A 72,089-nucleotide genomic window follows, 5' to 3' on the forward strand; every position below is an offset into this window, starting at 1 on the left:
CGGACCTTAACCAGCCCCGAGGGACATCGCTGCTGGACCCAGGTAAGTAATGGAGGGCGTAATGGAGGGGGTAGCTATAGTGCCATGATATCAAGTTTGTTTTCCTGGCACTATAGTTTTTCGTTAAGAATGATATAAACAGTATTTAAACAAAGAACAAAGGGGTAACTTTGAAATATTTTTTAACAGAAAGTGAGTATTAACAGACTTGAGATTTGTTTTATCCAAAAACGTTTGTGCATGTGCAATTCGTTTCGGTTTGAATTTAAATTCGGCCGACTTTTGTCAATTCGGACATTCGAATGCTTCCAAATTTCCGAATTTCGGAAGTGCTGAACCAAACGGAATTGCCGAAGTCCCAAATTACCGAAGTGCAGAATTTCATAAGTGCCAAACCAAACCGAATTGCAGAATTTCGGAAGTGCCGAAGTGCTTCGGTTTTCTGAAAAGTGGCAAAACAGGAGAGGGAGGGAAAATTAAGGGAATGATGACAGGAATCAAACCCTACCCCTAAACCTAACCCCACCCCTAACCCTAGTAGGGTTGGGTTAGAATTAGGAGTAGGGTTGGGTTTAGGTTAGGGGTGGGGGTAGGGTTAGGGAGCTGCCGAAGACCCGAATTTCTGAAGTCCGAACTGAACAGAATTTTTTGCCCGTGCACATCCCTAGTATGAATCAAAAACCTTTTACTCCACACTCAAACTAATCAATTCATTCAGGTAAAGCTTTAAATCCAAATAAAATGACAAATTTATAGACACAGCACATTTTTGCACAATTCTAAATATTAATTAAACACGAATAGGGTATTTCACTAACGTGAGAATTGTGGGAACTTAACGTGATATAAAATTTAAAGATTCAGTGTCCAGTCCATAAAGAAAAACAGGTTTCAGAGTGCAGTCTATGAAATACCTTGAGGTTCACTGTTTGGTCTGTGAAGAGCTTTAAATGTTGAGTCAATTGAGAGGTTTTGGGTTCATTCAGTCTATGGAAAACTGCAGGGTACCGTGTTGTTCAGTCTATGGAGAGTTTCAGGGTTAAATATTAAATTAGTGCGGCCGGCAGCCAGCGGGAATGGACGCATAAGTGTTGTGCTCCTACCAAATGGGCGAACAGCAGCGATAAACAGCGACTAAAACTGCAAAAGCAAAGCAGCAACTAACTCCCACCGAGCACAGACAGGCTACTCCACCCGATGGCGGCGAAAAGCAGAACAAAAATGGACAAGGCGGCATTTTTCACACAAAAGCCGCCTAAGCAAAAAAAAAAAAAACGCCGGAGAGAGAGAGCAAGATGGCGCCGATGACGGTGCGGAGGTTCAGACGTCGGACAAAGAGAACGAAACGCAGACGGGGAGTGAAGGACCAATAACAGAGTCAAGGATGAAATCCCTGCTGGAGACTCTAAATACCTCCATAATGCACCAATTCAGAGAGGTAATAGCCAACCTATCTAAAGATGTGACAGAGCTGGGAGAACGCACTTCACACATAGAAAACAAAATGGCGGAGCATGCAGAGGCCCATAACAGCATGGCGGACGCCATGCAGGAACTCGAGCACAAAATAACGGCCCATGAAGATAAACTAATAGACCTGGAGGATCGTTCCAGGAGGAATAACGTGAGAGTAAGGGGCATTCCAGAAGATGTTGATGGTAAACAACTGCTTCAGTATACCACATCCTTCTTCGCCAAGCTCATACCAGAAGTGGAACCAGAACTTCTCAACAGAGACCGCATACACAGGGTCGGGAGGCCGAAGCACATACCGCTATCATCACCAAGAGATGTGCTAATGCGGATCCATTACTTTCATGCGAAAGATCAAATCATGAAAGCCAGCCGCAAAAACTGACTGCTGGCGGAATACAAAGCTTTACAAATATACGCGGACCTCTCTCCGGCTACATTACTACAACGGCGGAACCTGGCGATCATTACAACCTCACTGCGGGCTCAAAGTGTGCCTTATCGATGGGGATTCCCCACCAAGATCCAGGTAAAAAACGGGACTCTCCTCAATATCAGGACAGTGGAGAAAGGATGCAAGACGCTGAGAGACTGGGACATACCTAAACAAGATCCGAAGCGGCCACTTGAATCCAGCCCTTGGAGACTAAACCCAGAATGGCACAAAGCACCATAACCAGCAAAGAAAGGACTTAGGCAATGTTTAGATTGCACCAGAAAGAGAACGATGAACTCTTATGGGTAATGTAAAAGCACATCGCTTGTTCTTTGAATTTGTTACACGGGATGGCTCACAAGGCAGGTTGGCGTAGTGTTGTAAGGCGCCATTGAGAGGGTACAAAAGTGATAGAGTCCTTTTCTAGCAGGGAGCCCCAGGTGTTCAAACTAGAAAGCCTGTACATCGCGACTCTTAAGGTTATAGTTCACTGTTAAGTACTATCAATAAGGAATATATATATAAAAAAATAAAAATAAAATAATTTTTTTTTTTTTTTAATATTAAATTAGCGCAAAGCTTATGGTAAGAACATGTAACTACTTGGTTTCCTGTTGAACTTCTCCCATGTTTAGCTGAAATCCCAACTCCTGGTCACTTGGAATGAGCTGTATCGGTCAAGTTGCGGTCAGGTGTTAGCTGATGAACTCTGAAAATGATTACAAAGTATTTAGGGCATTGCCCCTGTGATATGTTGAACTCACAGTTTGTGGTAGTGTGAACAGGAATGCCATGTTCTTAACAGGCGAAACATCCACGCCAGCTTCGCACCTTAATGTTTCTGCTTGTGGTCTCCAGGTATCTCTGTTGTAACAACCATTCTGGGAGTAGAATTATGACAACAGCGGTTCTAGGTGTAGCATTGTGAGACGGAGACTAATGGAATCCATTTATGGAATGTAGACAATGGGACCGTTCTACTGACGACAATTCAATGCAAGGTAGTCAGTGTTACCTAAACGGAACCTTACTCTAAAGGCAATGATTGGTGCTACACATGTTATATTTTTAAAGGAAATAACATGCAGAATTCAATCATTAACATTCATGATTAATCAGTAAATAAGTTAACGTACGATTCCATAACAAATTATGGACTAATTGACTAGTTTTTAGACTGCCCGGGAAGGACATGCGATTTCCATGCACTCTCTGCGATAGCATTGAGTCACTTTAATAGCTAGTACACTATAGCAAGTCCGTTAGAAACCACTGTAGCTCCCTCTTTATCAAATATCCCGCATAGAGAAGCATAGGTAGAGACAAATAACAAATAGTAAAACTGCTGTTTTAAAATATTAGTGGAAATAAAATATTGTTTTATGCAAATTATTTTGTATTACATGCATATAAGTAAATATCTCTTTGGTGCTTTATCCAATTGAAGATCATGTTCAGCATGTATAGATCAAGCCGGCTTAGAAAGCATTGTTGTGATTCCTGGTCCTCTTGTTTGATGTCTGGGTTATTGAACGCACACCAGTGCGTGCTCTCTATTAACCCCTTAAGGACCAAACTTCTGGAATAAAAGAGAATCATGACATGTCACACATGTCATGTGTCCTTAAGGGGTTAAATGTGTGTTCTTTGGTTGGAGACGTAATGTTTCCCACCAAAGAGGACTTAAAGATGGCCAGACCACAGACCAGAGGTCCACCAAGAGATGCAGAAGTATTTACTTACATGCATGCTTTTTAAAATAATACACAGGTTATAATACATGCAATATATTTCATATAATAATAGTAATAATAATAATAGATTATGACTGCTTTCCAGGCAAGAACAAATGAACTAAAAAGTGAAAAAAGAATAGTAGATGAAATGGGATAAAGACTGAGACGGGATGTGATGTAAATATCATTCTCTGCAATAACGATTACATTTCAGAACGAGTTAAAATTCTTTAGTTTTTCTTGCTCTTGTGCCAACACGAATCCAGTTACACCTGTCTACTATGAAGTTTAAGACACTGAGTTCATTTGTTGTAAATGTTTCACTTTGATTTGTATTGTAACATTCTAATTTTGCCACCTGGAGTTTAGAATTTTTTGGGATAAATTTTAATTTATTCATTAGACTGTAGAGTTGCATTGTTGGTTTATATTTTATCCCTCCGCCTTTGAGTGATCATCATGGAGAAACATTGGGATAAAGTACATGTACAGCAATCGCTGCACTTCACCAATACAATGCTCTGCCTTCCAGTTTATCAAATTAGGAAAGCATCCATGCAGCTTAGGACATTTATAAAAGTGCCAATTCCAAGTACGAAAGAGGAAACACTCTGTTAACACCTGAAGATGAGGCTCAAACTGAAGTACTTTGGCGGGTTTGGAGAAGTCCTTTAAAGGGACACTTGACAATTGTTTTTTTTTTTAAACCAGCAAGCAAACACTTTAAAACAAATATATGTATATATACCAAGAGAACACAAAATAATGAGGAGAGCTCCTTGTAAAAACGGGGTACTTCTCCTCAAAACCACTACCCCAATATTAGTATCAAATAATTATAGCTTAAAAACTAATAAACTTTATTGAAAACAATTATAATAAAAATGATCCCCCCCCCCCCTTTCCACACACAAAAAAACACACACTATCACCCTAAAAAATAGGGAATAAAACAAGAGACTGAAAATCTAGCTGGCAAAACGTTATACGGCATAGTCCCTGTGTAAAGAAAAACAATGTTTCCAAAAAATGCAACTAATCTATATACTTATATGAAGCATCAAGACACAGTTGCAAGTACTGAGGAAACTGTTGCAATAGTGCCCCCAGGGAATCCAGCCTGTAGATAATCAATTGTAGCCAAAAAGAGACAGCTTGCCGTGCCCTAATAAATCAAATAGGGAAAATCAAATCCTAAGTATGCTCTATTCTAATCAAAAAATCCCTATAATGAAATCATAAATATGCAGAGATGAGTAGAGACTTCCAACAGTAAAAAACTGTTGTATAATGTCTAATTCTTAAAGCAGAGATTAAATCGAAAGGACAGGGAGATGAGATTAGAGGAAACAAAAGGGCTGAAGACTTAATCTAGGGAGAGTCCACAGTGAGAAGGAGAACTCTACCACTACACAAGCTCATATATGTAGCTAATCCCTGTAATGTAAAGAGAGATCACATAACTGGAGATCTCTAGCTTAGGGACATGCAGCAAGCTGTCAATTCAGTCAATAGAAAAAATAATAATAATCCAAAGTAATCAAATCATTACTAAAAAGTATGTCAAACGCCCAACGCGCGTTTCAGCGGTCTAACCGCCTTTCTCAAGGGCAAATAATGGAGGTAAACCTTCCTCCCCTCACTCTTTAAATACCGCAAAGTCCCTCCTACCTGTCCACAGGGGGAGGGATTCGATCGGGTCCGCCAAACGGATCCTCCTAGTCAGAGCCGGACCAAATGGGGAATGTATAATTAAGGTCCACAAGGGGAGTGCGCATGTCTGAGCCGAATTACGGGCGCATGCGCAAAAACTTTAACTTGGCGAGTAAAGCAAAGTAAAATAGCCCTCATAGTGATAATTCTAAATATACAAAGATCAAATTCACTGTATTAATACATCAGAGGTAAAGATCGAACAAAAAACTGCTCGAATACAATAAGTGTAAAGCTAATATTCCCGATCAATTATTAGAATAAGTGTATATCCCCATTTTAATATGATAACTTTTAAGTATAGACGCCTATGTTCCCAAATATTAAAAGGAAAGGAAGTGTCCTTCATCCATTCAGGTATAAGTGGAAAAGGCGAGTATGCTTAATCCTATCCAGGCATTAATCATGTGACTAGATATTTATACTTTAGCGGCACATATAAGAGGGGAGGAAGAAAAAATTAATTAAAGAAATTACAAAATTAATTAAATTGTTTCATCTATCAGAGAAAATATAGCAAATAGATAAATTGAAAACTGAGTGGTATAAACATAAAAAACGGGAAGGGCTCAATAACAGGACATCAAAAACGGGACCCTAGTGTGACCAATCAAATAAATGGGGCAAAAGAAAAGCCCTCGTTCAGACCCAGGGGTTGAAGTGTCTTTAATTTGTATATCCATTTAGACTCCCTCTGTCTCAAAATCTCCACGTCTCGGGTTCTTCTTCACTAGTTCCAGACCGCAAAACCTAAGGTTATTAGGATCACCATGATGGTGTTCCTTGAGATGTCTTGAAACAGGTGTTTCAAGACGGTTCCTCGGGGACCTTACATGTTCCATGATTCTCTCTTTAAAGGCCCTAAAGGTCTTACCCACATATTTTTGTCCACAGGAGCACGACAGCAGGTACACCAGGCCCTTGGTATTACAATTAAAGAAGCTCTTTATCTTAATAGAGCCTTGTCCTGTGCTGTCACTTACAGTCTTTGATCCTCTAGATATATATCTACAGGCTACACACCTCCCACAACCATATGAGCCAAAAGGGGGAGTACCCAACCAGGTGGCTCGTGGCTGTGGTATGGTAAGGTCCCCGAGGAACCGTCTTGAAACACCTGTTTCAAGACATCTCAAGGAACACCATCATGGTGATCCTAATATCTGATCTCCTTCTCACTGTGGACTCTCCCTAGATTAAGTCTTCAGCCCTTTTGTTTCCTCTACTCTCATCTCCCTGTCCTTTCGATTTAATCTCTGCTTTACAAATTAGACATTATACAACAGTTTTTTACTGTTGGAAGTCTACTCATAGCTGCATATTTATGATTTCATTATAGGGATTTTTTGTTTAGAATAGAGCATACTTAGGATTTGATTTTCCCTATTTGATTTATTAGGGCACGGCAAGCTGTCTCTTTTTGGCTACAATTGATTATCTACAGGCTGGATTCCCTGGGGGCACTATTGCAACAGTTTCCTCAGTACTTGCAACTGTGTCTTGATGCTTCATATAAGTACAGGGAGTACAGAATTATTAGGCAAGTAGTATTTTTGAGGATTAATTTTATTATTGAACAACAACCATGTTCTCAATGAACCCAAAAAACTCATTAATATCAAAGCTGAATATTTTTGGAAGTAGTTTTTAGTTTGTTTTTAGTTTTAGCTATTTTAGGGGGATATCTGTGTGTGCAGGTGACTATTACTGTGCATAATTATTAGGCAACTTAACAAAAAACAAATATATACCCATTTCAATCATTTATTTTTACCAGTGAAACCAATATAACATCTCAACATTCACAAATATACATTTCTGACATTCAAAAACAAAACAAAAACAAATCAGTGACTAATATAGCCACCTTTCTTTGCAAGGACACTCAAAAGCCTGCCATCCATGGATTCTGTCAGTGTTTTGATCTGTTCACCATCAACATTGCGTGCAGAAGCAACCACAGCCTCCCAGACACTGTTCAGAGAGGTGTACTGTTTTCCCTCCTTGTAAATCTCACATTTGATGATGGACCACAGGTTCTCAATGGGGTTCAGATCAGGTGAACAAGGAGGCCATGTCATTAGATTTTCTTCTTTTATACCCTTTCTTGCCAGCCACGCTGTGGAGTACTTGGACGCGTGTGATGGAGCATTGTCCTGCATGAAAATCATGTTTTTCTTGAAGGATGCAGACTTCTTCCTGTACCACTGCTTGAAGAAGGTGTCTTCCAGAAACTGGCAGTAGGACTGGGAGTTGAGCTTGACTCCATCCTCAACCCGAAAAGGCCCCACAAGCTCATCTTTGATGATACCAGCCCAAACCAGTACTCCACCTCCACCTTGCTGGCGTCTGAGTCGGACTGGAGCTCTCTGCCCTTTACCAATCCAGCCACGGGCCCATCCATCTGACCCATCAAGACTCACCCTCATTTCATCAGTCCATAAAACCTTAGAAAAATCAGTCTTGAGATATTTCTTGGCCCAGTCTTGACGTTTCAGCTTGTGTGTCTTGTTCAGTGGTGGTCGTCTTTCAGCCTTTCTTACCTTGGCCATGTCTCTGAGTATTGCACACCTTGTGCTTTTGGGCACTCCAGTGATGTTGCAGCTCTGAAATATGGCCAAACTGGTGGCAAGTGGCATCTTGGCAGCTGCACGCTTGACTTTTCTCAGTTCATGGGCAGTTATTTTGTGCCTTGGTTTTTCCACACGCTTCTTGCGACCCTGTTGACTATTTTGAATGAAACGCTTGATTGTTCGATGATCACGCTTCAGAAGCTTTGCAATTTTAAGAGTGCTGCATCCCTCTGCAAGATATCTCACTATTTTTGACTTTTCTGAGCCTGTCAAGTCCTTCTTTTGACCCATTTTGCCAAAGGAAAGGAAGTTGCCTAATAATTATGCACACCTGATATAGGGTGTTGATGTCATTAGACCACACCCCTTCTCATTACAGAGATGCACATCACCTAATATGCTTAATTGGTAGTAGGCTTTCGAGCCTATACAGCTTGGAGTAAGACAACATGCATAAAGAGGATGATGTGGTCAAAATACTCATTTGCCTAATAATTCTGCACTCCCTGTATATAGATTAGTTGCATTTTTTGGAAACATTGTTTTTCTTTACACAGGGACTATGCCGTATAACGTTTTGCCAGCTAGATTTTCAGTCTCTTGTTTTTTTTTTTTTAAATTCTTTATTTTTGCAGTGCTTTTGATGGTTACAGGCATACATATGGTACCCCAACGGCATTCCATACGTTGAATTCTAAACATAAGTTACAGTGGGTAGTAGATGGACAATGCACTTTTTTTTCTTGATATTACATAGATAACAAGCTGATAAGAATCGCATTAGTGTATGAAATGCTAGGCTAAAATTGCGCTTAACTCAACTAGTCACACATCAGGTTGTAGTTATATTACAATGACGGTAGACTATGACATAGAGATTGCTTATCCATATAAAGAGATAGTGCGTCAGTGTTAATAGGTTACGATTATACTACTAGGTCTGGTCATAAACTAAACATGAAGAATATCCTATTGTGATATTTAGTCAGCAGAGTAGCAGGCTAGAGGACACGAGCAGATTACATTATGTGTAAAAGTCCCCGCCAGTTGCATGCTGTCTAGGGGCCAGCTAGTGGGTATGTGAAAACATATTATTATCTAGCATAGATTAGAAGTATATGCAATCAGCAAAAACATAAGAGCCAAATGTATAGCGAGAGTTCTGTGGAGATCGCCCGTCTTTGCTTTGATAGCTGCAGAAGGGATTAGGTAGAGAGAGTCAGTAGGGTAATACAGCCCGGTGCCCCGAGAGTCCGCACTGTTCCGCTGCTCAGGAGCCCCCTCCGGTGCTTGGAAGTGGAGCCTAAGCCTCTGTGTGTAGTTTAAGCAGTGCTCTCCCGATGCCTGCTCTGCGGAGCTGCTGGCGCTGTGTGTGAGTCTCTCTGGTGTTGGAGCTATCCGCGTGGCAAGGTCAGTATCCCCTCAGGTCAGTATTAACAAAGGTGGAACAACAAGTAGCTGAACTGGCAAAACAGCAACGTGACACAGCAGACCGCCTGGATGTCATGGAGGTCCAAAGGAGACGCCACAATCGAAAAGTCCGAGGTATACCTGACTCAGTCAGCTTCACTGAGCTACCCCATTACATCAGGCGCCTCCTGGGCGCCCTGCTCCCGCCAAAACAGACAAAGTCCCTGAGGCTTCACGGGTTGTTCAGACTGCCGAAGCCGACCCGAGCTCCAGCAAATGCTACTGCAGACCTCATCTTGCGATTTCAGGGCATGTCAGACAAAGCAGCACTTCTGACCGCACTGAGGGGTAAAACTCCCTTCTCGTTTGAGGGCAGCAGCCTAACGTTTTTTTTTTGTGTCAATCTGTTTTTATTGAGGTAACGTTTATCAGAAATTCCGTAAGCATACGGTGTGTAAAACAATACAAGAGTACAATACATACATGAGTAACAATATTTTTCAAAGGTAGACTTTGCTTAAGAAAAGTGAGTTCCGTCTGATTGCTAGTTAACACCCGTGGGGAAGGGAATTTGATAGTCCTGTGGATTAGTAAGAATGGGCCTTTGTGGCCGGGCGGCTTTCCCCTTTCGGGTCAGCGGACCATCTGGTGCGGTTATGGCTGGGTGTTGGCCATCCTTGTGTCACTGCCTAGTACCCTGAAGTACTCTCCTTGTGTTCAACCGTTATCTATTAGGGTCTGTCTATAGTGGGTGTTGTGTTGGGCTCCCGTGCCCTCTTAGTGAGTTTTGGGTCAGTTCCCTTAATTAGGTGTGGGTAAGTATAGATGTCCCGCAACCCGGTGGCATTGTGTCATCGTGTATTTGTACGCCGCCCCTCGGCTTGTGTGCCGGGAAGGGCGAAGGTCTGCTTTGCCGGGCTAAGTCTGTCTGTGGCGGTCATTGTGGGTGTAGATGTATGTTGTGTGTGTGTGTACGCGGCTGAGTGTTGTGGCTGTCTATGTGTAGTTTGGCGAAAGCCGGTTTATCCTATGCATCTCGAACTAGGTACGAGTATCGAAATATACAGGAGAGAAAGAATGAAGGACAGAAAAAGAGAGGAAAAGAGAGAAAAAAAAAAAATTAAAAAAAAATTAAAAAAAATAAATAAAAGTAAAATAAAAAGGGGGGGTGGGGGGGAAGGTAGGGGAGGGAGGGACTGTGAGGTGGGGGGGACATGGTGTGTAAGCTGCGTGGTCCATCCTCCCCGCGGTGGTGCGGGGTCTGTGTGGCCATCAAGCCTCGGATCGGGTTATCTAACCCGTGCGGGGGCTCAGATCTCTGGGGACTCAAGCTACGCCTCTAGAGATGTATAGTCTCCATGGGTACCATGTCAAGGCGCACTTATCCGAGCGCTCTCGCAGGGAGGCAGTCAACGATTCCATGTCGTAGATACTCTCCACCCTATCTATCCATTGCCTGAACGTGGGTACCGAGGGGCCCTTCCAGTGTAGGGGTATGAGCGTTTTCGCGGCGTTAAGCAAGTGGATGGTCAGGGAGTTTTTGTATGCCTGCATGGGAATAGGTGTGTGGTGCAGGAGCATTGGTAGCGGCTGTAGGGGAACGTCATCGCCCGTGATCTCTTTGATCTTGGCCTTGATCATCTGCCAGTAAGGTTTGATACGGGAGCACGACCACCAGATATGTAAGCTAGTGCCCCTTTCGGTGCCACATCTCCAGCATTCGCCCGCGTCCGACCCGTATATGTGTCTGAGAGAGTCTGGTGTTCTGTACCATCGTGTTAACAGTTTGTATCCGGTTTCTTGAAACTTCGAGCTGATTGAACATTTATGGGTGAGGAGGAATATTTTGTTCCATTCTTCTTCAGTTAGCTGGGCTCCGGTCTCTCTCTCCCATCTGCTCGTGAAACCCAGAGGGAGGCTATCTCCTGACCTCTGGATCATAGCGTATAGGAGCGAAACCCCGTGGTCTATATGCCGTCTGTCCGTGCACAGGCGTTCGAATTCCGTGAGTTGGCGTTGGAGTTGCGTTCGCCCCTGTTGTTTGGCATAGTACGTCCTAACTTGGTGGTAGTGGAATTTGTCTAGTTGAGTAGGTTGTCGTTCCACCATCAGGGCCTCGAGTGGTAGGAGCGTTCCCCCCGGACTCCACTGGCGCATATAGAACCAGTCTGTCTGTCGGAAGTTGTGTAGGGCGGACGGTTGTAGGCCCCCCGCCAGTCCTGGGTTGTGAGTAATGGGTGTAAGCGGGCTTGGGGAAGTGGTGAGTTGATGGGCATACCGCTGTCCGCACCAAACCCTGAGGGTGGCGTCTATCATCGGGTTCTTAGTTTGGAGATCCGAGAAGGTGGAGCCCCCGAGCCAGAGCCTAGATGGGATGGTGCCCCGGGACTGTTGTATTTCCATGGATACCCAACGTTTGGTGGTGGGACGCGCGTGCCAGTCCACTATTCGGTGCAGGTGCGTGGCCCTGTAGTACGTGAGCACTAAAGGAAGCCCCACCCCTCCAGCCGTCTTCGGTCTCTCCAGGATCGACCTGCGAATGCGCGGCTGTCCCTGGTTCCAGACAAACCTGCGGATAGCTGTGGACACTGATTTGAAAAACGTCTGGGGGATGCTGGAGGGCAGCGTGGCAAAGAGATACAGCAGCCTAGGAAGGACATTCATTTTGACCGCATTAATGCGGCCAAACCAGGAGATGTATTTCTGTGTCCATCGCTGGAGGTCCCGTTGGATGGTCGCGAGGATAGGGAGAAAGTTCAACCTGTAGATCTGCGTCAGGTCAGCTGGGAGCCAGGTACCCAGGTAACGTATCTTTGTAGCGCACCATGAAAAGGCGAACTGAGCACTGAGCTGGCGGACATGCTCCTCCTCCTGCATTATCGGCATAGCTTCGGATTTTTCCACGTTTAGTTTCAGGTTGGATACCTGTTGATAGGTTTGAAATGCCTGTAGCAGGTTGGGCATGGAGATCCTAGGTTGTTCCAGGAAGAAGAGCATGTCGTCGGCATAGGCCGCCACTCTGTGCTCCTCAGCCCCCACCCTCACCCCCGTTATACCCCCGTCCTGTCTGACCGCCTCCAGGAATGGTTCTAGAGTGAGGGCAAACAGGAGGGGGGACAAGGGGCAACCCTGGCGAGTCCCATTGCATATCGGGAAAGACTGCGTCAGGGCTCCATTGATACGGATCCTGGCCGTCGGTGTGGTGTAAAGTGCTAACACCCATGTTCGCATGTGGTGTCCAAATCCCATGTGACGAAGTGTTTCGTCCAGGTAGACCCAATCCACCCTGTCGAACGCCTTTTCGGCGTCCGTGGAGAGGAGGACTGTGTCGCGTCCCGAGGACCTTGCGCTATGTATGACGTTTAAGGCCCGTATCGTGTCGTCCCTAGCTTCTCGTCCTGGGATAAAGCCCACCTGATCTGGATGTATGAGATCCGGCAGGATCCGTGATATCCTCCGGGATAAGGCCTTTGTGAATAGCTTCAGGTCTGCATTTAGTAGGGAGATTGGTCTATAGCTCGAGCAATTGGAGGGGTCCTTTCCCTCTTTGGGTATGACCGTGACTGTCGCTGCTAAGGAGTCCGTGGGGAATCGTCCCCCTTCTTGTATGGAGTTTAAGCCCCTCAGGAGGCGGGGCAGTAGGTTGTCCTGGAATGTTCGAAGGTAGGCTATAGTAAGGCCGTCTGGGCCTGGAGCTCTGTGTGGTTTGGAGCATTTCATGGCAGCGGTCAGTTCCTCCAGTGTCAGGGGTTCGTCGAGTTCCTCAGCTAGTTCTGGAGTGAGTGTGCGGGACACGTGTCGCGTTAGGTATTCTGAAACTCTCCTGCGGTGGTTTTGGGCTGCAATCCCTTGTGTGAGCTTGGATTGGTTATATAGGTCCATATAGTAGGTCCTAAAGGCAGCCATAATGCCTTCAGGCATTCTGGTACTGTGACCGGGGCGTGTGTGTATCTGGTGGATATGTTGGGTTCTACGTTTCTCTCGGAGCACTTGTGCGAGAAGTCGACCGCTCTTATTTGAGTGTTCATAGAAGTGTCTGGTGGATTTCCGCATGGTGTGTAGTAAGCCCTGAGATAGGTGGTCTCGGAGTGCTCTGCGTGCCTCTGTAAGCCGTAGGTATGTGTCGTCTTCTAGGGTCCGTTTATGGGAGTTTTCTAGGTCGGCAATCTGTGTTGTTAGTTCTAAGATGTGACGGGCTCTGTCCTTCTTGCGTTGCGTGCTGATGGATAGGAAGTGACCTCGAATAACGCATTTATGTGCTTCCCATAGCGTCAGTGGCGGCATGTCGGGAGTGTCGTTGTTGTCAAAGTATTGTGTGATAGCCTGTAGTGCTGTGGTGCGAGTCTCCAGTTCGGTCAGTAGAGTTTCATTAAGTTTCCATTGGCGCTCGGCGGGTTTAAATAGCGGGGAGCTCAATATCACCGATATCGGGGCATGGTCCGAGTGGTTTATAATCCCTATATCCGCATCCTGGAGTAGAGCTAAACTTTCTTGGGGCATAAATACATAGTCTATCCGACTGTAACGTTTGTGTACTGATGAGTAATATGAGAAATCTTTATCATCCGGGTGGGCCACTCTCCAACAGTCGACCAGTCCCATTCCGTGCAGGGCTCGTCTTATTGAGCGTAGGCAGTGCGCTGGAATAGTGCTGGTCCCCCTGGAGGAGTCGACTCTCGGGTCCAGAGGAACATTGAGGTCCCCCGCCACTATGAGCAGGCCGGACCTGAATTTTTCTAATTTGGCTAGCGTTTTGGCTAGGAAGACATGCTGTCTGGTGTTAGGGCTGTATATACACGCGAATGTGTAGGTTTGGTGGGCAATGGTACCTTTCAGGAAGATATACCTCCCTCCAGGGTCCGACAGCGTGTCTGTATGTTGGAATGGAACGGAGCTAGCAAAAAGAATCGCCACCCCTGTTTTCTTAGAGTCTGGATGGTTGGCATAGAACCCCTGCGGGAAGCGACTGTTCTCCACCTTTGGCGAGTCTTGGCCCCTAAAGTGCGTCTCCTGCAAGAGCGCAACGGACGCTTTTTCCGCCCAGAGCTGGCGAAGAAGTTGGGACCGTTTCTCCGGTAGGTTTAGCCCCCGTACGTTGTTGGACCATACTTTAAGTTGTGCGGGGGTGAATCGTCCCATGTCACTCTGGCGTGAGTCTCCCCCTCCGGGCCCTGTTGGGTGAGGCATGGCGCAGCAGCCCACACGTGGATTAGGAGAGGAAGGTGGGAGGGGAAGACGGGAGGGAGAGAGAGAAAGAGGAGGAGGAGAGTGAGATGAGAAAGGGAAAAAAAAAAATGAGCAACAATGAGCCTCGGTCGGATGGAGTCGTTCGGTAGCTGCTCTTCAGCAGTCCTGCCGAACTCCGACCAAAATATATACAGTGGGTCTGTTGCGTGGGGTGCGAGAAAGGTCACCTACGGTGTCTGTCGCACGAACGTGAGTGTTGAGTGTGTGGCTGTCCCCAGGGGCTCCCAACCCGCCGGTCGCAGCTATGTGATGAGTGTCGTAGTCTTCCAGTTATACCTCAAAGTATGGGGTGTCCCGGTCAGTTTGTCCGCGTCATCGTCACTCTATGTCTCTGGCCTGTCTCTCGTGGTATGTGGGCGGACCCTCTACTGTTTCTCTGGCCTATCCCCTGTTAGCAGCCTCCTGCCTCTCTACTTCATGGCTCGACTGTGACCTCTACTCCCTAGGTCCTCCTCCCCTCTGGCCCGTCTGTCAGTCAATCTAGTCGAGCTAGGTCCTGTATAGGCCGCAGTCCCCATAACTCTCGTGGTCCAGGTCAAGTCTGGGCATCCAGCTTTATAAGTGACGGTTTGCAGTGGTGAATAAACAACTGAACCAATCAACCAGTAAAACAATTTAACCAATTGTAGCGTGCCTCCTGGGCATAAGTTTGTGCTCCCTCTCGGAGCCTCCCGGGACGCGGTCTTCCCACCCCTCTCCAGCCCCCCACCCTAGCCAGGGTAGGGGAGAGGCTAAAGGGCCCTTGGGCCGTGAGGGGTGTGACGGGCGCATAACCATCTCTCCCTCCCCTCTCTCCCCTGCCATCCTGGCAGGCCACGGGCCCCCCCTCCCCAACCAACCCCCGATCTTTAAGGCCACCTGCCAGCAAGCAATCCGTGAACCCATCTATCCCCCGTAGACCTTCAGCCCCCAGGGGACAGGTCATCAACAGCTAGCTGTAAACTCTGAGGCAGTCCGGATGATCCCCGCAAGTTCCCAAAAACATCCCCCCATGGCTGCCCTCCTCCTGGGTTTTCGGAGATTGACCTCTTCTGCTATATGAGCCCAGGCCCCCGGGAAGTGGTCACCACCTACCCCCACTGGAGACGAGGCCCACCCTTGGGATCCATCGGGCTGCTGTGAGCTGGGGAGTGTGAGCCCGACCCCCGAGCCCCCCTCCCAAACAAGCTCATACCCCCCTGGGACTGCTTGAGGCATTGGTGGCCTACCCTTCCTTGCCTCTCTCTGTATGCTTCCCCTTCTCGGCCCATACCCCACCCAATTTGTGACTTCCAGGGGGTAAGGGAGTATTCGTGCAGCGTTAGGGACCCTTGGCCTGGGGGGATCACAGTACATACCCAGGTCGATAAGTCTCAGTGTCTCTGTGTACAAACGCATTCCCAGGGAAGTTGGGTCACTTGCGGTATTCCGGTGTGATGGTCACAGGGGCCCCTGGGCCACCAGTCCGGCAGGAGCGCTCCGATGGGACCCGCGCCCGGGGAACCCCTACCTTCTACTCCTCTGAAGCATTGGGGCCACCTCGGCGCGTGGAAGAGCTAGGCGGATCCCCTTCAGCAAGGTTGTCAGCCGGGACAGTAGGGCCCGTGGGCCTAGCTGGCATGTTGTCAAGTATCCAGTTAGGGATAGGAATCTCTGGGAGGCCCGCAGCGCGCAGGAATCGGGGAATGTCATTGGGCCATCTTACAGTGAGCCAGTGGTTGTCTATTCTTGCTTGCAGACTGAAAGGGAATCCCCATTTGTACGGGATCCGCTTCTGCTGTAGGAGGCCGGTGAGTGGCCGTAGCGCCCTTCGGGCATCGAGGGTCAGGGTGGAGAGGTCGTGGAACAGAGATACTTGAGAGTCCATGAATCTAATGGAGCGACTAGCCCTGGCAGCTCTCATAATAGTCTCCTTTAACTGGAAAGATTGCAGGCAGCAGATCAAGTCTCTGGGTAATCCGTCCCTCCTCGGTGCTCTGAGAGCTCTATGGGCCCTTTCCAGGCAAAAGTCTGACGGTGCTTCTTCCCCCAGGAGTTGTGTGAACAGGCCCTCTAAAAGTTCCTTTGGGGATTCCCCATCGGATTCCGGCAGGCCTCTAACGCGGATGTTGTTGCGCCGGCCGCGGTTTTCGAGGTCTTCTACCTGGCGTCTTAGTTCTAGGAGGAGGTTACCCTGTCGTGAGGTCGCCATGTCGGTGGCCTGTTGGTGGTGGTCAGCTTGCATGCGTTGAACCTCCAGGTCATCCACCCTGTGTTCCAGTGTGGTCAGGTCTCTCCGAACCGCCGTTATTTCTTCCCTAATAGCCGTGCGGAGTTCGGCTACCAGCTCCCTCTTGTCTTGTCTGGTAAGCATATTTGCCGATATGGATGCCAGTTCTGCGGACATTCGCGTGAAGGCGTCTCTCTGTGGGGAGTCTTGTGTAGGGCTCGCCCGGCTGCTCGATCCTGGGGACGCGGGCGCCATTTTGTCAGGGCCTCGAGCTCCGGTTATGCCTTGTGGGGTGGAAAGATATTCATCCATCGGCCCGGATTGCTGGCTCATGGTGGTCTGTCGTTGACCAGGGGTAGCCCCCCTTTTCGGTTTGCCCATATAGACGGGGGCAATTGCTATGTTTAATGGGCTTTGGCGGGTTGGGGCCTAGGAGCTCTCACTGCCTGCGTCCTACTCCATCGGCAGCCTAGCCACGCCCCCCCCCGCCTAACGTTTTTTCAGGACATCACCAAGAACACCCTTACCTGGCGGAAATCATTGCAGCCGTTATTGCACCACCTCCGCTCCAGAGAGCTGCCCTACCGTTGGGGGAACCCGAGAGCGGTATCGGTCACTTACCATGGGACCACACATAAAGCACAGAGCTATCAAGAACTGGCTTCACTCCTAACATCCACGGGTATACTCCAAGCTGCACCCGCAGAACGGCCAGGACTATCCAGAATCAACCCGGCTACCATAAAGGAGTTCACCCCGAGGGAAACTATGAGAGCAACACCGGCCAGCCCACCGACTTGAGTCGTTCAAGGCTTTATCCTGATCTTACTTTACGTTGCCTGAGACTCCTACAAACACAAACCTTTGATATGTTGTGATATGGTTTAGTTGGTTTCAGTTTAGATGCTTTGTGTAGTTCACCCCCCATACCCACCTAGAGGTTGACATTAATAATGCGCCCCCCCCCCCCCCCCCTTCCCCTGCCGAATCATAGTTGAGCCCCTTCGGGCAAACCTAAGCTCCAAACGGCAACGCAGGGGTGGATCTCCTATGTAAGGACACACATGTGTTACCCTACCCTGTCTGCACACTCGCATAGGATCTCACAGTCGAGCACCAAGTATGTCCCTAATAATACATCCTTACCCAAAATGTATGATACAAGTATTTGCCCATTATTGTTTTTATGTACATTACCTTTTCATTAACAGTTATGTTAATCACTGACCCAGCTAATGCGGCGCCGACTGCCGCCATAGTCTCAGTAACCACGCTCACTGAAAGATTATGACCAACTGCTGTACAAACTGAGATATGTTACTATTGTGTTCATGAATATTGTTTTTCACTACTTTACCCTTAAAATACCAGTGCAGAATGCTTTAAACTATGTACACACCAATATTGTCTATTACCTGTTGTTGATGAATCTTATCCTTGTCATTACCGAATGATGTATTTACTACTACACTGCCAAAAATAAAGAATTTAAAAAAAAAACAAAAAAAAAACAAAACAGTCAATGTATATGACTTTCTTCAACAGCAGCAACGATGAGCATAAAATCAACTAACTTATACCAACTGATAGAGGTAATGTTGTACAATCTGATTTTCAATTAATAATTTCTAGGATTTTTAGGTGGCTTATGAGTCCTCTCCATACTATTCACTACAGAGAAGATTCCAGCCATATAAAAATTATAGTGTGGGGATTATAACACTCTATGCTGTTAATTAGGAGCCATTAGGGAGCTCCACCACATGTGAGCGCAATTTTATTTACCAACTTACTCGGCTGAGGTCATCCTGACATACTACACTATATAGGTGTCTATTCTGTTTTTTTATTACATACTCCCTGGACTACTAAACATGGATCAAAAATTGTGAGTACATCTCTTCTTCTACACTCCATTATATACAATATACTACACTGCATGCTCCTCCATTTCTCTCTTTCTATATTATCAACATCTAAGGACCCTCCAAGCCGAACTTTTTCTTGTGCGCACTTTCTGTCTCACCTCGTGGACTTCAACTTCAGCTTGCCCGGTGCAACGTTAAGCAGATAATCCGCCTTCCAAACAAACGGCACTCCATGGATTTTTAAATTCATATATAACTTATTCAATGTTACAGTTAGGCTGAGCTAACTTTCTTCAGGAACGAAAGTTAGATTAGTCTAACTAAAACACTGACACTAAACACAAAGTTTTATATATATATATATAATTTTATTAATACCATCAAAGGCAGTTAAACTATAGCAGTTTAAACATTTATAGGGCACTATAGGCACCCAGACCATTTCATCTCATTGAAGTGGTCTGGGTGTAGTGTCCCTGCCCCCTTAATCCTGCAGTTTAATAAGTTGCAGTTTTAGAGAAGTTATGATGTTTACATTGCAGGGTTTAGCCTGCTTTAAGTGGTTGTCTACCAGACAGCCACTAGAGGTGCTTCCAACTGTTCATGAAGTTTATCACCCTGAGAAACGTAGCTGAAAATCTCACGCTTTGAGCCAATGCTTTCCTATGTGGAAGGCCTAATGTGCGTGGCACTCGCTACAAATTAGGTTCCACCTGTTGGCTAACGTCAGAAGGGGAGGAGCCAGACTCAGCGCCGAGGGACATGGATGCTGGAATTAGTTAAGTGTTTATGGGGAGTAATGGGGTGGTGGTGGGTCACGGGACACTGTAGTGTCAGGAAGAGCTTTGTATTCCTAAGACTATAATGTTCCTTTAATAAAACTGAAATAAATGGAGAATTTTACAAAGTCTAAAGTTAAATGAATCTTACAGTAAAACTATACTAAAAAAAAAAAAAAAAAAAAAAGTGTAGAAAAAAGTCACTTAAGTAAAATATTATTTAAATATCTTAGTTACAATGAAAGAGCTGTTCTCACCGAACTGAAAAATTAGCAAAGTGTTTCAAACAATAGGTGAAGCAGTTTTTTCAAATTCAATTAGGTGCTTTATTTGAAAAATAAACACTCCACCCATTGTTTAAAAAATGCCTTTTCTAATCTTGTTCACATTCTGCCATGTCCCCAGCAGAGGGCAGCAGAGCAGCAGCATTAGCATCTCTCCTTCTCTAAGTGGGTCACGGTAGCAGCTCAGGGGCTGATGCTGTGTGTGACGGCAGCACGTAGAGTGCAATGTTTAAATTTAGGAGTGTATGTGGGTCAGTGTGCCATATGAGGCCAGCTCTGTGTACACAGTGTGTTCATGCTGGCTGCCCACTGGGGGCTTATCTCTTCCGCAGACTGCACAGGACAGACAGTACCTGATTCCCAGCCAGGAGAGAGCATTGCCATGTTAACTGCTTTCTCGTTAGGAAACAGAAGAACATCGCTCCAATCCCCCCCTTTCCAAAAACCTTAATCTAATCAGCGAAATGGACCGTGCCGTGTCCCTAATTCAGGTTCATTGGGCTGTAGGGACATCCTAAAGTTTCAGATTACGGCGTTATTCACTAAACCGGGAATTGTAGAGAACTGACAACAGAATTGCACGTTTTAGGCAAAAATAGCTAAAAATTGAAAAATTTACCAACTAAGATAATTTTTCTAATTCCGCAGTTTTGGTCAAAAATGGGCAATTCTTTCGCCATCCACTTGTCAAGGATTCAGTTTAGTTACTAAATCATAACCTGCCATTATTATTTCGTAAACAATAAACCAACTGCAGCAGTTAAATGTTGGGGTGCAGCAGTGAGATGTTGGGGTGCAGCAGTCAGATGTTGGGGTGCGGCAGTCAGATGTTGGGGTGCGGCAGTCAGATGTTGGGGTAGGGAAGTCATATGTTTGGGTGCGGCAGTAAGATGTTGGGGTAGGGAAGTCAGATGTTTGGGTGCGGCAGCAAGATGTTGGGGTAGGGAAGTCAGATGTTTGGGTGCGGCAGCAAGATGTTGGGGTAGGAAAGTCAGATGTTGGGGTAGGGAAGTCATATGTTTGGGTGCGGCAGTAAGATGTTGGGGTAGGGAAGTCAGATGTTTGGGTGCGGCAGCAAGATGTTGGGGTAGGGAAGTCATGTTTGGGTGCGGCAGCAAGATGTTGGGGTAGGGAAGTCAGATGTGTGGGTGCGGCAGCAAGATGTTGGGGTAGGGAAGTCAGATGTTTGGGTGCGGCAGCAAGATGTTGGGGTAGGGAAGTCAGATGTTTGGGTGCGGCAGCAAAATGTTGGGGTAGGGAAGTAAGATGTTGGGGTAGGGAAGTCAGTTGTTTGGGTGCGGCAGCAAGATGTTGGGGTAGGAAAGTCAGATGTTTGGGTGCGGCAGTAAGATGTTGGGGTCGGGAAGTCAGATGTTTGGGTGTGGAAGTCAGATGTTGGGGTGTAGAATTCAGATGTTGGGGTGCGACAGTAAGATGTTGGGGTGCAGAAGTCATATGTTGGGGGGCGGCAGTCAGATGTTGGGGGGCGGCAGTCAGATGTTGGGGTGCGTCAGTAGGATGTTGGGGTGCGTCAGTAAGATGTTGGGGTGCGTCAGTAAGATGTTGGGGTGCAAAAGTCAGATGTTGAGGTGCGGAAGTCAAATGTTTGGGTGCGGCAGTAAGATGTTGGGGTAGAGAAGTAAGATGTTTGGGTGCGGCAGTAAGATGTTGGGATGCGATAGGAGGATGTTTGAGTGGATAAGCCTTTGCCACAACAAACTTATCCTGAATGAAAAAAAGACATCGCCTGATCGCCTGTTGTCAATTTGACCAAAAAAATGTAAAACTATTTTTCCATTTTCCAAGACAACATACAGTATTTTTATCAATGAAAACAGGTTGCCCTTAGAAAATGTGGGGCAGGTTTTTTTTTTTTTTAAAGTGTCGCTAATTTAAAAGGGAAGCAATCGCTACGGAAACCAGTAGAATGCAGCTGCTGCTTCTTCCAGATCTCATTAAATGTCACATTTATTTTAAGAGGCGTGGGGTATCTGGAGACCATAAAATGTAAGTTACGATAAAGCCAAAAATCTCATTTACACCGACTATCTAAACACATTTATTGTAGTTTAATGAGACAATAGTTGTGGTTTATTGCTGTGAAACTCTGTTATACACTCAGACACATGAAAGACATCCGGCTCCCAGAATTGGACATTAGGACAGTAATGAGAGACAGAGGGACTTTGGCCAAAACAGGGAGGGACTTAGAAAGTATGTGGTTTTACTGGTTTCCACAGTATCAGATGCACATTTAGTCAATTAGAACACTTTTATGATAGTGATACATTAATAAATCTCCCCTCACTGAAGAGGTTCTAAAATTCTTAAAGGGATCTTTGTGCCCGAAATTGATATTCTAGCGCCATTCATGAATGGTGCACACCTTAATCCTTAAAGGGACACTGCAGGCACTACAAACATTTCATCTCATTGAATTGATTATGGTGTCTGGAGTCCCCTGGCTCTGTCCCTCCATTCAGTGTTAAAACATTTTCAAGCAGTTTAACACTAAAAAAAGGGCCCCTGACCAACCATATCCCAACCCCCGCTGGAGTTATGGCTAAGGCAAAGATTACAGACTTCCTGCTAGCCATACCGATTCATGCAGGGCACTGTGATAGGTTAAAAGAGTCAGCTGACATTCATCCAATCATAGTCGACCACTGCCGCCAAGGCTAATGCTTTCTCATTAGTACACGCAGCATAGAGGGAATGGGCTGCTGGGGACTCTCGTTTAGCAAAGGTTAACAAATCTTTAACGCTGAAAGGAACAACGATGCCTGGGAACTTCAGACACTATAACCACTTTAATGAGATGAAACCGGTACAGTGCCTACAGTGTCCCTTTAATTTTAGCTCACACAAAAGCTCCAGCGGTAGTAGGAATAATTTGCCAACCACCCGCCCCAAAATAAATATTCCCCCAAAATATCTCACTAGTGACAGTCCCTCACTTATACAGCGCATGGCTGTCAGGCAGGATAATGTAGAGAGCGTGCAGTTCAATTTCTAATGGAACTCTGTGGACATTGGAGAGAAGCATACACCACTTACATGGCGCACATCAATTGATCTACCTAGCCACAAGCCATGTGGACTGGGGACTACTCAATGCTGTTTAATTTAGAAGGACATGTCACCCACTAGTTTTCCTCCCCAATCTGGAGTGATTTGAAGTGGTCATGGTGGTATGACTCTTTACGTGCAGTGTTTGTACTTAAAACGTTGCACACACAGATACATTTGCACTTGTGTACTGGGAGTTAATTACACCTTGGCAGCCCTGAAATCGTCCAGTCACAGGCCTTTCTATGAGAAGTTTGTGACTGGACTGCGCAAGGCACTTGGGTGACATCAGGTGGAGGCGAGGAAGGCAACACCAGACAAAGATCCAGATTAGTAAAAAAAATATTTTTTTGCAGATTTACTACAAAATGTAGGGGAGGGAAAATAATCAGTAGTACCTAACAGGGAATATTAAAGGAATACTATGGTGTACAAACGGTATTCGTGACACAATAGTTCTAAAATTCCAATTTAGGTCCCCAGCTCCCTTACCTCCGGTTATAAGGTGATTTTACTCACTTTTATACAGTGTGCATGGATCTGTTGTGGCTAACTTCGCCCCCTTGGCTGAGATCATTAAACTTGATGATCTCAACCAATCTAATGCTTTCACATAGAAAAACATTGGAAGGCTATTGAGCAAGTGCAGCAAAATTCCACACTGTTCCAATCAGCATCTCCTCATAGAGATGCACTGACTCATTGCATCTCAATGGGGAACATTCGGCGCTTTCATGCAGTGTCTGGAGACGCTGAACATCAGGAAGCACCTCTAGTGGCCGTCAGAGTAACTGCCACTAGAGGTGCCCTTAGGTCTAGACAGCAATGTGAACACCTTTTCTCTGTAGCTGTGGTTGTACTGGTGACTACAGTGTCCAACCGCTGCTAAAGGCAACCTCACTAAACAGGGTACAAAAGGAACCTATAAAAGGTAACTTTATTTTGCATAATTTAATGCATTACTTATATATAAATAAATATAAAATAATTTTCATTCAAGATCTGCCCAGGTTTGTAGCGACAGTACCTGACTTTATAGACAAAATGACCCACGTGGAGGTCGTTCGGTAACAGAAGGCATCATTTGGTGATGTCACAAACAGGCTATAAAAAGGACCAATTTGTTTGTGGGAGGAACATGCAGTGATTTGGGGAGTAGCCATGCTGCAGGCCTCACTGTTATTATCAGCATTTAAATTTAAACCAGTTATTCTTCTTTGAGGCAATATCTGCTAGTAAAAAGGGTTACATAAACAGGAGGCGGCTGGATTAGTATAACAAATAAAACATTGCAGATGTGTACATTCACAAACTCCATCAAGACTCAATTAAGGTCACAATTCAGGAGGTTTTTTATTTTATTTATTATTCATTTTATTTAAATCTTGCTTAGAGTATTTCACACAATAGTTCCGATTGGGGCTTACTCACTAACCAGGAATTGTAAACTAGGATTGGATATTTTAGACACCCCAAATTTTTTTTTATTTTTTTTTTGCAGTGCGTATAAGGGTTACAAGCAGCATGAGGTGCCCCGAAAGCAGTCCTCAGGCATTTTAGTCGCTAAACATGCGGGACAAATGATTGCTAGGCACATTTTTATATTATTGTTAGCTTATACAATCGATTGCAAGGGGGTAGTTTTAGACTGTGGCATGCACGGATATAACGGTAGCTATACAAACAAAACAGTGCCCTTTAAATTTACGTGGCATACAGGCTAGGGCTCGAGCATTCACTGCAGTACACATATCACCATTTAGCAGTTGTTGTTAGTTTACCAAGTCATGGACATAGTATATACATTAAGTTGTATGAAAGGTATCATCACAAGGCAGGAGCCAGTTGTGTCAGGCTAGTCAGCTATTCTGAGAGACATCTCATCTTATGTGTTATACCATGAGTGTAATGAATATCCTATCATTAACCTTAAAACATTTGTGTGCTTCTGTGTTATCATTTACTGTGTAGTTCTACATTCATAGGATTAAACATCTAATGCTCTATGCGTAACTGTAAAAGGGCTAACACAGATAGGCATAAGTAAGGTTATTCAAAGGATCGGTAAAAAGCAGTCATTAGCACATGAAATCAAACTTGTATGCGGTAGTCTCCGACATCGGCATTTGCCCATGGACCCGTGAGGTATAGTATGCGGGTCATGGGGGAGTCTGTGTTGAATCGCCATTCATCCTATTCCTGCTGTGGGGATGTGGCTGAGGCCCCCTGGCTGATCCCAGGGAGGTGGTGCCACTCGGGCGGGGGTGCCCTTACTGTCCCAGGCTGGTAAGTAGGCCTGCGTCTTCTGGCCTGAGACTCGGTGGCATACAGTGCCCGAGTGTCTCCCCCTCGTGGGGGTGGCGAGAGGCCTGTAGGTTGTTTGCTGCTTGTGCTTCCGCCCTGAGGCCGCCGCCTTCGGGTCGAGACCCTCTTGGCCTTGAGCCCAGGTGGGCTAGGGTGGGTGAGTGTTAGCGCTTGATCCGGTGTTGTGCCCGGGGGGGGTCTCCCTCTCACCCGGCTGCCCGTGGTTTCTCTCTCCTGGTGCCATAGGGACCCGTTGCTTCGTCTTGGCGAGCTGTGCGCGTTTCTTGAGCTTCTTCCAGAATTTATTGAATAATTAGTCCAGACGCTGCATGATGTCTGTGACGCGGTCGGAGCACCCTTCAGGTAATACAGGCTGGGTCCGCTGTGGCTGTGAGTGCTCCGCCGCTATTTTCGGTGTGCCACATGTCGCCGGCTCTGGTGCCCAAACGTTGTGCATAGGCATGTTCCAGGCTCGCAGCGTGGACCAGGATACCACCCGCCGGTCCCTTGGGGGGGGGGGGGGAGGGAGCGAGGGGTAGGATGATTGAGGGTCGAGGTGGTCTTGGAGCAGGTAGATGGAAAGGGGAGCGGCCGTCTCCCCCTTGCCAGCCCTCCTGTAGGCCTCGGCACCTGCAGCTCGAGGTCTCGGGTGGTCAGGTCATCGATTTGGGTGTCCAGAGTTGCACCCCAATGACCCCAGTTCGACTATGCCCCTCTAGAGTAGTTTTGTGCCAGGTTTAGGGGGTATATTCCCCAAATTCAGGCACGTATTGCAGGAGCTGGGTTTTGGCACGTCCACTCTGTTTGCCAGCTAGGCTCCGTGCCCTCTGTTTTGTACAGAAATCAGGTTCTGTTTTTAGCTCCAACATTATATGTCCCTTTAGTAAATAAGCACCTCAATCTCAAAGCACAACAAAAAAACTATTCACTTGTTTGCAATTTTTATTTATTTAATTTAAAAGCGGGGGGCATCTTCCTCTTATTATGCTACCACACCATTCAAATTAAACTCCACAAAAATGCTGGGCCGTCCAGATCATCAAATCTCGACCATCTGTGCATCTGCCTGATAGCTTCATGAATTCTGTGGGTAGGAAATAACATTGTATGATTGAGGGCAGTGAATGTGTCGCCACAATTGTTTGTCAACTGTATTTCTAATGTTTCATAAACTAGATTGTGATGACTAATAATAACGTCACCTTATCTAGATAGCCCAACTATGGAATAATCGACTACTATGGGGAGCTGTGGAGGATCAAAAAGTGATTACTTTCTCAATACCGGATTTAATGATTACATTTTTCCATATCAAGATAGCCTATATACACACACCAACAAACATTCTTAGTTTCTTGTACAATATTTACTCAAATTCTATTTTGTGTACCTACTACTCTTTCTCTACCATCGTTATCACATGCATGTCCCACTCACCCCAGATTTAAGGTGAGCAAAATGACAATCCCCATACATACACCAGGTCTGCCCTTTGAGATCAGTGTGAATGCAGAGTATACATGCGTCCCGTATATTGTGCAGTTAAGTTGCAACCTACTTTATAGATTACATGAAAATTGGGTTTTAAAATTCCTCTGAAACAGGACTGCCCAGAAAAGTACAACTCCCATGATGCTTTGCATGCCTTTAGAATTTTAAAGCAACACTTGGGGATGTAACTTTGGCCACCCCTGCTCTAGAACCACTGAGTAACAGGTGTAAATACAAATATTATGCAGCAACATTTAGCCGGCCCTGCATTTGCCGGCATGCCTGTTAGCACGATGCATCACCAATAACCAATATTTGGGAGTACAGTTTATGGGCTGACATTACAGTACTAGAAATAGAAATGATAGAAGATGCAGCAATACAAGTGGGGTCCTTGTATACGCTCATCCCATTGTAGAGTGCTTTGTACGTTACAGACATCCCCCATAACTTATTATCTTTACCGCCTCTGGGTGCTGAGCTGGACATTTATCAAATTAATGCAGAGTCAGGTCCCATTAACAAAGAGCTGAAGAAACAGCACATCAGCAGCAATGAATTGCTGACACGACAGACCGGCCAGCAGTCAGGAAGTCCAAGTGACAAAGTGCCAGAGGCTGGGTGGCCAGGACAAGAATTCAGAATTCAATCCAGTGAGCAGGGTGTGTGTAATGTGTGCAGGTTATAAATTGCTCTGGAAGCATGTATGTTGGAGAACAGGTGTGCAGTATGTGCTCCGGGCCACGTGAGCCCACGTCAGTGGATTCACAGGTGTTCACATATCTATACCATGTAACATGGATGCGGGTAACAGAACCTGACAGCTCCATTGGGGAGCAATCAGGCTGAAGGAATTGGATTTACAGTCTTGTCAGTACATATAAAGCGAGACCATGTCCTCCACGCTTCACTAGATGTGAACCTAACTGGTTAGTTGTCTATTTACCCCATAAACACACAAGTAACGTGTCGTGACATCAGACTATGCCGGATCCACCACCATTTCCCTCTAAGGAGTATACCACAAAATAGTCCGTCAGCATAGAGAAGCGTTGTGGTGTTGAGTGAAGAAACATAGCAGCCTTTGTTTACAAGGCAGCATAAGTCAAGCTAGCTATACTAAAGAGAGAAAGGAAAAAAAAACAACCCAAAAAACAGCCACTTCCATCGCAATGTCAACGTGAATGGGAAACAGATAAAACATTTACAATAGCCTAGAATGTCTACATATCATGCTCAGTGTGTGTGTGTACGTATACATAAAACAAGGTTGCCATCCCCAAATATAAACCATTGTTCATCTGAAACTGCAGTGTTAATGATTACATTGTGACAAAACCATGCCAAAGGGGGTACATTTGAGAAGTGCTCAGTATGACACTGTTCATGCTTCTCCCAGTGAAACATTTATTAACATGCTCATCTATGAGAAACAAGAGATTGGTGGAGACTGGCAGTTTGCGCGCGTGATCCATAGGTCCCCAGTGGCAGTCTGACAAGCAGAAGATTGCTAGAGCTCGGCATTGATAATCACTGTGAGGTCGTATTGATGTGTGGGTTTATACAGTTTGTGGAAGGGTTTGCTTGTTGGGTTTAAAGTGTGAACGTTGGCTGATTGTGTTATCGAGCATATGTGGGGTGGGAGATATTTGTAACATTGCCCGTTGGCTGATTATACGTGTGCTCTGTGTTATTGTGTGCGTGTACTGTGTGATAAGCGTGTATGTGAGTTAGTTGTATTTGGGTGTAGTGGAGATTCTGGTGTTGCTTGTATAGGATTGAAACAGAGCCACAAACATTGATTTCGGTAAATATATTTTTTCGCCAGACCAAAACACGACTGTTAAATATAGCGTATAAGTGGCGATTCCCATTAAAAAAAGCTACAGCAGAATTTGACAACAGCTATTACTACCAAACAGTATGAAGTCCAAGCATTTGGAATAAAAGGCCGCAACAGATGAAGGTTTCTCTGATTTTATTTATATACACAAGAAGGAAAACAAAAAATGTACATACATCACAAACAGCCACTCTGGGAGCGCTACAGTGTTAAAGGGACATGAACATAAATACAGAAGGACATCATGTAAGGGGGAAGAAGTGAAGAGGGGGGAAAGCCTACAACCAGGTCAATTTAAAGAAAAAAAAAAAAAAAACAAGAGAGAAGGTCCTGTCACCAGCATATGTGCAAAAAAAATGGGAATGGAGAACAGGATTGAGAACTGTACTGTGTGGGTTGGAAGGGGATCCAGTACATATAATTTTTAGAGATGGGATAGTTTATACGCAGTTGCATCTCAAAACAGCAGCAAAAGTGCACAAAGACATCCTGGGAACATGTGGACACGTTCTGTGCACGTTAAGTGGATGACATGCATTGCACAGACATTTAAAGAGGGACTGTCACTAAACCCTTGTGAATGTTGGATACAAAATAAATAAGCATGGTGCAAGAAGAACTAAAAGCAGATTAATAAATCTTTCCACGCGATCGCTTGTCACATTAACTCGAAACAAATCAGTTATTCTTTATTACCATTTAAAAAAAAAAAACCACACAGTACTCTGCGGAGGTGACTTAGGGTTGCCGGATCCATCAAGTCTTTCTGGACAGATCAACCATCAGCCAGTGGGTAGTGCATGAAAAGTAATGCCGTGCAACACAGCATTCATACACTGCAGGACAGATGTCCTTTAACATACTGCATGTTGAAGGACAGCACTTTACATGTACTGCCCACCAGCATCTTTGGGAATAAACTGTAGACCAAGATAGCCTACTTTAGACAGACAAGAGCAAAGCCTCTGTGCAGCAACACATTTGTTACCCTGAATTCTCAGGCTCGGTGGACAGATTCCCTTAAAAATAAAATGTAAACAAATGAAGCCATCAGCTAGGTCTCATGCTATAAATTTTCCAATGACATGAATGTTGGGATATGAGAATGTTAGTGTAACGTCACATGGTAAGACAGCCAAATATTTAGGAGCCGTTGAATTATACACCCAGCCAGTACTTGAGTATAGGCAAGAGACAGACAATGGTGTACACTGGTAGGGCCTTACTGTACACAGTACAGATAGAACTGTATGGTCGAGCACAGCATGCCCAGCTAGTCATTCTATTAATGACAGAGACAGACATGCAACATGAAGCCTGATCACACTGCAAAAGGGTATGATCTAGACTGTTAGCAGGCCTATCCAGCAGTGCTTAGTGATTCGATTGCTCCCAATATCCAGACTTCCTTTAAAAAAAAAAAAAAAAAAAAAAAAAAAAAAAAAAAAAAGACACAAGAACACAAAGTCTCCTTTCATATAGTGAGCGTCTTCTACTCATTTCTGATGGTTTACCGAAGATGAAAATGTGGGCACTACTCTGGTGGGATTACGGTCAGAGAGAAGCATAACCTGACACTGTTGCATTTACTTAAAATTATAGGGATCTCTTTAAAAAATAAAAAACAAAAGTTCAAAAATAAATTGTAAACGCATTTTCTGCACTGCAGGTCAATGCGATTAATTGGCAAATACTGCTTTGGAAATTTGTAGAAGCGAACTTAAAAAAAAAACAAAATAAAGCTCTAAGCGTGCATTTTTACTGCCATCCAGGTTAAAAAGGGGAAAACATGGTGTGACAACAGCAGTAACCAAATTGAAGAATGGAAAGGGAACGTGTCTTGATACAGACAGACACTTTCTTTGCATAAATAGGCTTTTTATGGGGGTGAAGGAGAGATTATAAAGCATCCTCTAACTGTACTGCAGAGCCATTTCTCGTATATACTGACATCCAGACGCACACCCAGGCGCTTTTGAGATGCACATTTCCCCACACATCTGCATTAAAGTATCAGAACTAAAAATCTTGTGTCTGCCATCCTAGACTGATGGTGAGCAGCCTGCAGTCCACCCCATCCAGCAAAAGATTAATGTTTTGTTAACAAGGGCAGATAGGTGAACAGGGGTAGGAAAGGTAGCAGGCACAGTGATAACTGGGTGGCAGGAGCAAAAGGTTAATTAAGGCACAAGAGTTTCACAAGTGACTAAAAAGACAGTGCAAGCCCCGCCCCCAATGCTAAAATAACCCCGCCTATTCTCCCATCCCATTTCTCCCAGTGGCTGAGAAACCTGCGCGCTAATAGGCACTTCGGTAGAGGCTTGAAAAATAAATTTATTGTCCCTGCCTCTGGGCATGCAGAGGAAACAAGGTTTGAAAAGTGCTGCAAAGAGGGAGGAGAGAGTTAGGCACAAGGGAGGTAAAGTGAACCCCAAGGAACTCCTCTGCAAGCAGCGGCTGCGGAGGACCTTTAATTTCCCCTTGAGTCAGATATCCCTGAGTCATCATGAGTGTGCAGGACAGGTTTGGTTGCAGTGCCATGCTTGGTGGCTGGGGAGGGCTGTGGGGACCAGGCACAGGGATGGGTTTTACAGTGAGGGAAGACTTTGTGGGATTAGATGCAGGAGGGCACAGGACAGCTCACCCCATTTAAAGATGCAGTTGTTTAGTGTGCCACCCCTGAAGAAAGCCTACCACCTCCCTTAACCCCACAGAACTGACTGCAGCTCATTATTCATGAAACCAAGACCAGTGGAGTCTGTGTTTTGTTGCCACACCTGGTACATCTGTTGCCAGCCTGGTACATGTGGTGGTGTAACAATATGCAGGCTCCACTGGGGCACTATAGCTTTGCCAGAGTATCCTAAGGAGCACGGTGCCATTGCCTGTAGAATAATAGGTCAGTGAAGCGATCCATAACAAGGGAACACCAGGTAGCCAGCACCAGGAGCGCTGGGTGGACATAGAAGCCATTCTCTAGCAGGTCTTTAAAAACATGTATTTAAAAAGAAAAGGAAAAGCCCATCTCCCCAATGCTCCAACCACGCAGAGCTTTCCAGGTAAGATCAGATGTAGCTTCACGCTTGAAAGAACACAAGGGTCTTGTCACTCGTTAACCCTGTAGGGGAAGAAGACAAATAATTAGGATAAAACTGAAAGGGATTAACCAATAAAGAACATGGAAAAAAAAGCCAACAACATCAATGAAACAGCACAATGGTGGTTTAGCCCGATGGCAAAGAATTCAGAACTGCAACAGCCATGATGCACAGCCTCAAAGTCACATCAAACCAGGAGACGGCAGCAATGTGACAAGACATCGCACCATGTTATGTCAACACCTACAGCAATATTTCACACGCAGTAAACAGTACACCATCTGAAGCTCTGACTGAAGAATTATGTTTGTGTAGGACCAGAATGCCCCCCCACCCAAGGCAAAATAAAGGGATAAAAATAAAAAACACGCACACCAGACAGACATTTATGTATATCTAACGTTTTGGTACGTTACACATTCACAAAATCCAGTCACCAGATACACAAGGGAAAGGGTTGAATAAATCTACAAATATATAAACCTGAGCCACCATTATTGCTTAAATTATAATAAAGGTTTGGGTACACTAGACAGCCACGTGGCACAAAATTCTGTGCAAGTCTGGTGTGCAGGTGCCCATTTGGCCTTCATTTCCACTGACCTGTGTCACTAAGACGTGCAAGCTACAGGCATGTAAACAGACATGAGGCAGGGTATTAAGATCTGTAACTGAAGACATATTTGGAGCAGACGGACAATCCTTCGCTGCTCTCCCTAGCCCTTTACTCATTTGCTTGGAAGGTATCCCGCAGCTGAAAAGCACAAGACATGCTACACAGCTTTCAGAAATCTAACGGAAATGAACAGATATCCCACCATCCACTGTGTGAGCTCCTACTGAGCACATTTGCTTTGAATACCTCCCAAGTCACTGAATGTCACTAACCCCATTCTGTTAAGACACTTGAAGAAATGGTGCAACCCACCTACTACCAACACTCTTGCTAATCAGACCATCTTTAGACTCCATTATGCCACAAATGAGACTGCCACTCCCCTTTATTACTATCGGATTGAGTTTCCCACCAGTTGGTCCCCTGCCTTCCTTCCTTACAAGCTCAATGATTCTGCCTCCCAGCCCCATCACTACAATAAACTCCAGTTTGCTATACTGCCATATTAAGCAATACACATCTTTACCATACTAATGGAGTTCAATGTAAGGTTGGCCAACAATGATTCTATAGACTGGAATAGCAGAATCAATAGATTATTTACAGTTGTAGGAGTCCAAATAAGCAGGTCCATTAATGTAGTACTACAGATGTACTGCTCACGCAAAGCACTAGATAAATGATACGTATTCACTCAAAGATTCATTCCTAGAACTCAACATTTCTCATGCGGTCAATGGCCATTATATTTTTGCATATTTCCAGGTAATCTCTTAAGTGCAGCTGTGTACAGCTTGGACAACTGCACAATAAATCAAAGTTAAAGGAAGTTTGCATCCAATCATGCAGGCATCAAAGTAGCTACAATAACAGCCAGTAACTGCCATAGCTGTGTAGCAGGTGGAGAAAGGAAATAAAACTAGATTTACTTCAGAAAAGTAAGAATTAACTTGCATATGGCCCAAGGCAGCAAGAATGGCACGAGAGGGGGTGCAGAAATGAAATGCACAACAGTAGGTTTTGAGTAGGTGTGTCTTTCCCTACATATCTCAACTAGGAGCTTGTGAAAAGGCCACCTTGAGGACTGTCACCTCAAGTCTACCAGAGGTCTCAGCTTTACACATAAATGAGCACTGACAGTTACCCTGCTTCAGCCCCCCCAAGCAAAAGGAACACTGCTTTAACCCCTTAAGGACACATGACATGTGTGACATGTCATGATTCCCTTTTATTCCAGATGTTTGGTCCTTAAGGGGTTAAACCAGAGCACAAGCTGTGATCCCAGAGGGTCAAAGAAAATCAACCAAAACAGATTTGACCTTTTGGATCTCGTCAGCATCAGGCTTGCTCTGGTCAGCATCTAGCCTAGTACTAAAGTTGGTGAGGAAACCGTTTATGCAAATTTAGAATGTACCATTATGAATCTCCATTCTCATTCATACACAATCTTTATCTGATAGCAACAATTCTACACTGGGAAAGAGGAGATAAAAACAGAGCCCTCACCACGTCCTAATGACATGATGACCCATTTAAGTTGGCAGATGTTAGAGGATGGAGGTTTTGCAACACGTGCGATGATGGCAACATGGCACAGACACGTGAGTGTTTAGGACAATCAGTGCTGGGGACAATTCGGGGGAGGGCGGGAGGGGGAGAGAAGAAGTAGAGGAATGTGCAAGGATAGCAATACACAGTAAGCAGCTGGGAGGCATTAGAACGGCGCACCAATATCTAACGTATCCACCCTGTGTCCCCCTCGGGCACTGAGAGTGTTATATAAGCTGCATTAGCAAGCATGAATGGTCACAGATGGGGAAATGAAAACAGGCTACAGACTGTTCTCTACTCTGGTACATGCAGGAAGGCTGGGATATGAGGACCGCAATAACCTGTATCCCTCACTGCCACTCCCCCCTCTGAAAAAAAATTTTTATTCTAGAAATCTCAGTGAATCATCTGGAGCAGCTTGTAGCGGAATTCAGCCATTTGCCAGATTAGGAAGTGAGCTGAGTTCACGACTGGAACTGATCTCGCCAGGAGATCTAGCTTTAGATTCAGATAGAGTGGGAGCATGGTGGAGGGACATCCTTAAAGCGCGGTTGTTCCACAGATATATTATGTTCCCCACATACAGGAAAGCTTGTAGAGTAAGACATAATACGAGGAAGGCAAATTTTAAAAAATGCCACGATTGCTCTTAACGATTACGAAAGGCACATCATACACACCTCACTACCATTAAGTCACCAGATGTTTGTTAACAACTCTGTAAATCATAGAATATGCAAGTTTATAAGGTAGTCATGCAACAGGACAGACCTGCTATGCTGAATCCCCAATTGTTTTATTAAAGGGCCACCATAGGTACAAAGATCACTTTATATCAATAAAGTGGTACGGGTGCCACATCCCTGAAACTTAGGGGAAAAAACAAAACAAAAACATGACATTTTGCAGGAAAGGCAATGTTTTCATTACAGGGTTAACACCCCTCCTCTAGTGGCAGTCAGGAAGACAGCTCTAGAGGTGCTTCCGTATCTATAACAGAGCTAAACTCTAATAGCTAAAATGACTTTTCCAGATAGAAAGTGATTGGCCAGAGCAAAGTTTCACTGCGCATGCACACTAGGCTACCAAAAAGTACCTAAAGGGAATCATTGGATTTGCAGAGACGATCAAGACTGATGATCTAAGCCAGGAAGGCAGAGAGCAACGCAACACTGGATGTAATGCAATTAAAACTGGGTGGTAAACCAACATAGGTAGGAAAACACTATACAGTTAGGAATACATTCCCAATGCTATAGTTCCTTTAACTATTCTAAAAATTGCACACTAGAAGCCACGAGAAGTCATGCACATGAAGAAGTCTCTGCTGGTACATAGATTTAGATCAGGGCTGTCCAACCTGCGGCCCCCCAGATGTAGCTGAACTACAACTCCCATGATTCCCAGGCTGTTTCATTGAAAGAATTATGGGAGTTGTAGTTCAGCAACATCTGGGGGGGCGCAGGTTGGACAGGCCAGATTTAGATCTTTAAATGTAAAGGGATTATTTCAAAACTGTATTGTGTCAATGCATTTAAGAAAACAATAGTTGCCATCCCATTTTCATGGGATGCGCCAATAACCAGAGCCACCACAGCAAGAAGTGGTTTTGGTGCAAGGACCATGTCCCAACAATCTCACCTTTAGAAATGTTGCAGTTCTAATATCTGCTAAAGCGTTTGGAACCAACTCCATCCCACCAATCTAGTCAAACAATTGAGGAAGCCTTCATGAGAATACAAAATATTTCTACAGTTGGATGAGTTGACTGGGGGAGGAGTTACAGTGCCAAACACTTCCCAATATTCAGGAAAAACAGCAGTGTTTTACTAAGCGAGTGCAGGAACTGAGACGGTCCTTGCGCCATGACCGCAACAGCAGACAGAAGTGGTTTTAGTGCTTGAACTATCCTTTTAAACCGTTTCCTCTGGAACACGTACAGCAAGTGATTTCCAAGCCACTCACCGACACACACTTCCTCAAGCAGCACAAGTAACTTGGTCCATTCGCGTCTCTAACTCAAAAGCATCTGGCCGATCCTGCGGGTTAACAGCCAGCATGTCTTTCAGCAGCCGCCGGATGCCCTCAGACATGGAAGTCCTGCGTTTCTGTGGGATGTGAAGTTCCATCTTTGGGTTCTCTAGCAGTGCCTCACCCACAGGGACAATCTCACTACCCTGCTTTATGTAAGTCCCTAGAAGCTCCCTCTTGGTCTCTGCATCAACGAAAGTGATGCGCTCGATCATGGCCCATATGATGATGCCCAGAGCAAATATATCAGCTTTTGCAGTGTAGTGGCCCTCCCACACCTCAGGAGCCATGTAGAAGTCAGAGCCGCAGGCAGATGATAACCAGTACTTGTTGACATTGACAGCTCTGTTTTCATTGCTGCCACCCTCTGCACTGTCCTTTCCACGAGGGGCCAAACCTGCACACACTTTACTGAGCCCAAAGTCTGCCACTTTAAGTACAGGTGACCCAGAGCGCTCTGTAATCAGAATGTTGTCTGGTTTTAAGTCTCTGTGAACAATCTGGTTCTTGTGTAGAAAAGCAATGGCGCTGGTCAGCTGCAGCATAAAACTCTTATTGGTTGCTGGATCCGGCCGCCTGGAAAGTACATACTGGTTTAAATCTCCACCTTCGCAAAACTCCATGACAAACCAGAGGTAACAGGCTTCCTCGGAATATCCCAAAATACGCTCCCCTGCAGTAAAAGAAAAAAGGTGTAACAATTAGCAAGGAGAAAAAAAAAAAAATTGTGTATTGTTTGGAAAAGATTGTTCTGACTGATAAAATACAGCATGGCATTACAGCAGTCTTGTGTCTAGATCTAGACTACTTAAACTCTTCCTGACAGACACCCCCACGATACATTAGAGAGGCTGAATTAAAACCAGTGCCAAAGCTAGAGAGATATAGGACAAAGTTACACATCTCAGTGATAGCTAACCTAGGCAGTCAAGATGCTTGTGAATCAGAAAATATAGCTCACAAACATCTGTAGTGTTCTGTTTATCCATCAGAGATATCTGCATTGTATAATCATTCCACATGAGGATTGCGGCTCTCACAAGAGACCCATCCAGAATGTATTAGAAAGGGGCCAATTACAAGATTCAGCTGCTTACTAGTAAAATTGAATGCTGTCATATTACACCCAACAATGTAAACATCTGAAACACATTGCCAACCTTCAACAAAGATCACACCTCGTTAGAGAGACAATTAGCAGCATTGTACCTCGGGGGCACAAGAAGTACTTCTGTGGACACCGACAATATGGGCAGGCAAATTATATGCTGATAAATATCTTAAAGTATACTAGCAATCATGTGATTATTTAAGACGCCATCACCCAATAACAGGATTCAAGCATTCAGGTACATCCGTACTTTAATCCACATTGCTACAGAGTCACTTTCAAGCTGGTCAGAGATCAGACTGGAAAGGATTACATCTCATCAGGGACCTTAATCTCAGTAGAGTACACACTGTATCCAGACAGTACATGATTACTGACAGGACATGTCATTTGCAGTGAGCGTGTCAGCCACACAAAAGCAAAACATCCTGCTTTATACTAGACACAAGCCGGATAAGTATCACACATTTGCTCAGTGATCATACACTGGAACAATTGTGATCTACTCTCAGCGCAGTGGTGAGGATGATGATGGTGGGGGAAGCACCACGCATCTGAAAACAACCCCTAATTCTTTAAAACTTACGTTACACTCACCAAACTGCATTTTATGTTACCCTTAAACATGCCGTGTCACCCGCAATAACAAAATAGTAAACTATAAACCCTAAGAAAGTAGAACAACCTTTGTTTTATCAAATTAAAGGGTGATTTTGGTACTGACGTTCAATCCCACGTCCTGCACTCCCAACAGAACTGCAGCAAGTGGCAGAGAAGGGTCTCCTGGTCTATACGTGACAGCGTTAGGCAATGTATACATTTGATTTACAGCGAAACAGCCTGGTCCCAAAGGAGGTCCCCACCTGTCTTTGTAAGCACTGCATAGCAAACACAGATGTCATATAGAGGCCCAGGCTGCAGGTATACACACTCTCTCTCACTTGGGACATTCCATGCTGCAGGCCTATCAGCATTATTATTACTTCCAAAAAGACAAAAGCAGGCTCCCAATCCCCACACTCACATCCCCGCATTTCCTGGAGTTTATCCCCAAACCCCCTGGGTCCCAGAGCCCAGCCCTGGGGATGGTTACAGCTAGTCTGGGGCACCAGGCAGGGTACACACATACAGTGTCTGGGGCTCTGATTGGGGGGGGGTGGACACATTCCCTAATGGCAGCCTAGGGCACAGCAAGGCCTGCTCTCTGCCATGGAGCCCAGCCTCATGTGGGAGTACACACCCCTTTCTAGGCCTCATCCCCGGCCTCTATTATCCAGCCTCTTCCAGTACACCCTACGATTACAGCTCCCCTCGCCCCCCATGAAGGCAGCTGTTGGACTCAGCCCCCCGTGTCCCAGGCCCTAGTAGGCCCCAGTCCCCGGGCTGTAGTAGCAGGCACCCTCGTATCCTAGGCCCCAGGCTGTAACTGCTCTCCCCGTGTCCCAGTCCCCGGACTGTAGTAGCTGCTCTCCCCGTGTCCCAGGCCCCGGGCTGTAGTAGCCCCCCCCGTGTCCCAGGCCCCAGTCCCCGGGCTGCCGTACCTTTGATGGAGGTCTCCACCAGCCGCAGGTAGAGCTGGGAGTTCTTGTTGCCGTGGCTCATCCTCTGGGCCAGGCCGTTGCGCTGCAGCACGCACTCCTCGAAGCGCACGATGTTGGGGTGGCGGCGGCGCAGGCTGGTCAGAGCCCAGAACTCGGACAGGGCCAGCTCCACGTTCTCCGGGGCGTCGCAGCGGATCTTCTTCACCGCCACCCGGGCGCCGGTCTTGCGGGCCAGGGCCTCGTACACTACGCCGTAGCTGCCGCGGCCTATCTCGGCCAGCAGGCTGTAGCGGGGTCCCGGGAGCCGCTTCCTGGGCTGCTGGGGGCGGCGGGTGCCGTTCAGGGTTTGGAGGGTGAGGGGGGCGGGGGGGCGCTCCTTCAGGGGGCTGCAGCGCCGCTTCCGCTGGGGGCTGATCACCGGCTCCATGTCGGCAGTGGCGTCGGGGGTCTCCTCATCCCTCCTCCGTTTCCTGACAGGCCGTGAGGAGCCGGGGGTCGGGCAGCATCTCCTCCCCCTGTCTCCAGCAAGCCGCGCTCGCTGCCGGCTACTCATACACTGAGCTCCTGCCGCCTGGGAGAGCCAGGGAACAAGACGGAGCGAACCATGCAGCGAGCGGCGGAGGGGGGGACAACGGCCAATACAATCACTTTATAACGGAGACAGAGCCCTCGGGCCACCAAGAGCAAGATACTCGTTATTAAAATGCCCCAAACCGGGTGTTAACCGGGTGGAAGAGGGCAAGGAAAGTCTGACGTGGGGCAAAAGCAGAAACCGTCTCCCCCCCGACCAAACGCTAGAATTCTGCGGCCCGTGATTGTAAACAGTAACTGTCGGAAGAGACCAAGCGCTGCTGGAGGGGGAGTCGGTAATCACGTGGAGTAACAGGACGTGGGGTGACCGGTAAAACTGACCAGCCGTCTAGAAGACAAGGCAGGGATTGGCGGGTATACCCGATAAAATAGAAGGAAGGAAGGCTGTGAGGATCAAATGCTGAAGTAATGCTCCCCCACCCGGGAAGTGAGAGGTTTGGCCTATTGTTTGTCACGTGACGAAAGGGATTGTGCTTAAGTGTCACAGTAGACACTTCCGGGTACAGCTAGAGGGAGTCAGTGGGAACAAAGTATTCTACTACAGCCATATATTATTATTATTATTATTATTATTATAATCTACTAAAGCAAAACTATAATTTTTATTCTTTAATTCAGTCATTTATTAATATATAATGATATATATTATTTTATATACAGTGCATTAATTATTTTTTATTATTTTTGGCATTTATATATCGCCAATTTACTCCACAGACACCTTCATTTATTAGGTTGCAGCCTTATGTTACAATAGTTTAAATAGTTTTTTTCCTCATCAATTTAAATATTTGAAAACTTTGCAAATTTATTTAAAAACAAAATAAAACCTGAAACTATTGACCTAAGTATTCAAGCACTTTGCTATAACACTTGAAACTTAGCTCAGATGCTTTCCATTTCCCTGGGTCATCTTTCAGATGTTTCTACACTTTGGTTGGAGAACACCTGTTACAATCTCAGTAGATTTTATATGATGTGGAAAGGCACACACACACCAGTCCATATAGGGTCTCACAGCTGTAAATGCTTATCAGAGCAAAATACAAGGCAAACGGTCAAAGGAACTGCCTACCGAGCTCAGAGACAGGATTGTGTGGATGCACAGACTTATGGAAGGCTACAACACCAATTCTGCTGCATTGAAGCTTCTCAAGAGTACAAAGGCCTCCATAATTCTTAAAGGACCACTATAGGCACAAAGACCACTTCAGCTCAATAAAGTGGTCTGGGTGACAGGTACTTTCTCTGAAACTGCTATGTTTACACTGCAGGGTTAACCCAGCCTGTCATCCAGCCACTAGAGGCCGCTTCTGTGATTTACACTGAGTTAATCGCACTTATTTGACGCTGGATGTCCTCACGGACCCCCAGCGTCGAAAAAGATCCCCATAGGAAAGCATTGAGTAATGCTTACCTATGGGCGGGTTTGAATGCGAGCGATCCTCTGGCCGCGAAAACGCATTCAGCTCCACTCGGGAGCTGACGTTGATGGAGGAGGAGAGGTCACCAGTGCCTCTGGCGCTGGATTAAGGTACGCAAATAAATGGTTAATTAACCATTTATTCGCCGCGGAAAGGGACCCTAGTCACCGTTTAGGTGACTAGGTCTCTATAGCGTTAGGAATACATATTTGTATTCCTATCGCTATAGTGTTCATTTAATTGGAAGAAGTCTGGAACAAGACTATTTCTAGAGTTATTTGCCCGGGAGCAGAAGGGCCTTGGTATGAGCGGTGACCATAAACCCTATAGGTGTGCTCTAGAGAATTTCTGTGAGATAGCAGAAACTTGTGGAATGACAACCATTACTGCAACACTACACCGATCACACCTCTATAGCAGACTGACCAGATGGAGGCCTCTCCTCACTGTAAGACAAATTAAAGTATTCTTGGAATTTACAAAAACAAATGCACCTAAAGGAGTCTCAGACTCTTTGGGAAACAAGATCTTCTGGTATGATGAAATAAAGATTGAACAGTTCATGTCTGGAGGAAACCAGAACAATACCATAAAAACTATTAAGCATGGTTGTGGTAACATCATGCTTTGGGGTATATTTCATATGCAGGGACTGGGGTACTGGTCAGGATTCAGGGAAAGCTTAATACAGCAAAATATAGAGACATACCTAATCTAAACCTTGTCCAGAGCGCTCTGAACTTTAGACTGGACCAATGGTTCACCTTGCAACAGGGCAATGAACATATGGCTTAAGGACAACTCCGGGAATTCCCTTGAGCGGCTCAGCCCGGACCTGAACCCAACTGAGCATCTCTGGAGAGACCTGAAAACGGCTGGCCATAGATGGTCCTCATCCAACCAGACAGAGCTTGAGATGATCTGCAGAGTTGAATGGCAGAAACTGTTGAAATCATGGTGTGCAAAGCTTGTTGCATGATACACAAATGACTTGATGATGTAATTGCTGCCCAAGGTGCTTGAACTTACTGCCGAGTTAAGGGTTTGCATACTTATGTCAATGTAATATTTCACTATAGTGTTAGGAATACAGCTTTGTATCCTCAATTTACCTGATAACCGTGTAAGTATTTTGCTACCTCCACTGCTTTATTCATCCCAGTAAAAGGTGAAATAGCATTTACTGGGGCAAAGGAACAAGAAGCAGTCTGTTCCTTTAATGGAGCTTGAAATAACTAATATAGTATAAAACAAATAAATAAATACATAAACAGTACAATTTATCTTTCAAGTAAATTCTATAATGAGTTGATACTAATGCAACAATGTCTCAAAAATCAGATACTGGAATTCCCCAGAACACAGTGAACGTGTTAATTCCCTAATGTTCCTGCATATTGCTTTCTGTCCCATAAAATAAATCCCTTATTTTTATGTATTATATAATATACAAAAAAAAAAAAATCTAAAAAAATAAAATATATTCTAACCTACGTTCCCAGGACAATCACTGTTTAGTGGGTAAGCAGACTACACATGCTCCTACACTTTTTAGAGACAATCAGGAACATGGTCTGTGGACTATGATCGTATGGCATACACTTTTGTCCTGCAAACTATAGTGGTTATATTATTTTAAAGTGGTGATTTAAGACAGAATGAATGCTATTCGGTGTGAAGCAAAGCCATTAGACCATTAGAAGGCAGCTTAGAAAAGTTCAAATGCATTTAAGGAAACACCGTAGAGTTAGAGCAAGAATTGATATTCTAATGACAAGCAGGCAGAGACAGTAATTTTATAGGAACACTATAGTCACCTAAATTACTTTAGCTAAATAGAGCAGTTTTAGTGTATAGATCCTTCCCCTGCAATTTCACTGCTCAGTTCACTGTCATTTAGGAGTTAAATCACTTTGTTTCTGTTTATGCAGCCCTAGCCACACCTCCCCTGGCTATGATTGACAGAGCCTGCATGAAAGAAAAAACTGGTTTCACTTTCAAACAGATGTAATTTACCTCAAATAATTGTATCACAATCTCTAAATTGAACTTTAATCATATACAGGAGACTCTTGCAGGGTCTAGCAAGCTATTAACATAGCAGGGGATAAGAAAATCTTAATTAAACAGAACTTGCAATAAAGAAAGCCTAAATAGGGCTCTCTTTACAGGAAGTGTTTATGGAAGGCTGTGCAAGTCACATGCAGGGAGGTGTGACTAGGGTTCATAAACAAAGGGATTTAACTCCTAAATGGCAGAGGATTGCGCAGTGAGGCTGCAGGGGCATGTTCTATACACCCAAACTGCTTCATTAAGCTAAAGTTGTTCAGGTGACTATAGTGTCCATAGATTAGTTCCTTGGAAGCAGCCAGAGATGGAGTAGTATGGGAGGTTAAATGAGAAAGAGCAGTTGTTTGATACATGTAATGTCTGTTACCTTTTAATCCAAAAAGAGAGTCTGACACAGAATCCAAACCACAATATTAGGAAGAGTTCAGTAGCTAAGTGTCAAGTACTCACCTTCCTACATATTGCTCCCATGTGAGAGTCAGAGCGGTTTGGGGGGTGTCATGCTCCTGATGGGGCATGACACAGAGAGGGAGTACCTCCATCTCCCCATTTAAGGCTCTCTGCAAATTCCATCTGCCTGCTGCCCTCTGACCTTTGGTATCTGACCTCTTGTCTATACTGACCTTACCTTCTGTCTGACAACGCCTCTAGATTTTCACTATCTGTACCACGCTATCTGAGACATATTGCATGTTGGGCTGCTCCCGCTGCTAACCCCTGACTCTAAGCCAAAGTGGTTTTCCAGGAAATTGACAGATCGCAATGCCAAATCACCAAAGCAAGAAGGGGATTGATTTAAACCAAAGCCAAGTCCGTCACCTTAAATTGCCATAAGAAGTTTATATAAACATACAAAATAAACCCTGTGCTCAAACTCCCACTATTTCTGGGCGACAGGAATGACTGTAGTACAGATCAGCCCCAATACATACCATGAAAACCACAGAAAAATGTTACTTGCGGGCAGAGCCTGACGTTCAATCTAACTAGACGTGTGACACTGGAGCTCCTGCAAGCTTGCTTAAAAAACGTATATATACCCCAACTTTACCGCTGCGGAGACATCAACCATGTCCTAGACCCCACGGTAGATACCACGATAGCACCCACGGCCCCTAGAATGAAGCCCCTCAAGAGGCAGAGCAAGGCAATACTTAAACTGTTACACGAATATCATTATTACGACACCTGGAGGACAACTCACGTGGGGGAAAGACAATACAACTTTTTCTCGACGGTACACAATACTTACTCTAGGATAGACGGTATACTGATAAAAGGCCAACACCTGGGACAGATCAAAGACTGCTCCATAGAGCAGATTACGTGGTCAGACCATGCCCCAGTTGTAGCGACCCTGGCCGATTTATACGAATCCACACACAGAAGCCCGTGGAGACTCAACAGCTCCCTTCTCACAGACCCAGAATTCGCCAAGCTGATAGAAAAGGAATTAACACATTACTTCATAGAGAACACTACGGAACAAATCCCGCACAACACTATATGGCAGGTCCACAAATCGGTGATACGGGGTATGTTGATACAGCGGGCGGCCTTTCTAAAACGACAGGCACAGACACAAATGCGGGAATGGCAAAGAGAACTCCAAAACCTCACTACTCAAAACAAATCAAGTGCCCCAACACAAGAGCTAAAGATCCGAATCATGACACTCACACAGGAAATACACAAACAAGCCCTAGACCAAACCGGCCATTATTTATGCAAACTTAAAGTGACTAACTACTCCCAGGGTAACAAAGCAGGCAAACTAGTAGCCCAACGCCTCAAAACCAAACAAATACAACAGAAGATATCATACCTCACCACAGAAGCGGGACATAAAGTAACAGCACCCAGGGACATAAGCAACTCCTTTGCTAAGTATTACACCTCCCTATAGAATCTAGCGGACAACCCTCACACATACCAACCACAACCACAAGCCATAAAAACGTATCTGAACACGATAGAACTGCCCACATTTACACCTCAGCAACAACATGAACTTAGAGCAGAAATAACACACGAAGAGGTCACCGCGGCCATCCAATCCCAGCAGCAGGCAAAACCCCAGGTCCAGACGGATTCGCCAACTGTTATTACAAAAAGTTTCACGCCATCTTAACGCCACATTTAACCAATGCCTTCAATGAAGCTACCCGTCTACAAAAACTGCCAGCTGAGACATTAATAGCGCACATTGTCACACTCCCAAAGCCTGGCAAACCTCCCACCTGCCCTCAAACTTTTCGCCCCGTATCCCTGCTGAACACGGACGCCAAATTGTACGCAAAAAGTTACGCGCGGCGCCTGGGGGCTTTGCTCCCATGCGTCATACACACCGACCAAGTGGGGTTCATAAAAAACAGGCAGGGGGGGAGATAATACCAGGAAAGTACTGAACATCATACACAGCGCCCAACGCATGAGGGTGGGGAGCATGTTGGTGTCGCTAGACGCGGAAAAGGCCTTCGACCGGCTGGGATGGGAGTTCCTGGAACAAGTCCTCCTTAAATTCGGAGCTCCAGAGGGCTTCCTCTCAGCGGTCAGGGCACTATATAACGCACCAACTGCGAGGGTCTTAAATGCAGGCTTTGTCTCAGATCCCCTGGCCATAACCAATGGCTCTCGCCAGGGGTGTCCCCTCTCCCCACTGCTCTATGTAATGGCTTTGGAACCGTTGGCGGCAGCCATACGGCAAAATGCCTCAATCCACGGAGTGACAATAGGGACCAAGGAATACAAAGCGAACCTATTCGCCGACGACATTCTACTGACCCTCACCCAACCACACATATCACTCCCTAACCTGATGGCCACCAACGGAATACGGGAAACACTCCTACTACAATCTAAACGTAAACAAGACATAAGCCATGGGAATAGGGATAGCAACGGACATACTAGAGAGACTTAAAACAGCCTTCCCCTTTGACTGGAGAACGGAACATCTCACGTTCTTAGGCATTAACATCCCAACAAACCTGAGCAAACTACGAGACAAAAACTACATAACACTTATGAAAGGCATGGCCACGACACTGGAATCTTGGAAGGGAAAATTCTTCTCCTGGGTGGGACGACTGGCAGCGATCAAAATGATGCTGCTGCCGAAGTTCCAATATCTGCTACGCACCCTACCTATAGCACTGTCAGAAACATACACAGCCTCCTTACAGAGACTCTTAACCCAATTTGTGTGGGCTAACAAGAGACCGAGGGTGGCAGCGGAGATTCTATACCAACCGGTCACGGAAGGGGGACTGGGCCTCCCATGCATACAGACATACTACAGAGCAGCTCAATTGACTACAGTTAAAACGGCCACAGCTGAGGGGGAACCATTACAGTGGGCCCAGATAGAGGCACACTGGGCCAACAAACAAGACTTGAGGGACCTCTTCTGGCTCCCGGGACCCCTACGCCCCAATATCTTCCAACCCCTTCCCACTACTGCTCTAACCTTGAAATGTTGGGATAAACAGAGGCGAGAGGAGAGCGAACACAGGGCAATAAAAGGGCACGCCCCAATCTCATGCCTATCGGTAGGCATTCCATCCCTTGACATTAAAACATGGGGGGACGCGGGTTGCACTACAATTAACCACTTCTACCAAAACAACCGCCTAATCCCCTTTCCAGAACTCCAAACAGAGTACAACCTACCTAATAAAGCGCTGTTCTCCTACTTACAAATTAAGTCTCTACTCACGGGAACTACATTGCAAGGCCATGAGCCACAAACCACACACAAAGCTGAAACCCTTTGTCTGTCGGGCAGACCTCCGAAGAAAATACTCTCACACCTCTACAGCGCTTTACTAGCGGAACGCTCAGGGCAAGACATGACATTCCAAAAAGCATGGCAGACGGAACTGGGAAAAACACTGGGGACAGACGCCTGGAAGCGGGTCTTCACAATACACAAAGGAAATACACTATGCACTACACATCTAGAGACCATACGAAAACTGCAATATAGATGGTACATGGTTCCAGAAAAGTTAGCAGCGATCTATCCAAACTCGCCCAACATATGCTGGAGATGTGGAGCCACGGAAGGCTCAATGAGCCACATATGGTGGTCATGCACTAATATTAAGCGATATTGGAGAGAGGTGGAAAACATAGTGGGAAACATACTAGGTAGAAACTGGCCTCTCGACATAGAACAAAGCATTCTTTTCATGATACCAACCACCTTAAGTAAAACAGAAGAAGGGCTATTATTCCACTTGCTCATAGCAGCTGTAACACTCATAGCCAGGGCATGGAAGTCACAGATAGCACCCACGAAAGAAGCCCTAATAGACCAAGTCTCCCTTAACCCCTTAAGGACACATGACATGTGTGACATGTCATGATTCCCTTTTATTCCAGAAGTTTGGTCCTTAAGGGGTCAACTGGAAATATGAGATGATGGCAAACAAATACCTAGGTCCGAGGAAACATATTGGCAAAGCGATTGAGAAATGGAAGGCATACATAGGAAAGCACCACCCCCATCAAGACATAGGGGGCAGAGGGAGTAGCAACACGGAGGGTGGAACAGAAAGGGGGCTAGGAGCCACAGGGGGTAACAAATAACGACCAGTGCAAAAGCTAACAAGGAGCGGAATCGCACCATGGGATAACCAAGCCAAATTGTAAAGGACCAGACGTGTCCTAAGTGTATACCATAAGATAAGGGGAAAAGAGATATGGAGTAAAGGAGGGTATGACGAGGTGGTAAACTGGGTAAATAAACTGTATATAAACTATGTATATTCCCTATGTTGTAACGAAATGTGCCTGCATTACCCCTCCTTTTCATTCTGTACCCTGGCGGGTAGGCGCCGAAAATTAAACAATGTGAAATACCAATAACATCTACTTTACAAATTGAAAAAAAATAAAATAAAAAAAAAAATTACAAAAAAGGGAGGAAGAGGTAGGTTGTCTCAACACCTGTAATAAGGTTTTTCGGCCCATAGCCTATACGATCATAATGAATTTCTTGAGGAAATAATGTTGGTTTATACATAACATCAAAGATTCTGGCTTGAGAGGGACTCAGGGCAATTTGTGAGGGATTGTGTAGGTGTCACGGCTACACTCTCTAAGTTAAATGTATAGGTCAGGAATATGAAGACACAGGGAAGCTGCACTTCAGAAATGGCACGCGCAGCACACTCTGGAAGGTCAGAGCAGCGTGACGATCGGGTAAGTACCGCAGTAGTAGGTTTCAGTCTCCCTTTAAAATCTCCTAATGTCGAAACAGCCCGTAAAGCAATGAAAAATACCTGCACTGTCATTTAAGCATTTAAAGCATTTTGTATAAGATTTTCTGCCCATCGCACTTGGCATGCATAAAATATACATTCTGGGTCATCTTGAGACTAATTTCTTAGTAGGAGACATTGGTAATAATTGAATAAAGAATGTGTGTGCAAAGTTGTACGTATGTGAACTATTGGAGTGGTAGGCCCAAAGGCCTTCTTTAAGCTCTGAGAAGAAGAATGATTTAGTCACAATGTTGATAAAATGGTACAGGTTTCCGAAAACACAGAGTGGGGCAGACTGCCCTACACAGACCAGAGGGGGCGGGACCTTGGCGAGGTCCTGGAAGGAATTGAATGGCAGGAAATCTGGAAAGCAAACAAAAATACATCAATGTGCGTGACGCTTCAGGAGCAGGCGTGGAAAGCCATGTTCCGATGGTACACCACCCCAGTGAAGCTTTTAAGAATGCATAAAATAAACACAGATGACTGCTGGAGGGGGTGCGGTAGTAGAGGAATGTACATACATATGTGGTGGGAATGCCCAACTAGAAATAGATTTTGGAAATCGGTCGAGAACCTAGTGCGACAGATCTTCCATAGATCACCAGCTATGGACCCTTGGGTCTACCTCCTGAATAGGTCTCTAGAGGGGTGGACTAGGATGGAGCAAAAACTATTGCACAAGATCACATTAAGCGCACGTAGAGCGATAGCAACAGCGTGTTGGCGCTGGAGGGACCGAGCTTTACCGAAATATTTTCTAAGATCAAAGATAGCAGATTAATGGATGACCTAACAGCTAGGGTGAAGTGCACCACAGTAGTGTTCCAAAAAATATGGGAACCCTGGGATAACAGCCCATTGTGACAGGGAGGAGAGTGAGAGGAGTCCCACGAGGAGCCAGGTGACAAGATACAGTCGCCATAGACAGAGCCAATAGGAATGCAACATAGTCACAAGCATTAAGGACCGGCCACCCCTGTTCCCCGCCGCGCGCTCCAGTGCCCCCTCATCTCTTTCTAAATGTCTATCTTTTCCTTTCTTATCTTTCTTTTCCTTTCTCTTTTCTTACCCCATGCTTTACAAGGGACCAAGTGTATGCCAGACACAAAAGATAAGCAAAAGGGCGGTACAAGCTCTGTAGGTACAGAAGGTTGAAAAAAAAAAGGTACAATGGCGGAAGGGCGAACTGGCAGCCGGTTATTGCTATCTTCAGTGTACTCTCCTAAAAAACACACCTTGGTTGATAGAAGAAAAGAGCTGAGTAAAAGGATAATGTACTGAACTACTTAATGTATAACAAAGTTGAATTGCACGACATGTACTACAGGCTTTTGCACAAGCCGGTATGCTATCACCTTTGTCTTACTGTTTATGCCAAATTCACAAAATTGAAAAATAAAGAATTAAAAAAAAAGAAAATGGTATTGTCGAATCCCTTGGACGCTCATTGTGTAAGAGGTTGGTTGGCTTATTGATTTAAAATGTATTCCTAACACTATAGTGTTCCTCTACCTATACATAAAGCATTATTCTATTTAATTATGCGTTTTTACATTGGGGATAAATCTACAAACATCCTGCACAAGCTGCAAATATCTTGTAGAAGCCGTTGTTAACCCTCCCCTTCTAACCCCGCCCAGACTTTCTGTGGCTGTCCAATCACAGACTTCCCAATGAAGCTCAATGAGAAGTCTTTGCAAGGCAGGTGCTCTGGTCAATTGCTGCCTCTTGAGTTTAGCTCCACTGAACTGACCAATCCAGGAAATTATGCCATTGTACAGAACACTGGTGAGACCTCACTTGGAGTATTGTACGCAGTACTGGAGACCATATCTCCAGAAGGATATTGATACTTTAGAAAGAGTTTAGAGAAGGGCTACTAAACTGGTTCATGGATTGCAGGACCAGGAAAGGTTAAAGGATCTTAACATGTATAGCTTGGAGGAAAGACGCGACAGGGGGGATAAGATAGAAACATTTAAATACATAAAGGGAATCAACACAGTAAAGGAGGAGACTATATTTAAAAGAAGAAAAACTACCTCAACAAGAGGACATAGTCTTAAATTAGAGGGGCAAAGTTTTAAAAATAATATCAGGAAGTATTACTTTACTGAGAGGGTAGTGGATGCATGGAATAGCCTTCCAGCTGAAGTGGTAGAGGTTAACACAGTGAGGGAGTTTAAGCATGCGTGGGATAGGCATAAGGCTATCCTAACTATAAGATAATGCCAGGGACTAATGAAAGTATTTAGAAAATTGGGCAGACTAGAGGGGCCGAATGGTTCTTATCTGCCGTCACATTCTATGAAATAACAGGACTGGTTGTCTGATTGAGAGCCAGGGGTGTGTAACAAGTTTCATTAATGAAAGTGCCAATTTTTATTGAAATCTGCACGTTTTCTAAAATGGAAAAAAAGAGGGCACACTTTTCACACGAAAAGCTTTTCAGCATAAATAAGTGCTTTAGGGGTTTGCACCGGGGCCCCGTGATTTCTAGTTCCGTCTCTGCTGGGAGTATATTTGCTATGAGTTCTGTCATACACTCATACACACCAACAATATGGAGCTCCTAAAAAAGAGAAACATTAAGATAGAAAAGAGGGACAGATGGATTTGGACCCAAAATAGGGACTGTCTCTCCTAAATAGCTGTTCTAAGCATTCACTTTTACCAGAAATAAAATCTAATATACACATTTTGTACACTAGAGGGCGCAAAAAGTCCAATGATTCTTAACTAATGCAACATGATTGTCTCCCATCTAATTTGGAACATTTATACCAGTGGTTCCCAAACCTTTTAGGTTCAAGGCACCATTAATATTTTAATATTTTTCCAAGGCGCCCCAAGTCAAAATTGTTTTTACAGCTAAACACAAACACTGCAGAAATGTAAAAAGAACTCTGGTCCTTAAAGGGACATTATAGTCACCCTGACCACTTCAGCTCAATAAAGTGGTGTTGGTGCCTGGTCCCCCAGGTTTTAACCGTTTACATTGCAGGGTTAATCCAACCTCTAGTGGCTGTCTTACTGACAGCCGCTAGAGGCGCTTCTGTGACGCTGGAAGCGAAAATCGCATCCAGCGTGCAGAATGGACATAGGAAAGCATTGAGAAAGGCTTTCCTATGGACTGTTTGAATGCGCATTTGGCTCCACTTGGGAGCTAACGTCGGCGGGGGAGAAGAGGTCACCAGCGCCGAAGGAGCCCGACGCTGGATTAAGGTAAGTGGCTGAAGGGGTTTTAAGGGAGGGGGGTCCTAAGGATGATATAGTGTCAGGAAAACAAGTTTGTGTCCTTGACACTATAGTGATCCTTTATCGGTAAGAAAATTGAAAAACGATCTGGTCACTAAGGGGTTAATTAAACTTTATGGTATTTTTAAATACTGTATATTGATTTTCTTTCTTTTGTTAAAGAAAATTTATTTTTTCTGGCATTTCATTTGGGGTCAGACTCTACTGTTATGTTGCCTGTTGCTGCAGTTTCACAGAGAGCAAACCCAGAAGCAGGTAAGTTAGTTAGCCTGAGCAAGAGTTGGTCAGAAAACAGTAGAGTTTGACCCAAAATGGCCACTTAGCCAGATAAACATTTTCTAAAAAAAAAAAAAAAAAAAAAAAATCATTATACATCAATTAAAAAATATCATAAGGTTTTTTATAAAATGTAATCAACTTTAAATGATTACAAATATGTTTTCCTGACCCTATAGTGTTAAAACCACCATTTAGCCCCCAAGGGCCTCTCATGCCTCCATAAATATAGTAAAATTCTTACTGTATTCAAGCCTGAAGCTGTAACTCTGCATGCTGTTTGTCTCAGAAAAACAAGCAGTGTGCTGACATCTACAGAAGTGGTAGCCTAATCCAATCACAGTGCTTCTCCATAGGATTGGCTGAGACTGACAAAGAGGCAGATCAGGGGCAGAGCCAGCATGATTCAAACACAGCCCTGGCCAATCAGCATCTCCTCATAAAGATGAATTGAATCAATGAATCTCTATGAGGAAAGTTCAGTGTCTGCATGCAGAGGGAGGAGATACTGAATGTTTGGATGCATTTTAGGCAGCCATGACCCAGGAAGGATCTCTAACAGCCATCTGAGGAGTGGCCAGTGAAGTTATCACTAGGCTGTAATGTAAACACTGCATTTTCTCTGACAAGACAGTGTTTACAGCAAAAAGCCTGAAGGTAATGATTCTACTCACCAGAACAAATTCAATAAGCTGTAGTTGTTCTGGTGACTATAGTGTCCCTTTAAAAAAACAAAAACAAAAGTGAAAATGTAATAACAGTTTTTCCTTTAAATGTCAGTCATCATGTAAAATCTGCTTTTGATATGTTGTAATATATGTTAATATAATCTACATGGCAATGCCTATGGACAGAGTCAATCCTGGGGGGTACGGACTGCCCCGGTGCTCTGCAGATAGGCGGGGTGTGCAGCACTAGGCTCCACCCCCTCAAGTAGATCCTACCCTCTATCATTAAGACCTAAACCCGCACTTTTGGCGTTGGTTGGCAGAGGGGAGCCAGCATAACGAGAGAGGTGGTATCTCCTGCAGGGGGCAGAGCCTAGCGTTGCACACCCCGCCTATCTACAGAGCATCTGGGCGGCCCGCACCCCCTCAGCATTGGCTCTACCTATGTGTTTTGGTAATTATTTGCCTCCCCTCCATCGTAAGCTTCTGTGTTTCCTGAGCACACACAGATAACAATGCTTTCGTTAAAACCTTTTTTTTTATCCCAAGATACTCCACATTTATAGGATACTATCTAATTGCAATTTGACAGCACTAAACTAATCCTTCTTCAACACGTCTTTTGAAACTACACCCTCGCAGTGGGCAATGTAGATGAATGGGCAGATTATCATAATGAATGGGTTTATTCTCAAGGTGAATTAGCAGACTGCAAGAATCCCCAAGGTTCTGTGGGCTTCCTATTTACCATGAACACAGGGACCAGAAGAAATTACCAATTCTAATTTAGGATTGTACGCTTGCTAGAGCAGGGCCTTCTGCACCTCTTGTTTGTAATGTTTGTATGTCAGTTACTTGTTGTCTAATATCCCTAATTGTAAAACAGATTATGTTGGCACTATGTAAATACTACTAATAATTTGCCTACTAACCCCAAAAATCTCTCTGTTCACATAAAAAATCTGTCCGTTTACACAGGCCCTGAAACTGTACTCATTCACAATTTGACTTGGCATATCTGCGTTCATTCAAAGAATCTGCTGTAAGAATCTTCACATTCACTCTTAATATGTCAATTCACTTTGAAATTCTACCAATTAAAGGGACATTGTAGTAACTATAACCATTTCATCTCATTGAATTTGTGACGATGCCTGGAGTCCTCCGGCACTCTCCTTGCATTCAGTGTTAATCCATTTTCAAGCCGTTCACACTGGATGAGGCTCCCTGGCCGCCCACAGCCCAGCCCCTACTGGAGGTGTAACTAAGTAAGAGATTGCACACTTCCTTCTAGCCATACCAATTCATACCAGAAATGTGCACTGTGATAGGCTCAATGCGGTCAGCTGACACTCCTTCCTCATTAGCCCAAGCAGCACAGCTGGAGACACTCATTTAGCATTAAACATTAAAAATGGTTTAATTCAGAATGGAAGGATGGAGACAGGGGGCATTATAACCACTTTAATGAGATGAGGCAGTCATGGTGCCTACAGTGTTCCTTTAACTCTTAAGAATGTCTCTTAAAAGGAAACTATAGTACTAGGAAAACAAAGTTGTTTTCCTGGTACTAAAGCTCCCTATAGTACCCTCCTCTCGCCTCCCTCCCTCGCGCCTCCCCACATGGTGAATAAGGGGATAAAAAACACTTCTGTCACTTACCTGATTCCAGCGCCAAAGGACACCTTTGGCGCTAGCTCGGGTCCACCTCTGCTCCTCCCCGGCCGACCTCAGCAGGCAGGGGGGACATAATGCCCAAGTGTGCTGCTAGTGCCGCGCTCACATTAGGACCTCCATCATAGGAAAGCATTGTATAATGGGGGTTTTGGGTTACGCTGGATGTCCTCATGCATAGCGAGAAGACATCCAGCATCAGTTACCTGGAAGGACTTAACCCTGCAAGGTAATTATTGCAGTTTATACAAACTGAAATAATTACACTTGCAGGGTTAAGGGTGATGGGAGTTGGAACCCAGACCACTTCAATGAGCAGAAATGGTCTGGGTGCCTATGGTGTCCCTTTAAGGGACCTGGGACACTGCACCCAGAGCATTTCAATGAGCTGAAGTGGTCTGGGTGCCTATGGTGTGCCTAAAGTGCTGATTTATAATAAACAAGAACTCTCTCACTTATCTATCTTCCTGCGGACATCTGGGCAAATCTTTCTGCGGAAGAAGGAGAGGATCCATGTGCCCAAGTCCATCGCTATACATAGAGTCGTTGTTTGTAAGTTACCAGAACACCCATTGCTGCATTTATTTATTTCTTTTTTCTTTAATTCTTTAAGTATTTTGGTACAATTCCAGTCTGTTTTACAGTCTGTACTATTATTTGTTATTTGTTTTCTTTGTCTATGCATCGATGATTTACCTTCTCCAATTGGGAAACACTGTGTACTTTAATGATAAGTATTGTTTCGTCTTTTTTCTCTCCACTGTGTTCACATCCTCTTATTGCTGTTTGAGATCATGAGAATCTGCTCATTCACTCTGACATCCTAAGAATCTGCTCAGTCACTCTGACATCCTAAGAATCTGCTCAGTCACTCTGCTATCCTGAGAACTTGGTCATTCACGCCGAAATTCTGCCCAGACACCCCGAAGCCCTGTGCTTACAGACACACGATTGCCTGAGCTTATTGTCAGTATGATTTGCACTCTGTGTGGCACTGAGAGGGTTAAGACTATGTATTCATTTGCCTGTAAAAGAACCCCCACCTGCATTATCAGAAATAAATAACAGGACGTGCTGCCCCACAAACATGAGCATTCGGCCCATTCACTAGGTAATTATTATTGTGACAATATAGCTTCCTTGGATACACATCAGGTAGAGCAATTTGTCACCCTCAGCTATTCCCACATGTGAGTCACATTACTCTGATTGTACACCATGTGTGTTCATGAGAAAATCACAGGTCTTTTACAGAGGGGGGTTTACATTGTTTGTGAGTTGCAATCACGGGAATGAATAAAGCAGATTGATAGAAGCAACGGGATGCGTAGAATATCCGGAAGTGGGGGTCCCGTCTGGAACATCACGAATTCTTCAAACTTGTAATTTGACAACAGGAATGAGCTCATCAACTCGCCCCGTGTGCTGGTTTTATTCCCTAAATACATTATATATTAACCCTTTGGCTAAAGTGTGAAACAGTATCTGGATAACTCTGCCTCGATGCTAAATAGTAACATAGCCCAACTGGAGCAAAAGGTTCCAAGGATATTAAAACAGTGACGCTTTTTGCAAATTTAAGACCAAAATAACCAACCTGGACAAATTCTGAAAATTAGCCATGTTCAGCTATTTTGGCCTAAATTTAGAAAATGTTGAGAAAAACACTGTCAGGTTATCAATATAAGAAAAAGGACACATAAAGATTATTTCTAAAAACAAATGGAAATATTGGCACAATAACAATTTGCGTTTAAACATTGTACGTCCTTTTCTGGACCCTGAATAAATCTGTGATTACAATCCACTCTCCGGCGTCTGGTTTTGAGATTGACCTATGCCAAGAATGGGATCCATCTTCCTCTACAGAAATGTTGGAGCCTCAATGGGGGACGCAACCAAAATAGCCTGAATCTAATTTGGAATTTGTAACTAGGGATGCACCAAGATTTCGGCCGAAAATGGGGCTATCCCATTTCGTCCGAAAACAGTTAAAATCGGGCATAGTGACTTGTCAGGTCCTCGGAACATTACCGATGACCCGACATTGGGAGGGAGCCCAGCGGCTTGCCCTGTGTGCTTGGGAGAGAGCCAGTACAGTCTGCAGCTCCGCCGGGTGTGAGCTGCAGACAGCTCATAAATTTACTTATTATATTCTGCCTGTATCTGCCAATCTGCCAAGACTGCACTGTCCACTCCTGCATTTCTAAATCTCCTGAGTGCTGACAGATTTCCAAATGACCAGATGCTGGGGAGTTGGGACCTATTTTTTGCTGGGCAGTTCTAAAAAATGCAAGACTGTGTGAGCAAATTCTGAACTGTTGGCACCTATTGTAACAGATACCCCTGTTCTTGGAGGATAATTTTTCTTGACTAGCTTGGTATACGAATCTAACTGAAAAGATTTCCCATTCTGATTCGTGTACCGAACACATGGACCACCCAGAACAGTCGTGTGCCGCTAGTTGACCCACTTGACCCCACTAAAACTTACTTTAACAGCAAACACTTGAACATTCTAAGTGGTCGGCTGGGTGGCCGCCGTTTGTATAGATGAACACGAGGCGGTGGCCATCTTGTTTTGGCGAACACTTCCACCGGTGTTTGGTCGTCGAGTGCATTGAACTATTATCGGACACTCAACGGCCCGAACACCGCTGAGACTTTCATACTCGCATATGTTCGTGCATATTCATTCGACGAAAGTGCCGTTTGGTGAAATCAAACTCCCGAATGAGGGGCACACGATGAGTTCTCCCACGAACTGCTACTGTTGGTATTTTGTTATATTTGAAGCTCCAGAAAGAGACCGACCGCACAACCTGAATCTATGGAACTATGTTGGGCAGGAGCCTTGTGTACAGTCAGTCAAAAGAAGACTTCCATAACAATCCTGAACCGATCTGGGTAATTTTTGGATATGTTGCTCACCCAGATCGAGGCTATCAGGGGATATACTGTTGGTGGGGGTTATGCAAGTGTTTGGGATACTTTCGGTTGTCTGTAAATTAAGTTCTTTTTCGCCTGGAGATAATTGAGTTAATACAGTACTAGACTCAATTATCTCCTAGGCAAAGGGGAGGGTATGTATGATATGTATGGGAGTGTCATGCATTGTAATACTGCTGTTATTGGTCTGTGACTTTGTAAAACAGTCTTCCATCAGGTCCAGGTGGGAGTACCCTTTGCATGGGCATTGTCATTAAAGGCCCATTAAAATCAGTTCACTTCATCCTCAACACGCAGCCTCATCTCGTGATTGTAGGGAACATCTATACCTGCTATAACCACTAGCTCTTATAAGAGCTGTACAGCTATACTGGATTCATGGTCTGCTTGGAGATCGACTTGGGAATACTGCAGCGCTACCAACACTAGGGGAAAAGGACGTGTCTGGTGGTGAACACCCCTTCTCTCACGGTGTGAGCGCCACATTTGGTGGTAGCAGTGGGATAGTCCTTTATCCCCAGAGGAAGCGCTGAACGGATAGAAAGCCAGTATGACAAGCTCAAGAGACCGACATTGAAAGATTTGCTGGAGAGCCGTGGACGCACCGCAAGTAACCAACCACGGCGAGAACTAATCAACGAACTACAGGAATAAGACCGAACAGTAGTAATGGCTGAACCAAATATCCCGATCACAGAAGAGGATGAAACGCTGTGAATTGTTCGGTCACGATTGGCAATATATGGGCCAAACCCATCTGAGGAACGAATTGCCGAAGCCCGGGAGAAAAGAGAATATCACTTATGCTTGGTAACAGCACAACGACCCGAGAACCAAGTGGAGACTACTACTGCACCCGAACGTCAAAAGGTACCGTTCGCAGCCTTCAAGCAATTCCAGGAGGCAGAGGGAGAAATAAACGGTTACCTCTCGGATTTTAAAGAGACAATGTGCGTTTGTCCGGTAGAGCAGCTGAAGCCTTTCGAGCCATACCTGATGAGGAAATCCAACAGTACCACTCAGTTAAAGAGGCCCTGCTCAACCGCTATGCCGTTACTCGTATAGGTATATCGTCGGAGGTTTCGAGAATCCAAAAAGAAAGGAGGAGATCCGTACATAGAGTGGGCCTGCCGTCTACACCGCACCGCCTCTCATTAGGTCGCCGGGTGTCAAGCTGTATCGGAGGAAGAGGACCCTTACCAGTAGTCAATCCTGCCCCACCTCGTACCCTGGCTCTTCATTGTTTGGAGACAAAGGCCAATTCCGAAGAATACTTGGGGGTATTATACGAGGCTGACCCAATACAAGTTGCTTCCCTGGATAACCACCAGCAGCACCGACAGTAGGTACGAATAAATGGGCAACCGGCCCAAGGATTACGGGACACTGGAGCTCCCTTCACTTTGGTCCAGCAACACCTAGTAAACGCAAAAGAACGCACTGGACACACAGTCACTGTACGGGTGGCCGGGGGAGCTGTGTTTCGCCTCCCCACCGCCCGCGTTCACCTGGATTGGGGAACTGGATCCGGCCTGGTGAATATTGTAATTATGGATAATTTGCCCGCCAAAGTGTTGTTGGGAAATGATCTGGGACCTTTAACATCTGCATACATCCCCACTACACCAGTTACCACTCGTCTACAAGTCAGAACTGCAGGAATCAGTTCACCAGCCCAGGAGACCCAGGTAAGAACTAATGAGATCCCAACTACGACAGTAGACAGAAACCCCTTAGCCTGGGACACCCCAGAGGAGTTTGGGAGGGAAACCAGGGGAGACCCGTCACTCCAGATAAATATAGAGAAAGCGGAGACAGAGCAAGGAGGACTAGAGAACAAGAGATTTATATGGGAACAAGATAGGTTGTATAGGTGACCGAAACCCATAAAACAGGGCAAGCCCCATCCCAGAAGCGCCAACTAGTGGTTCCCAGAAAGTACCGGTTGGAGCTTCTTCGAATGGGCACGATATCCCTTTGGCAGGACACCTGGGAGTAAATCGCACATCCCATCGAGTAACCCAGACCTTCCTCTGGCCAGGAGTCTCTGGGATGTGCGACAATACTGCAGGACTTGCGACGTCTGTCAGCGGGTGGGGAAATTGGGGGATCACCCCAAGGCTCTACTGTTATCCATGCCCATTATTGAAGAAACCTTCAGCAGGATAGCCCTTGACCTGGTGGGACCCATCTCCAAACCCAGTCCATCTAGTATGAAATACATTCGCACCATGGTGGACTACACTACCCGCTATCTGGAGTCCATTGCTCTGTCCAACATCCAGGCAGACACTGTTGCCAGTGCTTTGGTCAGGATCTTTGCCAGAATAGGGTTTCCAAAAGAAATACTTGATGACTGGGGAACCCAATTTACCGTAGAACTTACCGGAAGGTCTGCGGTATCAAGCCCCTACTCCGTTCACCCTACCACCCCCAGACTAACGGTCTCTGTGAACGTTTCAATGGTACGCTGAAGCAAATGTTAGAAATCTTTACAGACGAATACAGAGACTGTGAGCGATTCCTACCACACCTCTTGTTTGCCTATCTAGAGGTGCCGCAAGAATCCACTGGGTTTTCCCCCTTTGAGTTGCTCTATGGGAAAAGGGAATGAGGGCCCCTTGATCTAATTCTGGAACACTGGGAGGGAGAAACGGAATACGAGGAGACCCCTATTGTATCATGTGTTGGAACTCCGGGACCGCATGGAGCAGCTAGCTAAGATGGTAAAGAAGAACCTCCAGGCAGCCCAAGGGGCGACAGAAGGTATGGTACGATCGGGATGCCCGGCCACGTACGTTCCAGGTGGGACAAAAAGTCCTGGTGCTAAAACCTGTCAAGCAGGATAAACTAGAGGCGGCATGGCAAGGCCGTTACCGGGTGGTGGAGCAACTATGCGACACCACCTATTTAATTGCCAGTTGTGCTGACGAAAGGAACCAGAAAGCCTTTCACGTCAATATGCTAAAAAAATATTAGGAGAGGCAAGAAGATGTAGCCGCTGTATGCGTCCCAGCCACAGGCGATCCTAACAGTCTTCCCCTACCAGACTTACTAGAGAAGGATTAGCAAAGTGACCCCCTCAGTAAGGTGAAGCTAGGAGACCGATTAACCCCTGAAGAGAGGGATCAGATACGCCAATTATTGGAGGAGAAACAATGTACCCTCTCCCAAGAACAGGGTTTACTACACTAGCTACCCATCGAGAAGAAACCCCAAGGCAAGCACCACTCAGGCAGCCGCCCTACCATATTCCTGAAGCAGTCAGAGAAGGGATGCTAGGGGAAATACAAGAAATGCTAAGGTTAGGAGTCATCGAACCCTCAGACATCCCCTGGGTCTCCCCAGTTTTCTAGTACCCAAGAAGGATGGAACCACACATTTCTGTGTGGATTATGTGGGGATATTTATGGGATAATAATAGTAAACAGTTGAGAATTGCCCACTATTTCAATTCTCAGATCCCAAAGATCGTTATTGTGTAAGTGAAATGTATTCCATATAAATAAAATCAAAATTTGTTATAAAAATAGATACAATTTATTGTGGCATTTTAAATAATAATAATATGTAACATGCGTGATAATAATCAATGAATATTCAGTATAACATAGTATGCAATACAATATGGTAATGTAAAAACATCTCCCAATGGCTACTATAGCAATTGTCAAGCAATGATTTATGATGGGCTTTCACAGAGACAAAGAAAAAGTTTCACACAGTTTGCAGCATCAAGCCATAAAACTTTAGCTGACAGTTAAAATAACCCTTTCAATGCTGGCTAGACCTACTAAGTAATTAAGACCTATTCTCATGTGATTTTAAATAAAATAACATTTAAACCAGTTCATTAGTAATTTCCTGGAACCATCCAATAAGAGAAATCTACCATGTTCTATAAGCAGAATTTTAACTTGCCTAAACAGATATTTTATCTTATTTTAGAGCAAATCAATACACCTGGATAAATATCACGATATGCTAACATGTGATATGTCACATTAAATACATAATTAATCTTTTCCCATCTGCAGATTGGGATGTCATAATCATATATTCTTTAGTAACTAAGATTTCTAAATACCGAAATCTAATCGTGATTTATCCAGTCATATATCATGCTATTAGAAATTTTTAATTAATTTAGATTAATTAAATGAAACCAGTATATTTACCAGTTGAGTAGATATTTTCATCAGATTAGTAGGTAGTCTCAGGAACTTGTTTGGATTTCTTGCGCTTTTCTTTCTTAGCCTGCGCTCCTGACTGCCTCCTTTGCATACCCTTTGCTTTCTCTGCATACCTCTGCATACCTCTCTCTTCCCTTTGTCTTACTTTTAAAGGAAAAAAATCACTAGGTGATAGACCAATAGAAACACTGGGGTGTGGTTACGTTCCAGATAACAATTTAAGTATTTGGTCTATAGAGGGCAGTCTCGTCCCACTAAACATACCTATCCAGGAAAGAGTTAATTTTTCCTGGTGGCTATTTTGACGTCATTTACCTTATCTTTATAGTTGTCTATAATTTAAGTTTACTGTCAGATCAAAGAGTTTCTTTAAGTTTTGTCCAGACTATGTGTCTGGCAAATTCTGCTATAATTTCTAATATGACAGTTATAACTAAGTATGACCCCTAAACTTACAATGGGACGTTATACAATATCGAAAGTAAAATTAAATTATTTAATCTTCTCTGTCACAAATGTCTGGGTTTTAGAATTAATTATATTCCATTAGCATTTAGCTAACAGTCTGTCCATCCCCCGTTCTCATCTCTTATCAACAGGTTTGTATATACTAAGCATTCCTTTAGCTCTGGCAAAGTGGTTAGTTTTACAGAAGGGATAGAAATCTTGTGTCTTTTGTTAACTTGAAAATAACAAAATGGAGTCTGATCTGTTCAGAATGATTCAGGCAATATACACTTTCATTTCTATCATAGCACAAAATGTCTGCCGATATAAATACCCTGACAATTACCAACGACTAAATGACCGGACAGTGACTGACGCTTACCCAATGCCCCGAGTAGATGAACTACTAGACCGTATACCCGTTATCTGACCACCATTCACCTCTGTAAAGGCTACTGGCAGATTCTCCTGGCCAAGGAGGCTATCCTCAAGTCGGCCTTTGACACCCCATTTGGCTTATACCAATTTAAGTTTATGCCATTTGGGATGAAAAATGCCCCAGCCACCTTTTTTAGCGCTTGGTGGATAGACTCCTCAATGGCTTCCAGGATTTTGCCTGTGCATACCTGGACACCAATGCAATCTATAGTGAGTCCTGGGAGGAACACTTAGTTCATGTGGGGACTGTGCTGGATCAGATTCGGGCCGCTGGCCTGACCCTGAAACCAGACAAATGCCAGCTTGGGATGGCAGAAGTCCAGTACCTGGGACACCGGGTGGGGAGTAGGAAACAGAGACCAGAACCCACTAAAATGGACGCGGTCGCTAACTGGCCCACACCTCGCACCAAGACCCAAGTACTGGCCTTCCTGGGGACCGCTGGGTATTATAGACGGTTTGTACCTGACTACAATGCTATTGCAAAACCCTTGACGGACCTGACCAAAAAGAGCTTACCTAAGAAGGTCCTGTGGTCTCCCAACTGTGAAGCTGCATTCCGGCTGCCCCAGTCCCTAACAAACGTTTTATCGTCCACACAGACGTTTCCATATGGCAGTTTTGAGCCAGGTTGGAGAGGACGGAGGAGAGCGCCTGTCTCGTACATCAGCAGGAAACTGTTACCCAGTGAAGTGAGCTACACAGCAGTGGAAAAGGAGTGTCTGCCCTTGGTGTGGGCATTGAGAAAATTTACCCCTTATCTATACGGACGGGAATTTACCCTAATAACTGACCACAACCCGTTGGTGTGGCTTAGCTGGGGGACAATGGCCGGCTGTTACAACTTCACTATCCAGTACCTGGTAAGCAGAACAGCGACGCCGACGGGTTATCCCGACAAACGGAACACAGCCTGTAGCAGAAATCCAGACATCTCCAAGTTGACCCGAAAAAGGTCAAGCCGGGTCTGCCGGAGTGTTCCACATGGAGGGAGCATTGTAACAGATACCCCTGTTCCTGGAGGATAATTTTGTTTTATTTGAAGCTCCTGAAAGAGACCCACCGCACAACCTGAATCTATGGAACTATGCTGGGCAGGGGCCTCCTGTGCGGTCAGTCAAAAGAAGACCTGAACCCCTGAACCGTTCTGGGTGAATTTTGGATATGTTGCTCACCCGGATCGGGGCTATCAGGGGTTATACTGTTTGTGGGGTTATGCAAGTTTTTGGGCTACTTTCGGGTTGTCTGTAAATATAACAAAATACTAACAGTACCAGTTCGTGGGAGAACTTGTCGTGTGCCCCTTGTTTGGGAGTTTGGTTTCACCGAATGCCGCTTTCGTCAAATTAATATGCACAAACATAGGCGATTATGGAAGTCTCAGCGGTGTTTGGGCCGTTGAGTGTCCGATTATAGTTCCATGACTCAACGACCAAACACCGCTGGAAGAGTTCGCCAAAACAAGATAGCCGCCGCCTCGTGTTCATTCATACGAACGGCGGCCACCCAGCCGACCACTTAGAATGTTCAAGTGTTTGCGGTTAGAGTAAGTGTTAGTGGGGTCAAGTAGGTCAACTAGCGGCACATGACTGTTCTGGGTGGTCTATGTGTTCGATACTTTGTTCCGTATACGAATCAGAATGGGAAATCTGTTTGGTTAGATTCGTATACAGAGCTAGTCAAGCAAAATTATCCTCCAGGTACAGGGGTATCTGTTACACCTATGTTTGCCACTTCCTGGGGGTTTATTATTAACCAGTTTTCCCCTTCAATCCACCATCAGCTGGCCAGACAGTGTGCTCCTCACCGTGTGAACTGATGTATATACCATCAGTGACATATGGTATCTGTCATGTTGTAGTTGTACACAGATTAACAAGCATTAAATACATTTAATAGAAAATCATCATCATTTAATGCAATCTAAAGTGATTTGGAATTTAAATAGCACAAATAAATAATTAGATAAAAGAAAAAACCTATTTTAAAAGCATTTGGGGGGGGGGGGAGTCATTTTCGGTTTTGGTTTTCGGGCAAGGGCATTCTGAATTTTTGGTTTCGGACCCGAATTTTCATTTCGGTGCATCCCTATTTGTAACAGTGCCACGGGGGAAGGACAGCGACGACTATGCAATCTTGATCCACATACCATGCTTCTTTTTCTATATACACAGTACTGCCATAAGAGAGGGTATTTTGCAGTCTGCAATGCCTACTAAATGTACAGATACTTGGTGTAACTCTACTAACTGTATACTGTCAATATTCAATATGGATGCATTATTTTAACAATCTGATGGTGGGGTATTTGACCCTTTTATATATCTATTTTTTTCATACCTGCTGTATGGGTACGCTAATATTTCAGACACTTTCTGAACAATTGGATGAAATTAAATAACATAAAATCTATAAACATAAATAAAACATTCTGCACTTCATATTCCTGTAAATGATGAACACAAAATGAAACATTCTATTTATGAATATTTACATAGCTTAACATTTTAACATTTTTAGTTATCCCGGAGCAGCAATTTTTATACAACAGATACAACAGTTCTTTTGTTTCCTACATATATGTGCTCGCTGTGCATCCTATATTTCAAACAAACATCGTGATATATATTTTTCTAAAGACAAATTTGGAAATGAATAGGTTACGGGAACAGTGATCATGAACAATAAACCTCTCAGAATTATTCATGATTACTCAGTAATATTCACGTTCTGCAGCTACCGTGAGCAAAACACCTACCCTTGCGATTTCTTCTTTTATTTCTGTGTCTCCAAAGTCGCAAGTTGCGTTCTCTAAGAAGTGAAAGAATCCAATTTAATACCCGCGTACCTGCTTGTTTTTGACTGAACTGTCTTTCATCGTTCGATCCCCTTTGGGGTATAATTCATTGCGCACAGCTATTTTCACCCAGACTCTCATTCTGAGCGTGAAGCTGTTAATTATAATCAGGAGCCTATTCTACGGATTCTGACAATCCGATCTTTAATCTCTAATTTTCTAATAAATGATGTCATAACAGGCCAGGATACTTGCATGTTGTGTTCGTGACAATGCAGTGTATTTGGGATTTTTACCGAAAACATATATATATATTTTAGTTTTTTGGCACAGAACATCTAGGCAAACGTCTCCAAACCAGAGAGTATATTTAACTCCTGAGTAGGGCTGCAAGCTTAGATTAAGCAAATAATTATTAAATATGGGACTCCCGGTGCGGAGAATTACTCCCATGATCTTCAGCCAGCCACATCTTTTCTTTTCGAACGATTGTGAGATTGTTCATTATAGCACAGCAGGAGAACACTGCTTAGCCCAGATCTACAAGTTGTTTGATTAATTATTCTATAATTACAGTAACGGCTATCATAGTATCAATCTGTAGACAGATAGATGGGACACGAGGATAGAGAAGGAATCTGTGAGAGCCGGAATAGAATTAGGATACTAAAGCATAAGAGGCAAAAAGGATATGGGAACCCCAATAAACCAAGATAGAGGATAATGATCTTGAATGGAGCAGACTTTGAATGACGAAAGAGCACATGTAAATCAATGTAATACAAGAACTCAGGGAAGAAGACAGCTAATATTATGACAAGATAGAAAATGTATGGTTATTTATATAGCATCTATATATAGCACACGGCATACACCCCAACATTCCTGTATTTAGAGGAAAAGTCCTGATATTGGGTTCTTGTCGCACAGTTCCAGGCTTGCTCCTTGCTGCTGTCCCATTTCTGGGCACAACAAAATAATATCCGCTTAAAACATAAAATTAATATATAATTACATCAGTTCATGGGCTTTTTTACCCATATAGAGTCCTGCTAATACTGCCACTTTCCCAATTCCCAATGTTGGGAGGTATGGCAGTGTTGTATAGTAGGTAACTATTACATTATTTTTATCATTTTATACAGCGCCATACACACTAAGTAACTGCCACAAATCAAATCAGAGAAACAGATTAAAAGAAAAAGTGAGAAGGGTCCTGCTTGAAGAGCTTACAGTCTAAAGTGAATGCTGTATTAAACATAAGAAGCACAAAATATCCAGGGAGGACAGGCATCAATGGTACACATTTTTTTCCCCATTCTTTTCACTAGAATACATGGAAATTATAAACACATACTAAAGTTTTATTTCAAAAAAGAAGAAAAAAAACTAATAATGGTTTGAAGTTGCGTGTTCAATGAGACCTAAAATATACTTTTAACTGTAGATAAGTACTATACATTATAAAAAACAAAACAAAACTTAATTTCCTTTATTAAAGGGACACTCCAGGCACCCAGACCACTTCTGCCCATTGGAGTGGTCTGGGTGCCAACTCCCACTACCCTTAACCCTGCAAGCGTTTGTGAGGACCTCCAGCATCGCTCAATTCCCCATAGGAAAGCATTGAAATTTTCAATGCTTTCCTATAGAGAGCTCTAATGCGCATGCGCGGCATGGTCTCCCTGGCCGGTGGGCGGGATCAGTCTCGCCCACCGCCCGATGTAATGCAGAGGAGGAGCGGCGGCGACCCGAACCACCCGCCGAGGGACATCGGCGGGGGTCTCACGTAACCGGGGATGGGAGGTGGGCTGGAGAGGGGACCTGCAGTGCCAGGAAAACTGATTGTTTTCCTGGCACTGGAGAGTCCCTTTAATTCCCAGTGTCTGGGAAAATGGTGCATTTACATGCAAAGACCACATGGGGGCGCCCCAGACCTACACAAAGATATAGTGTTAGTGGAAAGGATGTAGCTGTTACCTGATCATACATTCGGGGAAGATTAGATAATATTAAATTATACCTATATATTGCCTTTATCAGTAAGTAAATTAATGGTGTCTTGGCACCAGGTCCATTTCACTAAGCTAAAGCGGTTACAGTGCTAGCCTAAAATGGACCCTTTAAAGGTAAAACACTGTAATATGCATGCTGTAAGTTGGTCATTTTAAAATTTTACGCCAAATTGGCCAAACTGAATTTTTTTTCATTTTTTTTTTAAAGTCGGCTATATATCCAGTTCAGCAATTTTAACCTCAATTGTGAAATGCACTTTGAATTCATGCTTAAAGGGTTACTCCAAACACCATGACCACGTCACATTATTTTAGCCTCAATGTTGCTAATCGGCTGTAAATTCCCATTCTAACGTTTTGTGAATAAAAACTCTAGTAAGTCGAACTGCTTCACTAAAGCAATTGTAAAGCCTTTGTCTTATTAAAGAGGACGAGGTAAAGCTTCCCACAAGACGAGGGGAGCCCCAGAGAGGTCCTATAATCGAGAGTCGGCAAATGGCGGGGTACACAAGAGACATGAGGTGGTTGGAGGCTAAGATGGGTTCTTATTTACATTGTGGTCGGTATTTTTGGGTACAGCTAGGGAGATTGATTTAGGACTAGGTGATGTCCTGACTTTTAAATTCACTCCTAGAATATATAGAATTTTAGATTGTTAAAGAGATATGGTTTAAGAAGAGAGGTAGATAATTGAGATTATCGCGAGAAAAGCAAAAATGACTGGAGTTAAGATAATCAAATAACTATTTGGCTACATAAGGATGAATATGATTTTTAAGGTGAGATTGTCAGGATTAGACTCATTGGCTTTGAGGAACTAAAGAGCTGTTGGATCTCAAAGTTCTGCCAAGACACGATGCTGCCTTGTGGGGTAGTGGTGATGGTAGCTCCATTGACATTGATAAAGTGGGATTAGTTCTTGAACTTGGATACCGAACAAGTTATGTTTTGGAGACAATGCATTTCAAAAAGCAGGCAGAGATCTAGTTCGACAAGGAGACAAGGTAATTATAAGAACTAAGAGAGAGCTCGAGAGAAGAAAGATGTGCCTGAGTGTCATCAGCACACGAGTGGCACTGGAACCCAAAACGAGGATATGGGAATGTATTAGATTGCTACAAGAGACTCCATAACGTAAAAAAGAAAAAAAAAGCCTAAAACAAAACGAAAAAGCATTGGGAGACGCAAGGTAAAAAACGAACAGGATACCTGTTTTAAATCAGCAATAATTTTATTAAAGTTTTTAATATTGCTAAATGTGAAGTTTGTGGAGAGTCCATTGTTAAAGGGGCAAATATGGGAATTTAAGACAATTATCGCCATGGTATGTCCAATGGCAGGAAAAGTTTCCAGTCTACTGCCCACGATAATGTATTGTAAAAGCATTGGCATCTCCAGAGGAACAGAATCTAATGAGGGGATTTTGCAGAATTAATTTTATCACGTATTATATTAGAGTTGAAGAATGGGTCAATGAACTACTTTTATAACTGAAGACTAAGTCTCGTATATTATTTTGTTCCCAACAAGACAGGTTAAGAATCGTCGACTTAAAGGGACACCGTAAGCACCCAAACCACTTCATCTCAATGAAGTGATCTGGGTGTGGTGTCCCTGCCGTTTTGCTCCTACGATGTAAAACATGGCGGTGTTGGATATATGGCAATGTTTACATTGCACAGCTAAACACACTTCTAGTGGCTGCTACACTGACAGCCACTAGAGGGAGCCAGACTCAGGAGTCAGACTCAGCACTGATGGTCGCCATCCTCAAGTATTGCATAGAGAAGTATTGGATTCAATGCTTCCCTATGAGAAGCATTTGATTAGTGGTCGATGACAATTGCCGCACATGCACTTTTTGTACACAATGCTTCTCTGTGAGAAGCATCTGATTGGACGATAAGTTGGCAAAGCGTCAGCGTGCTTGCTGACTTTTCAAGGAAGAGGAGTGGGGAGCTGTAAGGATGCAGGTAAAAGGTAAGTACATGGTTAATATCTTTGATTATTTGGTTTAAGGGAGGGGGGCGGTGATGACTCTTTTCTCCCTCAAGTGTTGCTACTGCCATGTCTGTCTGTCTCCAAGTCAACGGTGCCACCATCACCTCTACCTCGCAGGCTCGCTGCCTAGGTGTTCTCTTTGACTCCAACCTCTCCTTCCCCCCTCATGTCCAATCAATCGCCAAATCCTGTTGCTTCCATCTCAAAAACATAGCTCGCATCCGCCCCTATTTAACACCAGACGCGGCTACGGTGCTGGTCCATGCCGTTGTTCTTTCTCGCCTTGACTACTGCAGTCTCCTTCTCAGTGGTCTTACGTGTTCCCAGATTGCACCGCTGCAATCTATAATGAATGCGGCGGTGAGGCTCATTTTCCTGTCCGCCCGCACCTCCCACGCCTCTCCACTCTGTCAGTCCCTACATTAGCATCCAGTTAGATATAGGACTCAATTTCTGGTGCTTGCTTCCAAGACCCTACATAATGCTGCTCTAACCTACCTATCCTCCCTAATGCAAAAGTATGTCCCATCGAGGCCCCTGCGCTCTGCCGAAAACCTACATCTATCCTCTGTCAGTACTCCCACATTTGATGCTCGCCTGCAATACTTCCAAGACTTCTCCAGGGCTGCACCTTTTCTGTGGAACTCCCTTCCCTTCGCCGTTAGACTTTCACCCAGTCTCCACTCCTTCATAAAATCCTTGAAAACACACTTCTTCTGTTAGAGGGTTTTCCTCCCCCTCTCCCCCCATGACTCCTCTTCTGCAACTATCAAACATAACCTACTAAGTTCTCAGTGAGTACTTCTCTAGCAACCTATTTCAATATCCCTTTGTGTCACTATACCCCACTTCCTCTAGTATGTAAGCTCACTGAGCAGGGCCCCCAATCCCTCTGTTGCTGTGTATCCATTTGTCTGGTTACAATTACGTGTCTGTTAGTCCACCCATTGTACAGCGCTACGGAATTTGCTGGCGCTATATCAATAAAAAATAAAAATAATAATATTGACTTTATTGTTGGGGGCAAATACAGTTAAAAAAAATAGGAGATTAATTTGAACACTATTGATTAGTTTTAAGGTAACGAAGAGGTGCTTGGGTTGAAATAGAAAATAGTGATGAGATATGTTAGGAAAGTTTGCTCCTAAGAGAAAGGGTTTAAAGGAACAGTACAAGCACCTTAAATGATTCGTTCCAACCAGCTGAAACACATCAGTGTACAAAACTTCTAAAAAGGTTGAGCTGGTGATAGGAAGGTCAAGTTAGAACAAGGAATGAAGGGGATAGTACAGTGATCAGAGATTGTTAAAGTGAGGTGCGGTGGAGAATGGACAGATTGCAGACAATGAGGTCCAAGTGATACCAGGTATAGGAGTGCTGAGTCCATTGTGTGCGACCACAGGGAGAGGTAATAGAGGAGAACTTGGTGTATCAGAGCGAAGATGGGGAAGGAGATAGAGTATCAGGAGGTAGGAAACGGGGAATGCAACGTTAGATATGATCCAGGAGACAATGTGGATGGTCTAGGGGGAGGGCACAGACTGAGCAGATGGAGGGTATGGACTTCGCAGGAGAACAAGAGACGAGGGTGGGGGAAGAGGTAGAATAAAGTGTACTGCGGTGACCGTACATTGCCTACGCCACAATCTTTATTGTCACCAGATCTGGGGGTGTGGAGAAGCTGAAGGCCACCATAACACAGTGAGGCGGGGTGGCATTGCCACAAAGGAAGAAACAGGTTTCCATGAGTGACGGGTGATGCAGCGAACATTAACCCATTACCATCTGACCACACTCTCTGCAGAGCAATCTACCATTAACCCTTTAACGTCTGTGCATATTCTCGGCCAAGTTAACGCTGCCGCACAACAATCACATTAACCCCTTACTGGCCAAGTACAATTCTACTACAGAAAACTCTGGTACCCTCACTGGCTAATATACTATCTGCTATTATACATAGACAAAGCAATCTGGCATTAACCCCTTACTGGCTGAGTATAATGTCTGCTATAATACATCTGCTACAGATGAGTTTGGCATTAACCCTTTACTGGCTGAACATACTGTCTGCTATTATAATTGCCACAGATCATTCTGATACTAGCCTCTTACTGGATGAGCGTACTGCATGTTATTAAAATTGCTACAGAACAATCTGACATTAACCCCTTACTGGATGATCAGACTGCATGCTATTAACTGCTTCAGCACAATTTGAGATCAACTCCTTACTGCCTGGACATACGGTCTGCTAATATAACACTGCTTTGGTGCAGCCTGGCATTAACCCCTTGTTTGCTGGGCATTCTGTGTACTATTATAACTGCTTCAGTTATACACTTATACATTAACCCGTCGATGAATGAGCATAGTGTCCAATGTAAATAACTGCTTCAGTCGAATCAGATATTCACCCCTCACTGGCTAAACATACATTATTTTTCATTAAAACTCTTCTTCTAAAACCTTTTGCTGCATAAGTTTTCTGTGTGTTATCATAGCACTGCCTCTGATATATCAGATAGGATGGCTGAGAGTTCTGACAGACAGTGGAGCACAGCGTCAAGAGTTTTAGAGTGATGTTTGGAAGCGGATGCTTAGCATGTTTGGGCAAGACCCTTTTCACCTACTGTTCCTGTATCATATGTCAAAAACTCTTCAAGCTAATGCATTAAAAATATGCCGAAACAATAAATTAAAGGAACACTATAGTCACTCAAACAACTTTAGCTTAATGAAGCAGTTTTGGTATATGGATCATGTCCCTGCGGTCTCACTTCTCAATTATCTGCCATTTAGGAGTTAAATCCTTTTGTTTATGCAGCTCTAAGCATTTTTCAGAGTTTGCATACTCCAATACTGCATGCTCCAGAGTTTGCATACTCCCCTTCAATGTCTTAAATCATCCCCATGATTATTTCTTTCACATACTATTTTATTATGTGCAATTGTATTTAATATATTTGTTATTTATAAACCCTACGTTCGGGAAAATACATCCTTGAAACCTAGGAGGACCTCACAATCGGAAAGATTGAGATCCGATCTCCCTAAGCCTGCACCACTTCCCCAGAGATGGAACAGGTTCAGGGAAAGAAAGACCTCTCTTAATAGGAGGAGAAGTCCACTTAGAGGTAATTCTCCATATATACCTCTCAAGAATCGTTTTGAGGCCCTTAGAACAGAACCTAGGGAGGATGTTTTTTTAGGGAACAGTATGGGGAGAAAAACCCCGATAAAAGAAACCCCAAGAAAAAGGACCAGAAAATCAGAAGAGGAAAGAGAGGAGGGAGAGGAGGGAGAGATTATGCCGGGAAAAAGGAGGCAAAGGGATGTGAGATAAGGATTTTTAATCTTTCCAATAGAGTCCTTTCCAAAGTAGAAGAAGGGATTCTATCTAAAAGTTGTAAGTTTGTACCCAGCTGTCCAGCTAATAAATTTGAAGTATTTCTTGACCTCAACCGTTATACCAGAAAATTGTGTTTAAAAATTTTTTTTAATAGACAAGACTCTATTACACCAGAAGCAATGGTTAACTCTGCTTCAGTGAATGTAAATTCGGGAATTATCCACACTGATTTGAAGAAAAAGTCTGATTTTTTTCCCACTTTTCTTAAAACGGATAATATTAGGGTTTTTGAAAACTCATG

General features: G+C 44.5%; 1 protein-coding gene across 2 annotated transcripts; it reads right to left on the reverse strand.

Moving 5' to 3' along the window:
- Nucleotides 1-26,088: 26,088 nt before the first annotated feature.
- On the reverse strand, nt 26,089-39,403 carry STK35 (serine/threonine kinase 35). Of its 2 annotated transcripts, none has more exons than XM_063459496.1 (3): nt 38,363-39,403; nt 35,645-36,383; nt 26,089-26,164 (listed from the first exon to the last, which is right to left on the reverse strand). In XM_063459496.1, the coding sequence occupies exons 1-2, from the start codon at nt 38,913-38,915 to the stop codon at nt 35,659-35,661; spliced, it is 1,278 nt and encodes a 425-aa protein (XP_063315566.1). In that variant the 5' UTR covers nt 38,916-39,403; the 3' UTR covers nt 26,089-26,164; nt 35,645-35,658. The 2 variants fall into 2 exon arrangements, with proteins under 2 accessions (XP_063315566.1, XP_063315567.1); XM_063459497.1 differs by lacking the exon at nt 26,089-26,164 and adding an exon at nt 29,852-31,532.
- Between the last annotated feature and the right edge of the window lie 32,686 nt (nt 39,404-72,089).

Source organism: Pelobates fuscus, chromosome 6 (assembly GCF_036172605.1).
Source record: "Pelobates fuscus isolate aPelFus1 chromosome 6, aPelFus1.pri, whole genome shotgun sequence".
NCBI classification, from domain to species: domain Eukaryota; kingdom Metazoa; phylum Chordata; class Amphibia; order Anura; family Pelobatidae; genus Pelobates; species Pelobates fuscus.

Bases quoted from the DNA above. Each gene is read 5' to 3' on its own strand.
- STK35 (XM_063459496.1), bottom strand. From the start codon at position 38,915: ATGAGTAGCCGGCAGCGAGCGCGGCTTGCTGGAGACAGGGGGAGGAGA. The intron at 36,384-38,362 runs GTACGGCAGCCC...CTTTTACTGCAG, and splicing joins GGTGGAGACCTCCATCAAAG to GGGAGCGTATTTTGGGATAT.